At 36.7% G+C, this 71,384-nt stretch overlaps 6 protein-coding genes across 7 annotated transcripts in view; 3 read left to right on the forward strand and 3 right to left on the reverse strand.

Annotated features, from left to right (window-relative positions):
* LOC143636948 (putative boron transporter 2) overlaps positions 1–920 on the forward strand; it is a 3,103-nt gene extending 2,183 nt beyond the window's left edge. Inside the window, exons 10-12 of the mRNA XM_077104424.1 lie at positions 1–142; positions 219–489; positions 566–920. The exon at positions 1–142 is cut by the window's left edge and continues 178 nt beyond it. Coding sequence (XP_076960539.1) covers positions 1–142; positions 219–489; positions 566–823 — 671 coding nt within the window. The 3' untranslated portion in view covers positions 824–920. The remainder of the gene's footprint in view (positions 143–218; positions 490–565) is intronic.
* Positions 921–16,576: 15,656 nt separating this feature from the next.
* Positions 16,577–17,502, reverse strand: LOC143636935 (E3 ubiquitin-protein ligase BOI-like). Its single transcript, XM_077104412.1, has one exon. The coding sequence runs from the start codon at positions 17,440–17,442 to the stop codon at positions 16,633–16,635; it is 810 nt and encodes a 269-aa protein (XP_076960527.1). The 5' UTR covers positions 17,443–17,502; the 3' UTR covers positions 16,577–16,632.
* A 19,442-nt stretch (positions 17,503–36,944) lies between these two features.
* Positions 36,945–39,900, forward strand: LOC143636937 (uncharacterized). The gene is made up of 9 exons (XM_077104413.1): positions 36,945–36,974; positions 37,435–37,788; positions 38,628–38,661; positions 38,797–38,994; positions 39,067–39,156; positions 39,246–39,311; positions 39,396–39,487; positions 39,569–39,616; positions 39,708–39,900. Exons 2-9 carry the CDS (start codon positions 37,658–37,660, stop codon positions 39,823–39,825), a joined length of 777 nt encoding a protein of 258 aa, XP_076960528.1. The 5' UTR covers positions 36,945–36,974; positions 37,435–37,657; the 3' UTR covers positions 39,826–39,900.
* Positions 39,901–41,626: 1,726 nt separating this feature from the next.
* On the reverse strand, positions 41,627–46,872 carry LOC143636915 (uncharacterized). Its single transcript, XM_077104395.1, has 12 exons — positions 46,651–46,872; positions 45,676–45,756; positions 45,391–45,582; positions 45,110–45,311; positions 44,674–45,030; positions 44,437–44,581; positions 44,221–44,363; positions 43,919–44,088; positions 43,578–43,844; positions 43,445–43,500; positions 43,120–43,331; positions 41,627–42,877 (listed from the first exon to the last, which is right to left on the reverse strand). Exons 1-12 carry the CDS (start codon positions 46,870–46,872, stop codon positions 41,829–41,831), a joined length of 3,096 nt encoding a protein of 1,031 aa, XP_076960510.1. The 3' UTR covers positions 41,627–41,828.
* Positions 45,407–49,758, reverse strand: LOC143636938 (uncharacterized). Of its 2 annotated transcripts, XR_013154339.1 has the most exons (4): positions 49,394–49,758; positions 48,606–49,326; positions 45,621–45,756; positions 45,407–45,527 (listed from the first exon to the last, which is right to left on the reverse strand). XR_013154339.1 is itself a non-coding variant. In XM_077104414.1 (2 exons), the coding sequence occupies exons 1-2, from the start codon at positions 49,701–49,703 to the stop codon at positions 48,611–48,613; spliced, it is 1,026 nt and encodes a 341-aa protein (XP_076960529.1). In that variant the 5' UTR covers positions 49,704–49,758; the 3' UTR covers positions 48,503–48,610. The 2 variants fall into 2 exon arrangements, 1 of the variants encoding a protein (XP_076960529.1); XM_077104414.1 differs by lacking the exons at positions 45,407–45,527; positions 45,621–45,756 and having other exon boundaries at positions 48,503–49,326.
* A 10,443-nt stretch (positions 49,759–60,201) lies between these two features.
* Positions 60,202–64,146, forward strand: LOC143636939 (protein MICRORCHIDIA 6-like). Its single transcript, XM_077104415.1, has 19 exons — positions 60,202–60,574; positions 60,659–60,733; positions 60,821–60,855; positions 60,943–61,021; positions 61,122–61,211; positions 61,302–61,377; positions 61,481–61,559; positions 61,644–61,778; positions 61,868–61,966; positions 62,064–62,165; positions 62,248–62,391; positions 62,514–62,606; positions 62,696–62,747; positions 62,833–62,944; positions 63,035–63,288; positions 63,376–63,452; positions 63,530–63,591; positions 63,701–63,743; positions 64,023–64,146. The coding sequence occupies exons 1-19, from the start codon at positions 60,292–60,294 to the stop codon at positions 64,119–64,121; spliced, it is 1,989 nt and encodes a 662-aa protein (XP_076960530.1). The 5' UTR covers positions 60,202–60,291; the 3' UTR covers positions 64,122–64,146.
* The last annotated feature ends 7,238 nt before the right edge of the window (positions 64,147–71,384 follow it).

Here is a 71,384-nt window from a genome sequence, read left to right on the forward strand (position 1 = left end):
TGGCTGCAATGCCATTTATAAAAAAGATTCCAACTTCGGTTCTTTGGGGGTATTTTGCGTTTATGGCAATTGAAAGTTTACCAGGAAATCAATTTTGGGAAAGAATATTATTACTTTTCACGGCGCCAAGCCGAAGATACAAGTAAGTTTGACTTTTTTTTCACAAATTTGAAGTCAAAGTTTTGATTTTTTGTAAGAATTTTGAAAATCTTGATCAGGGTCTTGGAAGAACATCATGCTACATTTGTGGAAACCGTACCTTTCAAAACGGTTGCTGCGTTCACATTGTTTCAAACGGCTTATTTGCTTGCGTGCTTTGGAATAACGTGGATTCCAATCGCGGGTGTTCTTTTCCCGCTTATGATCATGCTTTTAGTGCCAGCAAGGCAATATTTACTTCCAAAATTCTTTAAAGGTGCGCATCTTCAAGATTTGGATGCAGCTGAGTATGAAGAAGCTTCAGCTAAACCCTACAACATGACCTTTGGTGTAAGTCAACTTGTTGGAAAAAGTCAACTATGAAGCCAAACTTTTTCAAACTAAAACAAGTTTTGTGTTCTTGCAGGAGGATGATTCTCATTCAAGAACCCGAAGCCCACAAGTCGATAGTGCAGAAGTTCTTGATGAAATTATGACAAGAAGCCGAGGTGAGGTTCGCCACACAAGTAGTGTAAAAGATTTGTCCCAAACTACAGTAGACGATATGAAGCCTGCATATGGTCCATGTGTGAATGAGTTACGAGTTGACATGAGCCCTAAATCATCCGGGAACGGGCTAGAAATCAAGAAAACTCCCAGCCCACGCCCATCTGTTCTTGTTTAAACGAGTCATGCTTCATCATCTTGCTATATGGCGCTTAAGTTTTAATCATGATTTTATAGGTATTGTTTTTCTCATGGAATGTAAGTACTTTGTGGAAAGAGTGTCTTTATGATATACAAAGTAGTGAAGTATCCTTGTATGTATGCATGCATAGGCTGGGCAGAAACATATCAATAAATTTTGAAGTTTATCATATGAATACTTTGGTATGCAATTTTCTTTAGCACGAGAACCTATTACTAGAAAACTCAATACCCTACTAATAAACAGGATCAAGACGCAACTTGTGCATGGTAGGTGGCTTCAAGAGGGTTAAAGGCGGTTTGTATTTAAACATTTGGACCTTCTTGAATTCATTCACATGTAAAACTTATAAGAACTAGATACAACTAGTAAAGGCTTCTATAATCTTGATTTATTATACACAAACACCCTTCACAATCAATTTTCATATCACTTAAAACCTATTAAAAATGAAATCTAGCTTCAATAATTAATGAACTTGGCATAGGGACATTGAGGAGACACTTGAGTGGCATGGGGTGAATTGAAACATGAACTTTTGCTTTTCACCACTTGTTATGAATGACAATGTAATAGATATTTTATTTTTTTATTATTTTTTTTTTAAATCTTGTTTGAATGTGAAAGTATAATATGATTACTTTGATTGAACTCCCTTTTGAACTATAATGAATAATAAGTTAATAACACAACTCTACCAAATTTTTAGCTCAATCATAAGATAATTGAGGGTACATCTCTTAGTGGAACTCAAAGGGTTCATTCCACTACATTTTATCAACTGACTCAACTTGTACCTCCATCTTTATTTAAATTTGTGTGCCTTCTTTTTTGTGAACCAAATCTCTTAGTGACCACCTCATGTTCACCTTTTGGACCCCACCCTACAAATTGTTCCTCTAGTTTATTATGTGAATAAATCAAAATACTATAATTGATTTTAACTTTTGAATATATTGTCTTGTATATTGTTTGAGTGAAAATGAATATATAAATTGACTATTCACTTGCGGGCAGAAAGAATATAATGGAAGTTGGAACCTAGGTTTATTTAAGTAGTTAAGATTCTATTATTTTGTTAACTTAAAAAGTATTTAGTTTACACATAGAAACTGTAGTTGATAAAAGATGTAAAAAGATGAAGCATCCATAGTTTATACAGGAAAAGTAAAATTAAGAATCCTCTTCATAAATGTTTGAAATCTTTTTTCTTTCTAAAAAGATAAAGAAAACAAATCAAGTGAAAAAGGTAGTAAACAATGGGGGTACTGTTCACCATACCGACGTGTGTTTGACGGTTTAAATCTATCTAAAAATAAAGAGCTTGCATAAACAGAGGGGTTATAGACAAAACACATATTTTGCGAAAACACGCAAAACAAAATCAATCATTTATTTTTTCAAGAATAAAATTTTTAAATATATAAAGAATGGTTGAAATGCACCAATTATTCATCTTTTATTAAATTCGAAAAACAAAATAAAATAACAATTGCGGCTATATATCAAACCTACACATGTGTAAGTCATTGTAGGTTATATCACCTACGCATTTGTACATAGCATACATATTTGTATTTAAGAAGTGTAAGTATATAACTGATTTCGGTAACTTTTGACCCAAAATGTAGAATACTTACTATTGTAGATGCAGTATTTTCTTCTACATAAAGACCTTTTGTTATTTATATGTTTGTTTACAAGTATTTGCGCTATATTTTGTTATGAGCATGATCATCCAACAAAGACTTTTATGATTTATGATCATCCAACAAAGTTAATTCACTGATTCGGTCTGGACTGCATTGAGTTGAACAACATGATTATGTTAAAAACTCCGGTTGGACCAGGAAGTCGGGTTATTAGACGAAAACTTAGCGTTGAAGCATTTCATCATGCAGCATGGCTGGTGTATTATTTGAATTGAATCTGTCAGATTTCATCAATCTTTAAATGGTACTTCATACCAAAATACTTTAGATAAAAGGTTCCAATAAAAGCAATCACTTTAAAGTTTAAACTGTGCCGTCAAATGTTAGCTTCCTTTTTTTCTGTCTATTTTTCAGGTTGATTGGTGCCCCCCGGGAGACCAGAGACACTGCTTCCATAACTAATTATTAAGTTTCTCATTCCATCCTTGGGCTCTGCTGGGACCTACCTCTATTTTTCAGGTTGATTGGTGCCCCCCGCGAAATTAATGGTACGCGTCCTTTCAACAGCTGTTGCCAGCTTGCTTTTTGCCACGTGTTATAGTTTCGTTGCACCTTCGATTTCTCTCTCTTTCGCATTAATTTCATCGCATTAATTGCGATTAGTATATAAAGGGGGAGAGGGTTCTTTGCAATTCACACTTTCACTTCTCTCTTCATCTATAACGATTTCCGGCGAATACTCACCTTTTCAGTCGAGCATTCTCTTGAAATCGTTTTCTTCTTTCATCTGCAAGATGTCTTCTCACGATGTCGAAGCTACAGCCGATGACAAGAGTACTGCTGGCGAGTGCCAGTGTGCTCTGCCTGTCGATTTGTATCAGTACGTCGTCAGGAAGTTCATGCTCGAGTCTCTCGAGCCTGAGTTTCCTGAACCCCATCAGACGGTGTACGATGCCCCCAGAGGCAAGATCGGGGTATATGCTGCATTCTTTGTTTATGGGAATCTTAGGTTCCCATTGACAAAGTTTGTGTACCGTGTCCTGGAGAGGCACGGTGTGCACCTGACCGAGGTGCACCCGATGGCGATTGCCAAGATTCGGCACTTCGAGTGGGTGTGCCGGATTCTGGGCATTGAGCCCTATGTTGACCGCCTGATGACCTTCTACTCTTGGAGGTGCATCCAGGGGTGGTATACCCTGATAACCCGAATCAAGGGTTTGAAGATTTGCGCAACCGAGCGCAGTCTTCGTTCGTGGAAGAGGGAGTTCTTCTACCTCTCTGCTCGCGTCATCCCCCTTGCCATGAAATTTAAAAATGGGCAAGCTCTCCCAAGCCTTCACGCCTCCAACTACCAGGAGGCGGAATGGTTCTCGAAGATATCCCGGGTCCAATCTCCGGTTTACCGGTTTGCGGAGTCCGGGATGGTGATGCTCGGGATGAGCCGGGTGTGGAAGGATGCGGATGCGCGAAAGATCCCGATCGTCCTCGAATACGGTTCGAACTCTGTTCCTTATGGTATGCTCTGTTTCTTTTTGTTGATTTAGAATCTCTTCTAACTTTTTTCCTGTTTATTTCAGAGGGGAACGACTTGCAGTCGCTCATGTACCCGCGGGAAGCTGACGGTCCCGCTCGGATGGGTACTCGCGCTCTAGACGAGAACGAGTTGCCCATCCTAGAACAAACGGCGGATCGGTTCGTGGAGGTCTACCCGCTAGGCCACGAGATCCTGAGCGCCAGGCGGCCAGGTAAGGCGCTATTCAACCCTCGACCCCTCAATGTTGAAACCTCTGCTGGAATTCCTCTAATCGTATGTTCTGATGAGGAATCCGCAGATGGTCCTCCGTTGGTGCGGAAGAAGAAGGCTGCCGGCGGAAAGGGGAAGGAGAAGGTGGCCTCCACTGCCGATCCGGTGCCTCGGTCTGATTCGGAGACCGAGAGCGAAGAGGTGGCGGGGAATCCCGGTGGTGATAAGACCACCGCTCCGGAGGCTGCGACGATTGTTACCTCCGGAGGGCCCAGGATGACAATGGTGACCGGCGTGAAGAGGCCGGCTCCATCGGGTTCATCCCCGCCCGTCCGCACTTTCAGGCTCAAGAAAACCCGTAAGTACAAACTTCCTTTATCTTTAACTTCATAGTCTTCCATCATTAATACTTAATCTTCTTTGTGCAGGCGTGGATGTTGACGCATTCCAGGGTGGAGCGCAGAGTACCCCTCCGCCCATGACGGTAGGCTTGGTCAGCCTACCTGAGGCGACGACCCAGGCGCCTGCGCCTGCTTCCGCTGGTTCAGTTGCTCACTCTGAGCCGACTGTTCAGCTGTGATGACGTCACCGCCGGCTGTGAGTAGAGGTGCACAAATCGGTTTTTTTGAAAAAACCGGTTCGGTTATTAACCGGACCGGTTTTTTTTATCCAGAAAAAAACCGGTTCGGTTAATAACCGGACCGGTTATTAACCGGTTTTTATCAATGAAAACTCAAACCGGCCAAACCGGTTTGGACCGGTTTAGAAACCGGTTAGAACCGGTTATTAAACCGGTTTTTTTATAACCGGTTTTTAATAACCGGTCTAACCGGTTAACCGGTTTTTTTTTTTTTTTTTTTTTTTTTTTTTTTTTTTTTTGCTTTAGGGTTTAGGGTTTAGGGTTTCGTTGTTAGCATTCTTTGCTTGGAAGATTAAAAACACATAACTTTCATTTATAGCTTTTACATTAAAAATACAAACATTAAATCGTTATCGCATATTCGTAACTCAAAAATACAAACATTAAAGAATGCTTAGACACGATTACATTAACAAGTTGATGTTTGTTACTCATTTTCTTCGCTACCCGATCCCGAGCTATTCCTTAGGTAATCGTCGTACGCGGCTTCTTCATCGGTCATTGGTTGAGTGTGTCCTTGATTGACCTCGTCTTCATACAAGGCCGCCTCATACTCCATTTCCCCCTCGAGTGAGCGTTGATGTTGTGCCCTATCTAAAGAGTCCAAGTAATCCTTGTAGCAAATCGACATCTCTACAGCTGGTGGAGTGAGTCGAGTCCTCCTAATCGATATAACCCTGCCAGAAACAGAAAAAGCAGACTCCGAAGCTACCGTGGAAGCTTGGACCGTTAGTAAATCTTTGGCCATGGCGGCGAGGATCGGAAACTCATCCTCCTTACCTCTCCACCAAGCCAGCAAATCAAGACTTCTAAATTCATCCGGAGTCATGTGTTTCACAAAGTTGGTACCACCATACCTTCCAAGTTCACTGCTTGGGGTGTTTACCCTTTGACGTTTACCGGCGTCTTCCCAAATCATGTAGTACATCCCCATTTCAAGGTCGGTTTGGGATTGGGATTGGGCAACAGCTCTTAACGAGTCATGAATTTGGGAAGACGACCCGTGTTTTGTAAGGTAAACATCATACATGTTTGCCAAGGTGGTGTTGAAAGCATTCTTTAAAGTTTGGTTATAATGGGGGTTTTGATCGTCGTTTAACTCTAGCTCATCACAAATTTTTTCTATTAAAGCTTCAACACCACCAACATTGATGCAAGGGTTTAACGCAGCCGCACAGGTCAAAACAGCGGGTAGTTGTTGAAAATATTTTCTAAATTTTTCTTTCATTTTTGCACCCATATCAAAATAAGGTGCACCCCTACAATGAATTTCAGTCAACTTTGTGCACATGACAGCAATTTTTGGTAAAGCAATGGGGCTTGTTGGATAGTAAACCCCGGATAAACTAGTTGTGCAAGATTTAAAAATTTGAAGAACCTCCGTAACGATCTCAATCAATAACCAGTTTCTAGGATCGTACGGTGCACATTTACCCCTATTTGACAAAATTTGATGAAACGCAATTAACGATTGTTTTTGTTGGATGGCTTTCTCAAACATTTCACAAGTCGAGTTCCATCTTGTTGGACAATCCCAATTAGGCCCCAACCATTGACAGTTAGCTTCTTCACAAAATTTTTTGTATCTTGAAAATGTTGAATTGTTGCTAAAAACATCTCGTAACATTCTTTTAAAATTGTTTCTTTGCGTTTCGATCACGTTTAACCCATCTTGCACGGCCAAGTTGATAATATGTGCAATGCATCGGCTATGAAAAAACGCTCCATCACAGATAGGTTTATACTTTAATTTTAAATGGCCAACCGCGGCCGTATTGTTGGACGCGTTATCAAACGATATTGAAAAGATTTTATCTTCAATCTTGTATTGTCGAATGACTTTATCCAAGAGTTTAAAAATATTTCTACCCGTGTGCGGGTAATCAAACAATTGAAACGCAACGGTTCGTTTCATCATTTGCCACGACCGGGGGTCAACCCAATGAGCCGTCACACAAATGTATGAGTCGGGCGAACCATTAGGTACCGACCACACATCCGTTGTTAAGTTCACACCAGTTTGTAAGTTTGAAAAGTATGAAATTAGTTCGGATTTAGCGTTTTTCCATGCTTTAAGACAATCTCTTCTAAGGGTCGAACGACTTACGTGTTGGTAGCGTGGTTGAACATACTTTTGCATCATCTCCGTGAATTGAGGGTTGTCGAAGTGGTTGAAAGGAAGTGATTGTTGAATCACAAAGTTGCCAAACTGTTGACGTACCGCTTCAAGGTCGTACGTAAACACCGTTCCTTGATTCGTCATCTCCGGCTGCGAACTACTTCCGGATTCGTCCTTCAAGACCTTGCAAGAGGGCTTTTCTACATGAGCTCTTAAACTGGAGTTTGCTTCTTTGTTATAAAACTTCAAACAATGTTTGCATCTAGCTTTTTGGGTTCCGTTAGACATTTCGCATAGGTCGAAATGTTGCCAAATATCTTGGTTTCGTTTCGTGGGGATGACCCGAACGACGGTTTCTCCCGTGTTCGAGGCACCCATGTTGACCGATGAAGCAGCACTTTGGGAGGCCATGATAATCGACTACGAATTAAGAGTGGTATACTCGAGTATGAAATAAACGACTACGAAAGAAGAGCGTTTGGAGTTGTATAATCGCGTATGAAATAAACGTTTAGAGCGTTTGGAGTTGTATAATCAAGTGTGATCTAACCAATACCCAACCTAAACTATATATAGATGTTTGTGGGGGTAAAATGGTAAAAAAACAAAAAAAAAACGGCTAAAAAACGGTCAAAAAAAAAAAAAAACGGCTATAAAGCCGTTTGGTAACGTTCGAAAACCGGTTTAACCGGTTAACCGGTTATTAAAAAACCGGTTAACCGGTTTTTTTTATAACGGTAATAAACCGGTTATTTTAAAAACCGGTTAACCGGTTTTTTAATAACCGGTTATTTAAAAAAACCGGTTTTTTTTATAACCGGTTATAAAACCGGTTTTGGCTCCAAAACGTATAACCGATACGTAAACCGGTTACGTAAACCGGTCAAACCGGTTTTTAAAAAAACCGGTTTTTAAAAAACCGGTTTCCGGTTGAACCGGCCAAACCGGTTCCGTAACCGGTTTTTTTGAACACCTCTAGCTGTGAGTGCCATTTTTACCGCATCTTTCACCGAGCCGGCGGTTACTTTTGCTGCGGACTCCGCTGCGGCGACCGCGGCGGACTTCACCATGCCTCCTCCGTCATCGGCCTCGACGGCCGATCCTTCAGGTACGCATGGGGCTTCTCGCCAACCTCTGCCTCCTTCCCATCTACCTGACCTCTTGGACGGATTTCCCTTGGGTTCAGGTGACGGGTTTGGCGGCTATCGGCCTGTTATTGACCCTACAGGTGCGTAGGGTTCTTTTGGCCTATTTTATATATATATATATATATATATATATATATATATATATATATATATATATATATATATTTTTTATATATCATCTTTTCCTAACTGCTTTTTGTTTTTTGCAGTGTCGGATTCCAATGAAGTGTATGTTCCACGATGGAACATCCGCCGAGGAACAACCCTTCGCACACCTGTGGAGTGCGTGGAGTGGGCTCGTCAAACTGCTCCCAGTGGTGCGTTGGGGGAAGCCATGGCTAGCTACCAGGAGGGTAGGCTAAGCAATGAGCTTCGGGTTCTCCTGGCCCGGATGCAGCCGCGCGTCGAGCTGCTTTGTCGTGAAAACGACAAGTTAAAAGCAGCTCGCCTTCAGGAAGTAGCTCAGGCGCGGGCTGTCCGGGAGGAGAATAGGAGGCTTTCCGCCGCGGCGGCGGAAAAGGAGAAGGCGTTCAAGGCCCTTGAAGTTGAGGTTCAGGCCCGTCTCGAGGCTCGCTCCAAGGCTGCCCAAGCTGTTAATGAACAGCTTCGGCTGGCTAAGGAAACTGCTAGGAAAGCAACTGAAAGGGCCACCAAGGCTGAAGCTGTTGCTGAGCCTCTACGCGTGGAGAATGAAGAGCTTAAAGCCAAATTAGAGGCTCTCCAGCAGGCTCATGATGCCTTGGCGATGGAGGACGCGAAGAAGCTCCAAGAGATCCTGGACCAGAGGGGCGTGCTTGACCACACTGAGCGGAAGCTAAAGGGCGTCGAAGAGGCTGCTGCAAAGGAAGTGTTGCTTGCCAACCTTAATAAAAGTGAAGCCGAACGCGCCTGTACCCAAGCTCAAGCCGCCCTCCAAGAAGCTCTGGTTGCCAAGGAATGGCTTCTTCGAGAAGCGTTGTCTCAGGTAAGCTTTTCATGTATTTACGTTTTTCTTTGTAAATAGAAAAGGTTCTGATACTTGTATTTTTTCTTTGTAGGTTGTGCATCGGGTCTTCTCAGTGACGTCTTTTGACGATGCTATGAGCGCAGCCCTCAACGCTTCTCATGAGGATGGGGAAAAGGCCGGCTTCCTGCTTGGTCTAGGGTTCGTTGAGAAAGGCATCCCGCCTTCCAACTTCCCTTTGTATGATGTGGATACTGAAGCTGTTTATGACTAAGCAGTGAACCAGTATGCCGCCTTCCCGCATCGGTGGTGGAGAAGGTGAACGAAGTCGCTGCTGCTGATGATGGGCTAGCTATCCTTAAAGCTTTCCTTGAACCACCACGCTCTACTGATGGAGCGGGTCCAAGTGGAAGTGGTCCTGAAGCTTGATTCTGAAGATCCCTTTCCACCATTAGCGTAGATTTTTGCTTTTGTATAGCTATCTTTGTAATATTTGAATTTGATGGAATAAAGATTGTGTTAGTTCTTTGCCTTGTTTATTTTACGCATGTTTTGATCTAACTTAGCAATTTCTTTAGTAGTTAGATAAGTTAACTTTTTAACGTGGCAAATTATAAGTTTGTTTCGCTTCCTCTTTCATGATTGTGCGGGTATGACCGTCACTTACACTTGGTATGATGGCTTAACTTTACTTATATCTGAACTGCGTGGAAGTTTTCCTCATCTTTTCCTTTGAAATTTTCTAAGTGTTCAGAATAAGTTAACCTTTGGACGTGGTAGATGATAGGTTGAAGTTTTGCCTCCTTGTTCGTGATTGTGTGGGTAAGACCGTCACTTGCACTTACAAGGATGGCTAAACTTTACTTACATCTGACCTGCGTGTAGGTTTTCCTTAAAACTTGAAATTTTTACCGTGTGTTTATGCGGGTTTTGCCGCCTTCCACACGTAACGACTTACTTCTTCCCCTATTTATGCGATGAATACCGGCACATCAGTGTGGGAAGTTCATAAGTATAAAGGTAAGGCTATTAACACATTGTGAAAGGAGAATCATTTCCATTAGAAGTGGCTCAAGGCCTTTTCTTTACAAGTTTGGAATTGATCTACATATAACATTTGCGTAATTGAGCTCCATTCCATGTTCTTGGGATGGGAGTGCCATCGAGCCTTTCGAGCCGGTATGCGCCCTTTCCCATAACTTCTTTGATAAGGTATGGCCCTTCCCAGACCGGGGCCAGCTTTCCTGGGCGTTCTTGGTTCGAAGCCTCGTTGTTACGCAGTATGTAGTCTCCTACATTGAAGTTGCAGAGTTTTACCCGCGTGTTGTAGTACTTTTGCATTTGTCGCTTGTAGTTCTCTTCACGCACTGCGGCTAAGTCTCTGCGTTCCTCGGTTAGCATAAGATCTAACCGTCTTTCCGCATCATTGTCTTCTGGCTGAATCAAGACCCTTGGTGAAGGTAAACCAATTTCGACCGGGACCATAGCTTCAGTGCCATAAGTGAGGCTGAACGGGGTTTCTCCCGTACTGGCCTTTTTCAGCGTTCTGTTTGCCCAAAGGACGTGTGGAAGCTCGTCCACCCAGCCGGATCTGTGTTCCAAGAGTCTTTTCTTTATGCCTTCAACGATGCTCTTATTTGCTCTTTCCACCTCACCATTACCTTGCGGGTGTGCCACTGAGGTAAAGGTGTGGGTGATTTGAAGTTCTTTCAGCCACTGTTGTAGCTTCTTGTCAGCAAAGTTGGTGCCGTTATCGCTCACCAGATTCTGTGGAAGTCCAAAACGACAAATATAAATTCCCAAATAAATTTTTTGATATGTTTCGCGGTTGTTTGGGCTAAGGGTTTTGCTTCTATCCACTTGGTGAAGTAGTCGATGGCTACCACTAGAAACTGAACATTTCCTGCTGCTGTAGGAAATGGGCCTGTCACATCGATGGCCCACTTCTGAAATGGCCATGAAGAGGTGACTGGAACAAGTTCATTCTTCGGGCGGTGCGTGTTGGGTGCGTAAAGCTGGCAAGACCTGCATTTTCTGATGTATGCCAGCGCATCCGTATGCATCCCCGGCCAAAAGTATCCCGCGTTGTTTAGCTTAGCTACAACAGCGCGGGGACCTGCGTGTACTCCACAGATGCCTTCGTGTAATTCCCTTAGGAGGTAGTCAGCATCTTGGTTGTCCACGCATCTTAAGAGTGGGCCAAGAAAGTTACGTCTGTAAAGGATGTCATCGATGAGTTGATAATTCAGTGCTTTACAGCGTAGTTTTCTTGCCTGTGTTTTCGACTCTGGTAGCGTACCTGCCGCAAGGTATTTTATTATTGTTGTCATCCATGTTTCCGTGATGGTTTGGACGACACAAATTTCCTTGTGCGGGACCGAAGGTGTCTCGAGGAGTTCAATGCGGATATCCTTTCCTAAGTGGGTGAAGGCTAATGATGCAAGCTTGCTTAACGCATCCGCAGATTTGTTTTCACTTCGCTTGACGTGTATGACTTTGCAGTCGTTGAAATCGCGCATAAGGGATTTTGCTTGTGCGAGGTACAGGGCCATTGTGTCGTTCACGGCCGTGTACGTCCCGTTGATTTGATTGGCTACTAACATGGAATCCACGTGGGCTTCCAAGTTTTTCACTCCCATCTTACGCGCAATTCTCAGCCCAGCCAAGAATGCCTCATACTCGGCTTCGTTATTCGTACTTGGAAAATCCAGTCGAATAGCGTAAGTGTATTCTTGGCCTGCTGGGTTGGTTAGTTTCAGCCCTGCGCCTGAACCCTCGTTACTGGCTGCTCCATCAGTGTAGAGTCGCCAGACATCATTGATGTCTTGTGCTGGAGAGGGTTGAGCCTCTTCCTGGCACTCTTTTTCCCGCGATGCAGGCACTTCCGCAATAAAGTCGGCCAAAACCTCGCCTTTTATGGCTGGTCTTGGCTTATACTTAATCGCGTACTCCCCCAACTCAATTGCCCATTTGGCTAGGCGTCCCGATAACTCGGGTTTGCCTAGAACGTTTGCAAGTTTGAAGTTGGAGAGAATGGTGATTGGGTGACCCTGGAAATATCGTCTTAACCTGCGTGAAGCGTGTATAAGTGCTAAGACTAATTTTTCAAGGGTAGAGTACCGGGTTTCTACGTCTGTTAGGATACGGCTGACATAATAGATTGGCATCTGGATGCCTTTTCGCTCTACTAGCAGGACTTCCCCGGTTGCTCTATCTGTTGCGGAAAGGTATAGGATTAACTCCTCTCCCGCTTTTGGTGCTGTGAGCGTTGGGAGTTCGATCAAGCGTGACTGAATCTCCTGAAAAGCTGCTTCCGCTTCTGGTGTCCAGCGGAAGTGCGTTTTCTTTAAACAGTTTCTCAACGTTGACACGAAGGGAAACGACTTATCCGCGTGGTTTGCCAAAAAGCGATTAAGTGCTACTAGTCGTCCATTCAGTGTCTGAGCCTGTTTGATGGTAGTAGGTGATTCCATTTTGATAGTGGCTTCGACCTTTTCAGGGTTCGCTCTGAAGCCATCTTTAGTGACGATGACCCCCAAGAACTTCCCTTCTTCCATTCCAAAGGCACATTTGCTCGGGTTGAGCTTCATGTTTATCTTCCTGAGCGTGTTGAAAGTTTCTTCGATGTCTTTCAACATCGCTTCTGGGTCAGGGCTTTTGATGACCAAGTCATCCATGTAGACTTCCAAGTTTCTCCCGATTTGGGCATGAAACTGGTTGTCCATCAGGCGTTGGTATGTGGACCCGGCATTCTTAAGTCCGAATGGCATCATTTGGTAACAAAATGTGCCATCGGGCGTCCGAAAAGCGGTTTTGTCCTGATCATCAACGGCCATGTGGATTTGATGGTACCCCTTATACGCGTCCAGGAAGCATTTAAGGCGGAACGGTACCAACGAATCCACCTTAAGATCAATTTCGGGTAACGGATAACAATCTTTGGGGCATGCTTTGTTCAAGTCCTTGAAATCTATGCACATGCGCCATTGTTTGTTATTCTTCGGTACCATAACGGGATTTGCAACCCATGTTTGATATCTACTAACGCGTACGATGCCTGCGTCAAGGAGTTCCTTGACTTGGGTTCTACACGCGTTAGTTTTTTTTGGCCCCATTACTCTGCACTTTTGTACGATTGGCGTAACAGCCGGATCGCATTTGAGCTTATGCTCTGCCTTACTTCGGGGTACACCAGTCATGTCAGCTGGTGTCCACGCGAAGATGTCAGCGTTTTTCTGTAATAAGCGCTTGAGTAAGGTGCGTGTGGGATCAACAACTGTTGGGCCAATGGAAACGGCCTGGTCAGGGTACTTGCCGTTGAAGGCCCATCTTTCTGGCTCGGTGATGGTTGGTTTAGCCATCTTTGGTTTGGGTTTAGATGAGACAGATGCGATGCATACCTGGGGAATGCCGGTGATCATCGCTACACCCTCAGCTGTTGGCCATCCCATCATGCCGTGGACTGAGGATACCACGGCGTTGAATCTTGCCATCCCGTCTCTTCCGAAGAGAATGTCGTACGTGTGGTGTGGCTTCCTCATTACGACAAAATCCACGTCTTCTATGCGTGAGTGATTCCCGTCCGTAAGAGTGACGGGGAAAGATAGGATGCCCAGGGGGTGTTTGTGCTGCCATCGAACCCTTCCATCGAGGCGCAGATCGTTTCCAGGCGCTCTTTGTCTTCGTCATCTAGCTTGTCGAAGAACTGCCTGTACATTACCGTTGACGAGGCGCCGTTGTCAGCAAGAGTGCGAGAAGTGATGTAGTGCCCCAGCTGGCTTTTGATGACGATAGGGCCTTCTTTGCTGGGTCCTCCTGGCACTCGCGGGAAGCGCACCTCAGCTTCCTTCCACGCGCATGGTTCTGTCGTTCGCCTTTTTCTTCCTCTGATCTTACCATGAACCATGTTGATGCTGATGTCAACGGGCTTTCGTCCGTTGCCTCGGTACCGGTTGTCGTTCCTTCCTCCCTTCTTGATTGATGCCACCAGGTGTGCCAGTCTTCCATCCTTGACGAATGCTTCAACAATATCCTTCAAGGATGTACACTCTTCCGTACTATGACCTTTTGTCCCGTGGAAGTCACAGGATTTACTCTGATCCGCATTAGGTCGCTGCTGGATCATTGGAGCTTTTGGCCATGGTAGCTTTTCAGTGGCAAATATCTCCGTGACGCTTTTGGTGAGTGGCGTCCACCGGTGTTTTTGGCTTGAAGGGTGTGTGTTATTTCTTCCGCCAACAAGAGGGTGAGAGTTGGATGAGGTGTCAAAGTTTACCCTTGACTGCCAGATACCTAGCTTCCTCTTTTTGTTCTGCCGGGCGATCCGAACATTGTTTTCTCTAGTCCTCTGCGTGTAGAGGTGTGTACTCTGGGGAAGATCCCTTCCCAGTTGCTTCTCCGTCTCGGCAAAGCGCTTGGCCGCCGTCATGATGGCATCCCATGTTGATGGCATGCCGTCCTTACCCGTCAATGTGCGGATAAGCTCTGGGTATTCGGCGCCCTGGATAAAAGCGGCGCGAACAAGATCTTCACTTATGTTGCCGAGACTTAGCTTTTTGGAGTTGAAGCGAGTGATGAAGTCTAGTAAAGATTCATCCTCTTCTCTAACGCAGTTGAGGATCGTCCACTGTTCTTCAGTATATTTCCTTTGCTGGCTGAAGTGCTGGCTGAACTTGTTCTGAAAGTCCGCCCAATCATAAATGTGGTGGACCGGTAAACGATCGAACCATGCCCTGGCCGCTCCAACCAGAGTCATCTGGAACATATAACACCACGTGGGTTCCGTCCAGTTACTGACGGTTGCCCCCGCAATGAATCTGTTCAAGTGGTCGTCTGGGTCGGATAGACCATCATAAGTGCCAATGTTGGACATTTGTTTGGCACTTCTCGGGGCGATTGCTTCCGCAATGTCCCTTGCGAACTTAGACTTTCCTGCATTTGTAGCAGTTGGTCTAAAGGTTTTGGAGAAGTCACGCGGGTTTCTCTCCGCATTTGTTGGTTTAAAGGCTTCCCCAAAATTCCTTGTCGGTTGGAAGTCCGTTTCCTTACGCTTCCCTTTTGCCTTATGGCGAGGGTTTGCGTCGGTATCGGATTCTTCCCGCTCATCGTCTGAGTACTCGCACTCACTGTTCATATTGAGATGTTGGCGAGTACTGCCGAATTCGTCAGCCTGTTGAACTGAACGCAAGCGTTCATCCAACTCAGCTTGGAACTCTTTCTGACGTGCTTCGGCCCACGCCTTAACTTGATCTAGTGTTTGGCGAGGGACCCTCGTTCGTTTCTCCAACTGGGCATCAGTGAACCCCAGTGGAATATTTACTGCACTTGCCCCAGAGAAGGTTGTTCTTCAGGTGACCTGCAAAACAGACACCGTAAGCTCGTCACTGAGAAGGGGGGGCCCCTTCTCAGTGACGAGCTTACGGTGTCTGTTTTGCAGGTCACCTGAAGAACAACCTTCTCTGCTGGACCTCATCCTCGTGGGAAACATTACTTAACCCCCAGATTATCCATAATCTGCCCCGGGTCACCTAGTGTTTCTTCAATTACTAAACTGCATTAGTTGCAAGTTAAGGATACAGATACCCATTAAGCATGTTGAAACCGTGAAACGCAAACAACATTACATAATTGCACATAGGAAACATAACTCTCCTAGGAACACAGCAGATAGTATATATAACTGGCTCCATAGCTTTTAATGTGAAGTATTATTGGAGAAAATGTATTCTATCGCTCGTTTGAAGTGAAACCTAATATTGAACCGAGTCTGCATAGTTGCTTTAACTGATCCCTAGAGTTACTGACTTACTTCAAGCTTGACAGCGTCTAATTCCAACCGGACATATATACAATTATCTGAGTCATATTAACCAAGCGTTTGTCGACTGCAATAATATTGGAGCATTAAGCATACATATACAAACCAACCTGCTTGTTTTAGATGTTGAACTAGATATCGCAAAGGTACCCGAGCCCAAACAACGTTTCGACTTTGACTATTTTGTTGGCTTAATGCTCTAAAGTAAAAGTTACTAATCATTTACTGACTTACTGGTCTGAATTTGGTAATTCTTCATCTGTAATCAGATGTTACATTTTACTATTATTTTAATATCTCATAAAGCTGGTAATCAGAAACTTTCTGGTAGGATAGTTGTCCCCACATCTTGTTGAGCAGTTCATGCCAAATTTGGACCACCTTCATTTTTGCTTCAGGGATATTTTTTGCTTAAACTTGAGCTAAAAACTGTTCACATTTGGTAGGATTTTTTTGTCAAATTGATAAAGCAAGTCTGTTACATTTGCTTTAAAACATAGTCTTGTGACTTAACAATCATTTACCTTAAAATATAAGTTTTGAAATGTTGGTCATTACATCTTTACTAATTACACTAAAACTAATGTTCTAAACAAAGTATCCTAAACATCATAAACAATTTCGAAAGCACATTATAAACTTCATTTCGAATAAGATTTCATTTTTATGCATAATCACTCGAAAAACACTCGGACAAAACGCATTGTTTCAGACTGCTTATTTCAAGACATGAAAACATGTACACTTTCGGTTCTCATTGTCTGACAAACAGGACACATTTCGACCAACATGTCACAGTCTTTACACAAACACAAGTGCCTACACGGCAGTAACAAAACACAAACTTCCTTAACATTGCAAGCTTTGCAGTTTAACGCCTTCATAGAAACCGTTTGATTTGGAACGACGTTTGTATAAGAAGCAGCATCGTCTACCTCACTATCTCCATACCCTTCTTTCTGTTGCGCGAGCATTTGTGCAATAACTTGTTGAAGATTGTTCTTGAGCGTGTTCACTACTGACTCATTGTATTTTGCTCGGTAACGCCAAGATTGAGCTTCAACTGCTACTTGCTTTATTTTCAAACTTAATTCCATGTTTCGTCGGTTCATATTAACTATTTCAACGTCTTTCTCGTTTAACTTCTTCGTTACTTCTTTCTCCAGCGCGTTTAACAACAAAGCCGTATGCTTTTGATTCAATTCTCTTATACCCTTAACCAAATTCTCTTCCCGAACTTTAACATAATGATCAATGACTTCTCGTTGGCGGTCCATTTCAAGTTTGATACTATTGGTGAGCGAATGAGCGACCAGATACAAAGCTTTTAAGTTTTCATTAACAGTCGTGACAGACGAGTTGCGTTCATCTTCTTCATAAGATAGTTTTAAACCGGTAGATACATGATGTGGATTCATGTTGTTTCTTGTAACATCATCTTGACAAAAGTTGTTTAAGGATATGTGAAGCTTTTGTTGTGTGGTCACGGGTCCTGGCTCACGAGCCCTCTTAGCGGGCCGGTTAGAAGCCATTGCAGGATTGTTTCCCACAAAGTTTATGTTGTCAATTGTACAACCACCTGGAACTGCACCATATAAAATTGAGTTGATTTAATACAAATAGTAGAGCTGTAAACGAACCAAACGCTTGTCGGGAAGTTCATCGTTTAATATACGAACAAACATGAACAAGGAAATTTTGTTCGATTAAGTAAATGAACGTACACGAACATGAACAGAGGCGATGCTCGTTCAATTCCTTTCGTGAACGTTTGGTGATATATTCGTGGACGTCTGTTTATGTTTGTTCATTAAAGGTTTTTAATACTTTCATAACGACTTCTCTAATCTTATCATACATATTTAAGCAAATTTATTAACCATAAAACAAAGATATATTTGAGTATTATATACTTAATTTATACGTAAAATTAGCATATTATTATCAATTTTAAAATAAAACACCAACACAAACTTGGTAGCCAGACCGAAACGCCCATTTTCACATGGCAAAATCAAATAAAACATCGTTTGTGTTTATGAACTGATCACGAACAAATTCATTTCCTTAATGAACAAACATAAACAAAAAATTCGTTCATAATATTACCTCTTCATGAACCATTCTCTTATCCAATAAAAACTTAACAAACGAACAAGAACTTACATTTACCAAATAACTGAAGTTGAGGCAATGCAGTCACATCATATTGCGGCCGGTGCTCCTCTGGGTACCCCGAATGGCCATTTGTAGCACCACCAAACATGATACTATTTCGAAATCACACCACAATGTTAAACAAATCAATAATGATTAATAATTTCAGATAATAATAATAATAATAATAATTTTGCACCTTAGATGAATACAAACTTTCCGAAATATTAAGAAAACCTTGTTAATGAAGCATGAATTATAAAAGGGTAGATCGAAAATATTATTAGTAATAATAATAATAGTAGCACCTTTGGAATGAAAGAGGAATATAAGGAGTGGTTGATTAATATGTTGGTGTGAAAAAGAGAGAATTGCTTGTTGAAGAATTCTTTGATCCATTGTTGAGAGAGAGAGAGAGGCAGCTTTGTTTTCGTTTTCCCACCACTTAATGATTGTTTGTTTGCTTTCTTTCTTGTTAGCGACGTACGTGCATGCGTTGGACGGATGATTATTTTGACTTTCTTATTTCATCACTCTTTTTCCTTGCTTTTTTATTTTTATCGCACATCTCCAACTACCTTTCTCTCTTTCTTTTTTTAAGTTATTTTTTCCTTTATTTTCGGATTTTTTTTTTAAACCCACCCTTCTTCAATATAAAATAACCTTAAGGTTGCCTGCTGTGGGCTAGCTAGAGGGCGTCAAGGTCTATCACTTGGGCCGCCGAGACATTCCAAGTAAATATGGCGTCTAAGGGCAAGGTGTCAACGTGTTTACGTCATCTTCACCAAATGGTGGTGGGTGAGATCCACCCATAACAATCATTCAAATCTTTTTTTTATAATTAATTTCAGTTAACCCTTATCATGCTAGTTAAAAAGTTGGTTATCAAATTATATATACCATTTGACCATCTTATATTTACCTTCGTTTGCACATAGATTTTATTCAATACCGAGCCTTACAAGTTTCTTGCAACATCAATACCCCCGCCACAATGCACAAGTTGACATGTATTGATTGTTTACTAATATGACGTGTGTCCTAATGGTATCAAGTTGTGGGGAAATGGAAATATGTCCCTTTTCATGAGAAGGCCGGCTTCGAGAAAGCAAAAAAACTTTTCGGGCCGAAGGCAAAATTTTTTTGGACCTTAGGTAAAAGGAATATTTTGTTGGGTTTACATAGTTTAATTTTTATATGAGCTTATTTGGTTATAATTTGTGTTATGTAAAAAACTTTTGTATAGAAAAAGAATTAAACATGTCTCAAGTGAGGCTAGAACCCACAACTTCTTGATTGAGAGCAATATCCATTTGTCACTAGACTAAGCTAGTTTTTATATAATTGTGTTTAAACATTAAATATACATATTTTTTTTAATAAAAAATACATATAATTTTTTCAAACAAAAATTTTGGGCCTAACTGGGTGTAAGGCCTGTAGTCGTCGACCACCCTGCCACCCTCAAGGGTCGGCCCTGGGTTTAGGAGTAGAATTATGAAGTAACTATATGGTGGGTAGATGCCGTCTTTTGGTAGGTAAAATGTAAATATGTGAATTTAATAGTAGAATTAAAAAGTGTGTTGGGCGCATGCCCAGCCTTGAAGGTGTGCGAGCCGCACCTTCGACCAGGGCACTTTTTTTGGGGGGGAAGGGATTTTTATATATTGTTAAAAATAAAAATTATATTTCAGTTTTATATCGTTGTTTCTAGTACTTTGCCTTTTATTTGTGGCTGGTGAGTTCTTTGTTTTTGGGCTTGGCTTCGGACCTGTTTGCTTGTCTCTAGTGGGCCGGAGTGTCTTAGTGGGCTTAGCTTGGAAAAGAAGTTTTGTGGTGTCGGTGGATGAGTCCTTCCTTTTTAGCTTATAATCGCTGATGTCTGGAATATAACCAACAACACAAAAAAACCCTAATTTCTGTTCTTGGTCAGCTGCAGCTCCTGCAGAACATATATTCGAAGATTTCTGCTGAATCTTTCATATACTCTTTTGTCTATCAATCACATATTGTTCTGGTCTTTGTTTATTAAGTTTGTAATTTTGGATCTGGTTCAAATAATAAGATCTGTTTTTTAAGTTCTTGACATGGTATCAGAACTATGGCTCCAGCACCTCTCTTAATTCCGCTGTTGTGTTTATGCGATTCGGTTAAGGGATCTAATCTTCATCAAGGGTGTTAAAGAATCTTTGCTCGTTCTTGATTGTTCATCATAAATCTGCCCTAAAACAGATTTTGATTTACCAGCAATCTTCTGTCGGCACTATCAAATCTGCTAGAGGATTGGTGGCGTTCCAAAATCCCGGTGAGATCTTTTCATATCTTTTTGTTTCCTGTTGGCAATAGGCCTTGATGTTGCTGGGCTAGTGGGACCAGTTTATTTGCTATTTGGTTACTCTCTGTGCGTTTATGTGAGTGTGTGCATGATTATTTGATCTCTGATTTGTTATATGGGAGATTCTGGTAGTTCTAGTGTTACCGAGATTAGTAAATTAGATGCTAGTGATCCCCTGCATCTTCATGCAAGTGATTCTAGCACCTTAACTGTGGTACATATCAAGTTGAAAGGAACAGAGAATTACACTGTTTGAGCAAATGCTATGCTTCTTGCCCTACAAGTTAAAAATAAAATTGGTTTTATTGATGGATCTTGTAAAAGATCAACGGATAATCAGATTCTTGCTAAACAATGGGATCGGTGTAATTTTGTGGTTCTTTCATGGATTCTTAATTCTGTTTCCGATGAGTTATACTTAGGACAAGTTTTTTCTAAATTTGCTTTTGATGTGTGGGAAGAATTAAAGGAAACATATGATAAAGTTGACGGTTCAGCCGTGTTTAGTTTATATCAAAAAATCAACTCTGTTAATCAAAATGGTAGTACCATGTCAGATTATTATCATAGGCTTAATACTATGTGGAAACAATTTGATGCTATGATTCAATTGCCTTCTTGTAGTTGCAATGCTTCTAGAAAATTCAATGATTTTAATTACATTAAAGGAAACATATGATAAAGTTGACGGTTCAGCCGTGTTTAGTTTATATCAAAAAATCAACTCTGTTAATCAAAATGGTAGTACCATGTCAGATTATTATCACAGGCTTAATACTACGTGGAAACAATTTGATGCTATAGTTCAATTGCCTTCTTGTAGTTGCAATGCTTCTAGAAAATTCAATGATTTTAATTACCTTATAAAACTTATGCAATTTTTGATGGGCCTTGATGATATTTATCAGTCTGTTAGAACTTCCTTGCTAACTAAAGACCCCTTACCTACTATTAAAACTGCTTTCTCTATTGTGTCTAGGGAGGAGTCCCATAGAAATTCTAATGGGACTTCAAAAACTCAAACCCAAACTCAGAATATGGGTTTTCTTTCTAAAACTAATCAGTCTTTTGATTCCAAAAAGAAATTCAGCAGAGGATCCAACCCTAACCTTAAGTGCACTCATGTAGTAAGGTTGGACACACTGTTGAAAGATGTTTTGAAATTGTTGGAAACCCCCAGGGACTGAGAACTAGAGTGGGTCAATCATATAGTCCATCTAATAAACCTGTTGTGTCTAATAATACTGTTCAACATAAGAATGATCAGTCAGGTGGTAGTTCAAGTACTTCTCTTACTCCCGATCAAGTGTCCAAACTATTGAACTTGTTAAATCAAAAAACTGGAGAAGAATCTTCTGGTTCTCATGTAGGAGGTAAAATTTTTGGTTCCTTTTCTGCTAGTAGTTTCAGTGATAGAGTTTTCTGTTTTGCTAGTAACTTTCCATCTTTGAGTAACTCTGGATGGATTGTTGATTCAGGTGCCAACCAACACATGGTAAAATCGGATAAAAATGTGTTTGATCAAGTAGATGTGTCTGAATTTAATGTAACTGTTAAACATTCAAATGGTTCAAATGCAATAGCGTCTAAAATTGGCAGTATAAAATTGAGTGAAACTGTTATTTTAACTGATGTGCTTGTGGTCCCTAAGTATCATGTGAATTTATTATATGTTCATAAGCTTGCTAAGGATAGTAAAATTAAAGTTATCTTTGATGAAAATAATTGTTATCTTCAGAATTTACTCACAAGGAGAATCCTGGTGACTGGTAATCAAGTTGATGGACTTTATTTTTGTGGTGATGGTTCTAGTTCTTTTAAGGTGTGCTTAAGTAATTTAGATACTTTAAATATGTGGCATATTAGGCTAGAACATCCTTCTGATAATGTTTTAAATGTCTTACAAACTGATTTGAAGTTTAACTTTCAAAAATATGATTATCCTTGTGAAGTCTGTCACATGGCTAAACAGCACAGAGGACCTTTTCCTTTGAGCGATCACCAATCTAAACATATAGGTGATCTTATACATGCGGATGTATGGGGTCCTTATAAAGTTAAAAGTAGGGAAGGCTATAGATTTTTTCTAACTATTTTTGATGACTATACAAGAGCCGTATGGATTTTTTTAATGAAAAACAAAGACAAAGTTTTCTTTAATATCGAGACTTTTTTCAACCTGTTAAAAACTCAGTTTGATAAAACAGTTAAGATTATCAGAAGTGATAATGGATCTGAATTTGTCAATAGTCATATTCAGAATTTTTTTAGAGACAAGGGCATCATTCATCATACCTCTTGTACCTATACTCCACAACAAAATGGTGTTGTGGAGAGAAAACATAGACATTTGCTGAATGTTGCTAGATCACTTTTGTTTCAAGGGAATGTTCCCTTTTCTTTTTGGTCTGAATGTGTTTTAACTGCCGCGTATCTTATTAACAGGACACCATCCTCTGTGTTAGAAGGCAAGACCCCCTATGAGTATCTTTTTGGTTTCAAACCCTCGCTGTCGCATTTAAGGAACTTTGGTTGCTTATGTTTTAGTACTATTTTAAATGTTCCTAATAAGTTTGATAGTAGGTCAGAAAAATGTGTTTTCATAGGTTATTCTAATAAAAAAAGGGCTATAAATTGTGAAGTTTAAATAATAAAAAAGTTATTTTCTCAAGAGATGTAAAGTTTTATGAAAATCTTTTTCCTTTTAAAAATAGTGACTCAAAGAAAACTTTTGAAAATTATGAACCCGTATCTGTTAACAATTTAAATTTCTTTGATCTATATGATGAAGATGTCCCAAATGTTTCTTAAATGACCTAAATCCCGATGATGATGTGGGGGTGCACATTGATCACTCTAGTGAGGATCAGCAACCTAGTAGCAACTCAAGAACTTTAGATGAAACTGATGTTTCACAATCTAGTAGTTCTAGAGATAGCACTAGTGAGGTAGATTCACCTGGAGTTGAAAGTGAGAATGTTAGCTCTTCTGAGGGTATTCCTACTCAACCTCCTCTTAGAAAATCTTCTAGGAGTTCTGCGTTACCAAAAAAACTTAGTGATTTTGTTGTTGAAGGGAAAGTAAAGTACGGTTTTGAAAAAGTGGTCAATTACTCCAACTTATTTGTTGAGAATTTTTCTTTGTGTCTAGCCTCAACAAAACTCTTGAACCTAGAAATTACTATGAAGCTTCAACTGATTCTAATTGGGTTAATGCTATGAATGATGAAATGAATGCTCTTTATACTAATAATACTTGGGAACTTGTTGAGTTGCCTAGTGACAAAAAAGCTATAGGTTGTAGATGGGTTTATAAAATAAAATACAAGTCTAATGGTGAAATTGATCGATATAAGGTTCATTTAGTTGCTAAAGGTTACAATCAAAAAGAAGGGGTTGATTTTGATGAGTCCTTCTTGCCGGTTGTTAAAATGGTTACCATTAGGTGTGTTATAAGTTTGGCTGTTGAAAATAATTGGTCTTTGTTTCAATTAGATGTTAATAATGCTTTTCTGTATGGTGAGTTACATGAAGATGTCTATATGAAATTACCTGATGGTTACTTTTCAAAAAATGATACACGTGTGTGTAAGCTTGTCAAATCTCTATATGGCTTAAAACAAGCACCACGAATGTGGAATGCTAAACTTGTGTCTGCTTTGCTAAAAATGGGATTTACCCAGTCTATGTGTGACTATTCCTTGTTTATTAAATCTGAAAAATCTGCGATTGTTATCTTACTTGTTTATGTTGATGATATAGTGGTGACAGGAAATGATGTCACTGCTATTGATGAAGTTAAACGAATGTTGAAATCACTTTTATGATTAAAGATTTGGGTCCCCTTAAATATTTTTTAGGTATTGAAGTTGTTAAGTCAGAACAAGGGATTTGTTTATCTCAATGAAAATATTGTATGGAGTTGTTAGCTGAGTATGGCATGAGTGCAGGCAAACCAGTTAATACTCCTATAGAACAAAATTATGTTGTTACTAATATGTGTGAAAAAGATAAATCTTTTTTAACAAATATCACTGGGTATCAAAAATTGATTGGGAAATTAATATACCTTTCCCATACAAGACCTGATATTTGTTATGCTGTTCAGTTTTTAAATCAATATATGCATAAACCATTTAATGCTCATTTACAAATAGCTTTAAGATTGTTGAGATACTTAAAGAAAGCTCCTGGTTTGGGAGTTTTATTCAAAAAAGAGGGATCTTTTAATATTACTGGATACTCTGATTCAGATTGGGCTAAATGCCTAGATACTCGACGATCTGTAACAGGTTTTTGTATTTTCCTTGGCGGATCACTTGTGGCATGGAAAAGCAAGAAGCAGTTGACAGTCTCTCGGTCATCTGCTGAAGCTGAGTATAGAGCTATGTGTGCCTGCACTGAAGAAATAGTTTGGATCAAGAATCTGTTAAAGGAGTTAAAAGTCAATGTTGATCTTCCTGTATCCTTACACTGTGATAATAATGCAGCTATATCAATAGCTGCAAATCCGGTTTTTCACAATCGAACAAAACATTTTGAGGTTGACTTGTTTTTCCTACGTGAAAGAATATCATCAGGGGTGATTAAAACTGTACCTATAAGATCTGACAAGCAATTGGCGGACATGTTTACTAAAGGACTTTTGGTAAGTCAACATGCCGTTATGTTACGAAACTTGGGTTTGTTTAATATATTTGGATATAAAACTGAAGGGGGGGAGGGTGTTAAAAATAAAAATCATATTTCAGTTTTATATCGTTGTTTCTAATACTTTGCCTTTTATTTGTGGCTGGTGAGTTCTTTGTTTTTGGGCTTGGCTTCGGACCTGTTTGCTTGTCTCTAGTGGGCCGGAGTGTCTTAGTGGGCTTAGCTTGGAAAAGAAGTTTTGTGGTGTCGGTGGATGAGTCCTTCCTTTTAGCTTATAATCGCTGATGTCTGGAATATAACCAACAACACATAAAAACCCTAATTTCTGTTCTTGGTCAGCTGCAGCTCCTGCAGAACATATATTCGAAGATTTCTGCTGAATCTTTCATATACTCTTTTGTCTATCAATCACATATTGTTCTGGTCTTTGTTTATTAAGTTTGTAATTTTGGATCTGGTTCAAATAATAAGATCTGTTTTTTAAGTTCTTGACATGGTATCAGAACTATGGCTCCAGCACCTCTCTTAATTCCGCTATTGTGTTTATGCGATTCGATTAAGGGATCTAATCTTCATCAAGGGTGTTAAAGAATCTTTGCTCGTTCTTGATTGTTCATCATAAATCTGCCCTAAAACAGATTTTGATTTACCAGCAATCTTCTGTCGGCACTATCAAATCTGCTAGAGGATTGGTGGCGTTCCAAAATCCCGGTGAGATCTTTTCATATCTTTTTGTTTCCTGTTGGCAATAGGCCTTGATGTTGCTGGGCTAGTCGGACCAGTTTATTTGCTATTTGGTTACTCTCTGTGCGTTTATGTGAGTGTGTGCATGATTATTTGATCTCTGATTTGTTATATGGGAGATTCTGGTAGTTCTAGTGTTACCGAGATTAGTAAATTAGATGCTAGTGATCCCCTGCATCTTCATGCAAGTGATTCTAGCACCTTAACTGTGGTACATATCAAGTTGAAAGGAACAGAGAATTACACTGTTTGAGCAAATGCTATGCTTCTTGCCCTACAAGTTAAAAATAAAATTGGTTTTATTGATGGATCTTGTAAAAGATCAACGGATAATCAGATTCTTGCTAAACAATGGGATCGGTGTAATTTTGTGGTTCTTTCATGGATTCTTAATTCTGTTTCCGATGAGTTATACTTAGCCAAGCAGTCCACCACTGTCAATGCCACCAAACAAAACACCCGCCTCTGCCATATCAACTTAGTAACTCACCAGGGGTATGATTTTAAGTTTTAACTATTTCATATTTTATTTTATGGTTGTTCCGCTATTTGGTCGAACGATTGGATATTTGGATAATATAAACTGCGAAGAGCTGATTGAACAGTTTGTTGTCAAGAATGTTAGGAGAGTTTCACGAATTATCGGTTAGCGGTTAGCTATTAGTTTATTTACTTTTGTTACTATATTTTTGCTATTTTTGTTGTTATAACGTTAATGTTGTTTAAAAAAATTAGCTTATATATTTCGTTACTCATTAGAGCCTATGGGCATTTTTATTTCAGCTCGCCCGAATCATTAAAATTCCGTAGATGGCCCTGGTTAGGCGTTAAAGATACATATTGTTTACAAATTACTAATCAAACTAGAGGGGATTCGGCTCGTCAAGTCTACCAAACAGTTAGGTCGTTTTTTCTTTTCCTCAAAGTACTATTGTAGGCCGTTCATCCACTATATTTACTTTTAGAACACAAGGGACGAAAAGAACATACACGACATAGGTTGCTACTAAATGCTTCATTTGATTATTTTCTATCGATTAATTAAAGATAAGTTTTCTTGTTTTTCTATAAATAAAGGGTTTTACCATGACCCCAGGGGTGGCTCGTGGGACAGCGAAAACAAGTTAGGGCTTTAGGCTCACACTTAATTAAGGCCCCAAGTCCAGAAAAACATTATATATAGATATATTATAACAGTTAAAGTAAACTTAAAGTAATGTATTGGTGTGGTGCTAGGCTTGATAGTTAATAAAGTATAGGTTATGAGTTCAAAAGCTTGTAATAAGAATTTTTTTTCCTTAACAATTTTCATGAAAATGCCACAAACTCTTGTTTCGATTTAGGTCTCCACATTTGTTGAGTCGGCCCTGATGACCCCCTTATAAAATATAAATAAATATGCTTAGAAAATAAGTATCTATAACCAAAACCAAACGACAATATTTAGTTGATGATCGAATTGGTTCAACTAATTTAGCTTGCTTACTGGTAATCAAATCTTCAATTACACCTTGTGAAAAGAGAAATATAAAAATGATATTGGTTGTTTACAAGTAAGAAATATGGATAAGATGAATGACACTTGGGAAGCAAGGTAGGTTTGGCAGGCTTTTAATTCAATAAGTTGGGGCTTGACCACCCGATTAACCCCTAGCCTTGTGGTCACTCGTGGGTGTCACGTTTACGTCTACTCTTCCTGTTATCAACATTTACAGCTCCCCTTGTTGATCATAAACCTTAGACTTCGTATTTTCAATATTTTATTCCAAAAAATATCAATAAAAAGAAAAGGTAATGGTAGTTCGAAAAATATTTTTTTATAAACCTATATAGCGTGGGCTAACTAGAGGCCAGTTAAAACGCCATATAGGTATTAATAACATATTAACGGAGAGAGGAAAGAAGCGCCCCCCCCCCCCTCTTGTTTGGAATAGGGCGCGCAGACAGGGGTGTAAACGAGCTAATCTAGTCGAGCTCAGCTAGTGAGTTGTTTTTTAAGCTCGGGTTCAACTCATTTACTATTTATTAATTGTTTTAAATATATTAATTATTTATTGAGAAAAACGTTAAACAAGAGTACAAGACTAAGCTTGGCTCGGGCTCGTGTAGCATCTTAAACAAGCCAAAGCTTGATTGTGTAGTGTGAAATGGATATATAAAAGTTCAAAATAGGCATAATTTAAAAATATACAAGGCTCGAACTCAGGCTCGATAACTAACCGAGCTTTATATGCGAGCCCGAGCTCAAAAAAGTCCACTCATTTCAAGCTTTTATCAATCCAAGATCGAGTAGCTTGCGAGTAGCTCGACTCGTTTCCACCCGATAAACATTTTAAGGATTTTCTCATAACACATGTCAATCTTATTTATGAGTAGGTGGCTAAACATGTCAATGTTTTTAGTTGCATTGTTATATATAACAAGAATGACCGAAACACCCTTAACTTAATTCTTTTTGTTTGTACCTTAAACCTTTTTTTCTTATTTATGAGTAGGTGGCTAATCATGTCAACGTTTTTAGTTGCATCGTTATATATAACAAGAATGACCGAAACACCCTTAACTTAATTCTTTTTGTTTGTACCTTAAACCTTTTTTTCTTTGTATATTATCACCATGAACTTTATCAAATAGGTACTTTTGAAGACAACGACAAATTCCCAACTTAAATTATTGATCGTTAACGATATAATCTATTAAAATACTATAAATCTTATAAAAATACTATAAAATATGTTCAGTGAACGAGTCAAGACAAACAGCCTCATATGTATTACTTGTTGGGCTTAAATAGCCCAGCCCAAAATATAGTTTCAAATTCATCTAACAAATGAATGTTTTCAGTTTAGTTTCGATTTAGGTTTTAAAAAATTAAACCGAACAAACTCATAGACACCACTGAAATATACAGTTAACATTCTTTTAAAAAATAACTATATCGATAAGATGCTTCCAAATTACACGATGGCTAATTTTTTTTACGTTGGTTGGGTTAACTCTGTAAACAAAACTAATAAATTATAATATTTCTTAATAATTGGCATTAAACTTTTAATGCATGTTATCATATATTAAGTATTTTACGTCAAGACTGGCACAATGCACAAAACATATGAACCGATTACCTACTTGTTTGTCCTTGTTAGTTGCCACAACATAAACTTGATCGAGGTATTTAGCGATTAACTCATGTGGCCTGTGGCCATGTGTCGTGTTTCATTCATTTACTCCACTTTTAGGATTTTAGGTCCTTGTTTTTCATTTACGTTATAGCTTTACCCACACATATACCACAAACGTTGGTGTTATAAGATGTTTACTCATTATGGTAAGTAACTTTGCCCTCAATGTGTCGGACTACTTTAAGATTACCCTAGTATTAATCATTCGATTTGCGAAACAATAGTGTCATTTGCATAGCTAACTGATCTTCAATTACTACCATGGCGCTATTCACCGTGAAACTCGAAGGTATGTATACACTTTTTTTAGAATGAATATGGAAATTGTGATTGCAAACTAAGTAATAACGATTTGGATGAACACACAAACAAGTTATATCGTTATACGGGTTTCATGATGTTTCACGATCTTATGATGTGGCTATGATTCGCTTGTCACTAAATTATAAAACCGAAAAGCCTGCTTGTTACAAATTACATATGGCAAATTTTGCATCATGTGGCAAGGAATAAAAAGTTCATTTGTTACATTAAATATGTAAATTTCATAACTAGCATGTTAAATCTAATAGCAACTAAATCAAAGATTATTCAACAGATATAAAATATTTTAAGATATTGCCTTTTCTTGTTGAAATTTTGGAATGAAAAAAGAGAAGGAAATGGAAATACTTTGCGTGTTCATATTACTATAGGAATATTTTTCCTATAAATCTTAGGGGCATTCTAATATGAACGTACTTTATTTATATATATGTAACTAGCTTGAGACCCGTGTATTTCACAGGTAATTGATGAAAAAAATAATATTTAATTATTAAGTGAATACAAAAAAATAAATAAATAAATTATCACGCATGTTAAGAGACAACCGTTATAAAATAGTGTTTAAAACAATCTAGATATTTATTCCATTATTTTTGCATCCTTCAAATGAGTATTTAATAGTTATTAATTAACAAATAAATGGTAATGAAGGATTTTAAAGATTTAGTTGGTTTGAAATTGTGAGGATTATTGTGAGAGTGACAAGTGGCAAAACATTGTATCTATTTATTAGAGAGTATAGATTTTATGCATAAATCTTCATACAATCCCATAATTTGAGCAAATTTTATGCTTAATAATCTTTAGACACGAGGCAGGGATCTTTTATTTCTTTTGGATCTATTTAAATCTTAATATGCACACTACTATATGAGGTTGGATTTTTTTAAAAGATTACTATTTTTATAAGAACGTAGGAGGATATATTGTCAACACATGTATATGTGTGAGTTTTACGAGCTAGGGGTAATTTGTATGTACTATGTAAAGAGGGTTTAGGTTGACTAATCGTCTAATCTTTGAACTTGGGCCACGAGTAACTTGGGCTACAAGTAAGAAACAAAAACTTGTAAGTAGTTAGTCATATCTATCTAGAGCATCACAATTTAACACACTGGTCCTTGTTTCAAACTGTCAACTCAGCATGCTACATCAGATTTCAAACTAAGATACAAAAACTTTCATTTATCCTCTAATGGTTTTTGTTTCAAGCTGTTACCTCATAACCTTTTTTTCATTTATTTAATCTATATCAAGTCATATCTTCTCCAACTAAATATTTTATATTTTGTATATATGTTAGAAAATTAAATTATATAAACATATAAAACTAAAAAAACAAACAAACAAGTAGCTATAGACCATTCTTCCCAATAGTGATTTTTTGTTCACCAATAGAAATATGCATATACCCACTTATATTTTATTTAATATTAATTAATATTAATTTATTAAGAAAGAGAAACATTCAAGCCTTTTATTTTTATTTAATATTGATTTAAATTCAGCTAGACCCACTTTGAAAAGTTTGTTAGAATTCTTAAACACAAACTACTTATGTTTGAAAGTACCTGTAAGGCCCCGTTCTTGGTAACCCTACTTTGGTGTTGGATTTACTCATAAACACAGTTCTAAAATCAGAGTAAATTAAAAACTTCACGGAATGATTAAAAACTTCAAACATCACATTACAAAACATTCATTATTGTCTTAACATACAAATTGTCTTCTCATAAATAATTAATTAAAACAGTTATAACACTTCATCATGGATGCCAGTCTCTTCAGTCCATACCCTTTGTCCCTCCTTAAGCCAGCTGCCTCAACCTATTTGCCTGCGTGCATACTAAAAGTCAGCTACGCTGAGTGAGTTCTAGTTAATCAATTAACATACAACATATTCATACCCTTACTCATACGCGTCCGAAGATACGTATTCATACCTTAGTTTTCTATTACTCCTTTCATATATATCTTATATACATGCATACGTACTTACATACTTTCTTTCATAAAACCCTATGGTATATCATAAGCTATTCTACGTTAAACATCGCATATATTGTAAGGGTCTGGTCCCTATCATCACAGATATTATAAGGGTATGGTCCCTAACATCACAGATATTATAAGAGTCTGGTCCCTACTGCCTCTAATAACCATACATTTATCATACGTGCGTATTTTACCTGTCTCGTGTATAATATATATATATATATATATATATATATATATATATATATACATGCTTATTCATACTATCATTATATAGTAGTAACATCCAATACATAGTCATACACGTATCATACACTTATCAATTAAGTAAATGTGTTAACTATCACATAGGAGTATGCACACAGCCCCGAAAACATTTCAAAGAGAAATGGGGCTAGAACTCACATGGAGTCGATTTCTCTCGCCGTTAATGGTAATTCCCTTCTTTAGTTGAGCACGGTTAACTGTACAATACATTACGCGTGTCAATTATCTATTACCACTATTTCCTACATCTAAATTTATGAAACCCTCAACTAACGGGGGTCCGGGGGCGGCGCCCCTGGCTGGGGTTGAGCTGCCAGGTCAGCTCGGAAAAATTTTATTTTCATTAACAGTCCTTTAACAAAAATGCATCAGAAAATGAATTTTATAAACTTTCGCATGGAAGAATTTCGCTTCGCATGAAACTGTTTTACTTCGCATGGAACTGTTTTGCTTCGCATGACTGTGCGATGCGAAATTATCTTTTTCGCTTCGCATGGTCATGCGATGCGAAATAGCCTTTTTCGCTTCGCATGGCTTATGCGATGCGAAATTCTTCTTTTTCTTCGTTTTTACCATTTAATGGCCATTTTACTTCATGACTCTTCCTTAGGACCCGATTTTACCCTTTTTAGGGGTTTTTGGTTGTACCAACTTTGTATACTTGCGTTTTATAAGGCCCGAACATCACATTTTTACCATATAACATTCTTGTGGGGATATAACTTATCAAGATCATATTTTTCTTCCATCATATACCCCGATCAATCCTTCTATCGGTTTGCATGCCAAATCCGACCTAAAACTTAACCTTTAAAACCAAAACTCACATTTTGTTGGTCTCGGGTTCGGATCTGGACAATACGTAGATCTAGACATGATTCTTGTTGCTTGACGATGTTAAACACGAGATTCCACCCTTCTTTGGTTTGGATTTTAAATCTGAGTGCTAGAGAGAGTATGTGTGTGTTTCTTGAGTGTGTGTGTGTGGATGAGAAAAGAAAAGAAAAGAAGTGGTTGGGTTTATATAGAGGGGGGGTTTCATGGGTCCCACCACCCATTCCCAATTCCTACTCCAAATATTATCCATATACTTAACACACGACTAACTTAACGACACACAGTTAATAACAAACTTTCTATTATGTATTATTTGACAAAAGTTGGATGTTACAGTACCATTCCAATGGTGCTATTGGTTTGTTATCTTGGTTTGAAACTTTGAAATGGTGCCATGTATGTATTGGTTTGTTATCTTGGTTTGAAACTTTGAAATGGTGCCATGTAGGCATCATTGGAGGTGCCCTTAGTTGCAATTTGTATCATTGTGTAACGAGTGTAGGGTATAATAAAGTGAGTTATAATTTAATATTGTAATCAAGGTTTTGAGTTGTTTTTTTTGGTTATAGTAAAGTGCTTGAGAGTTATCCAATTAATGTGTTCTTATGTTACTGATTCGTGACCTCAGTTTACACACTATCTAATGCGTAAACAAAACTTACTACAAACTTGTACGCACATCCACACCTGGTAAATGAGCTAGATACGTATCCTCACCGTGTAAATTGAATAACACACAGTTTGTTGATATGTCATCACGTCTTTTAAAAACATTAATTTTAAAAGAAAAAAAATCCCGGCCGTATTATATACTAAATTTAAAGAGAATAAGGTTACAAGTTTCAAGTTAAATTTAAAAATTAATTTAAATAGTAATAAAATATATAAAAGCTACTTGAGTTAAAAAAAATGGGTGCAATTAGCTAGATTTTAAAAGAAGTCAACAATAGAGGGGATGCTCTTATTTTACGCCTTAATCCGTGAGTCACTTCCACCATTTATAAAATTATCATCGTGCTGGTATTAACCATTACTAATTTGGCAAATGACCCGACTGATAAATATATTTTTTGAAAGATAGATTATTTATTATCAACACATTGAGGTATTAATTAAATATATATAACATGAAAGTGCGAAAAGCATACCCGTGATTTTGTTTAGGAATTTTATTGTCTACGCGTTAGCAATCTTGTTTCACAAGTAAAGTTGTTTTTTTTTCTCCCAATCATAACAATAACACGGCAAAGTTTTTATAAAAACATGAGAAATTTACATGAAAAAATCATGTATGTTAGGAATATAAAAAGGGAGGCAAAAAGTAGTTTAAATAGGAAATTAAAGTTATGATTAGAAAAACTATAATTTATATGTAAAAGATGATAACATGTCATATCAAAATATCATAAACGTAAATGGTTAAACAAGTTAAGTCCAAACTTTACGTAAATTTATGCCCGTGTTTTGATAAAATGAAGAGGACCAAACTATCAAAATAATCAGCGTCAGTAGACATGATTATCAGTTAATATTGAACCGATCATAAATGAACTAGTTGGTTATGAGTTAACTAGATAAAACTGATGAAAATATGTGAAAGACCCTTGATTTGGCATTCTACCTCTTACGAGCGAACAATTAAACCGTGATTTTATAGAAAGGTTCCAACTTATATTAGAAGCCGTAAAATGATAAAAACGCATAATAACAACCACAATGGGAACTCTCGAAAACGCCTCCACGTTGATACTGTCTTGAATGATCCTCTACAGCCCAAAAACGCCCCTAAAAGCGTTCCCTTTCTCCCCTTCCTCCCGACTCACATAATCCTTTTTTAGTATTTCTCAATAACACGTATTTTTGCTCTATCTTCTACGTAAGCGCATCTCGTCCTCTCTTTTCGCGTGAACTTAAAACACTCGAGACACAAAGACTTATTTTCTATATTAGCCCTAACTATTTATTCTAACAATTTTATAAAAAAACAATACTTATTTTTAAAATTAGCCGTGAAACCCAAATGATAAGAAAATGATTAAATTTTTTAATAGAAAAAAAAAACGATCCATGAAAATGTAAACGTAATAAACTTTCCACAAATTGCCTAGAAGGGATTTTCAGGCTTCCTTTTTAATGCTACAAACTTTGGATTTTCTTTGTCAATATCATTTGGGCCAAATAAAAGATTTATCTTAAAAAGTATTGCATCTTGGCAAAATTGGGCATTTACATACTTTCTCTTTCTAAATTTTGAAATTATATATTTTTCCAAACCATGCTTAAAGAGCATTGTACATTTTGCATTAAAAACTTGTATTTTGAAGAAATATGTAATTCTCAAAGGTTAGAAAGGAGAAATATGTAAAAATCCCTAAATTTAATGGACAATACAATAAGTGTTAATTGATTTTAAAAGTACATTTCTTTCTTAAAACGGCAAACACACTCATCCAGTTATACTCTTAAAAATGCATACCAGTATACGCGCCTTGATATAATTAGGTTTAGGGCTAAGACTAGTAACGTACAAACACGGTATAAAAAAACATCGATACCAACAACGAGTAAAACATATGCCGCATATCGTGTCGATTTTTTTTACTTGCTATCGATTGATACTTATACAATTGAATAACCGAATGGTACCAATACAAAAGGTCAAAAACAAGAACAAAAAAAGGTACTCATGGTTTTTGGTTGATACAGGTTCAGTATATTAATAGTACAGTATAAATATGGTATTGACTACCGACATTCGGTAGAAGATGCTCATTCCTAATAAGGCTACAAGCACTTTCAGGCATCGGAACGTGTATTATGTTAAATTATTACATTGGGAACTTCTATTAATAGTTAAGAAAAAGAGGGGAAGGTTGATGTACATTTTAATCTTAACATGAGAATGTAGAAAATAATATCAATTTATAAAAAAATGAGAACGTAAGAAACAATACCAACTAGAATACCAATCTACATAAACAATGATTTATAATAACAAAGAAAAAAACCTAAAAATTAAAACAAAAGAATCAAAATCAAGAACAAAATAACAACAAATACCAGTAAATACTCATAACAGCAAAAGAAAAAAAATATAATAATAACAATAAAATATAAATCGGCAAATACTTATAGTGTCTCATAATCGAAAATTAGCAAATACGAACAAAAAATAACAGCAAACATCAATAAAAAATTAACCTAATAATAACAGCAAATTGGTTCTCACTGTTTTCATGTTAAGAATAAAATGTATTTGATCCTGTTTCAAGAAAAAAATATTCTAATTTTATATGAATCTAAAATAACATCTTAAATTTTTTTTAACTAATTAGGTTGGTAGTTATTATTCGTGACTTGCTAGCAACAACATTTTTCTTTCTATCCAAAATAGACTAATGTAGAAAATAAATCTATGATCTTTACTATTGGATTTATGGTTGTAAAAATTCTGACTAGACGTCGATTAATCACCGATTAAACGCTAGTATCCATCGGGTTTAACCCTAATTCACTAAACAAGCAGGCAGCAGCGCACTCCGGCAGCCCACAATCACCGCATCTTCGGACACCGCCTCTCCTCGCAGCCGGCACTCCGGCAGCCCGCGACCACCGCCTCTCATTGCAGCCATCACCTTCACATCTCCGATCTTCGGTCTCCCTCCGGTTGTCTCTTAAGCCTTAAGATACCCAAATCGAACTTTAATTTGGTTGTTAAATATGTGTTTCTAAACAGATCTTATCGTGTATACCTGGTATTAACAGGCTCGTGTTTGGGTTTGGATTTGGGATACAGGTACATGATCAGTTTTCGTGTCATGTACATATATACATATTTCGTGTTCTTGTTTTATACCTGATATGCCAGCCCTAGCCCACCTCCCCCTATCACCCAACTAACAGCTAACGATTACTATGACACTGGATTCAGTATATATGTAATTGTATTGTATCCCAGAAAATATGCTAGAGAAAAAAGAACTATTATTTACAATAAAAACCTCAACTAATAATTGTGAACTTTTAAAATCAAATAATGATTTTATTTAACATGTTATGAAAGCTAACTTTTTTCCAACACTATCACTTACTCATTGCAAATTATTGATATTCATTAAACTCAAATATACTTTTACAAAGGATATAAACAACATTAAAAGTTTTAAATTATTAAAAACTTGGTTAGTTAATTTATAAATCAACATGTCAAAACATCTTAAGATATTGTGCCTCCACCTGGCAAAAACTCAGATGACAAACACCCATCTATAAAAAGAATAAAATAATTGCATGGAAGAAAGCATATACTTTTATTGAGATTGTGACATAAGACCACACGCAAAACAGAGCTCTCTGTTCCCCAAAATCTTCTCATGTAAAATACCTTGAAAGCAGAAACCTTATACTCCAAGCACAACTTCATATTATTATTAGTAGTAGTATTTTCCAATTTTTATTTTTAATAAATCTTAAAGAGAGTAGTAGTACCTTACACTTTTTCTAATCTATATAAATACAAAAAATTATCTTAACCAAAGAATCAAAGCATCTCTTGTTCTTGCAAACCTCCTGTGAGTATCTCCACTTTCCTTTGCTTGCAATTAACAACTTCAAATCTTTCCATCCTCTTTCAATAGTCTTCTCATATTTAATGATTTAATCTATATCTTTTAGTGCAAATTCAAATCTAAAGTTTGGAATCTTTAGTTATGCTTCATGGTTTCATCCATTAATGAATGAAGCACAATATGCATGTGCAGGTGCTCTTTTTTGTCTTTCTTGTAACCCTTGCATTGCTTGCTATATATGATATATATATATATATATATATATAGATATATAGATATATCAGATGATCATCATCTTCTTTCATGAACACAATCTTTGCTAAAGTTTTAAACTTTCCCATAAATAATTCACAAAAAAATTCAAAAAAAAAATTTAATCTTTATTCTTTTTCTGGGATTAATCAATTTCAAGTTCATAGCTTTAGAACACATTTTTTGGTCACAAAGATGGATTTTTTGACAGGAGGGTCAAAGCACACGTGGCAGCCTATTATGGGGCCAGATACAACCACCTCAAGTTACTGGTTGAACTGGAGAGTGTTGTTATGTTCTGTATGGGTGTTGTTAGCAATGGGCATGGCTTCATATCTTGTAACAAAAAATGAAGGTGGCTCCAATCGAAAATCAAGAAACCGCGAAAACGAACATGTTGATTATGGTGGAGTGTTGTATGATGATGAAATTTGATGCCATGTTTGAAAGGAATACATCCAGCTTGGTTGATGAGTTACAGAATATTTGCTTTTATTGTACTGTTGGTTCTTATTATTCTAAATGCCATTGTTGATGGAGGTGGCATATTTTACTATTACACACAGTAAGTTTTTTACTTTTAATCCTCTTCTTCCATGGATAAGTTTTGATTTCAATCTTGATTTTAAAGAATCTTTTTAACAATATGTTAGATATTTAAAAGCATTACAATTGGCTTAAATTCACCTTTTTAAATCCTAAATTGTTATTATTAGTTTGTTATTTATTTAAATTTGATAGCATTTTGAAAGTTACATAGCAGAATGGCTTTATTCTGATTCTTGAATGTCACGCATTTTTTTTTTAATCTATGATTTGTAAATTTTAACATTATGATCACACAGAAATCAAGAAATGGTGTGTTTTTTTTGTTTTTGTTTTTTTTTTTTGGGTTCATTTGGTGTACTAAAATTTGTAAAATTACACAACTGGTTAATCATATAATTTATGCTTCTAAAAGATGTGCATTGTTGATGGAGGTGGCGTATTTTACTTTTATACACAGTAAGTTTTTATCATCTTCTTCTTCATGGATTCATATGAATTCAATCTTGATTTTGAAGAATCTTTTTAACAATATGTTAGATATTTAAAAGCATCACAATTGGCTTAAATTCACCTTTTAAATCCTAAATTGTTATCATTAGTTTGTTATTTATTTAAATTTGATAGCTTTTTGAAAGTTACATAGCAGAATGGCTTTATTCTGATTCTCAATGTCATGCATTTTTTTTTAAATCTATGCCTTTTAAATTTTCACATAAATATCACATAAATCAAGATATTTTTTTTTGGGTGCTTATGGGTACATTTGGTGTACTAAAACTTGCAAAACAATGCAACTGGTTAATCATATAATTTGTTATGCTTCTAAAAGATGTGTTTTTTGGATGGTTATTACAGGTGGACCTTTACCCTGATTACTATATATTTTGGGGTATGTTTCATCACCATTATCTGAATCATACACTCTTTTTCTTTATCTTTCTTTATTAAAGCTGCAATTTTTTTCACATTTTATGTTTAATTTCAGTTTCTTGATTTTATGTTGTTGGTGCCTTTCTTTGCACAGGTTGGATCCTTGTTGTCAATATATGGATGCTACAAGTACCACAACAAAGCTAGTGGTGGCAGAAGTGACAAGTTAGATGAAGAAAAAGTTGAAATTACCAATATGCCCAATGCGGGTAAATATGCGGGCCCTAATGATGATAAACACCCTCGTCAAGTCGCGGGCTTTTGGGGCTATGTTTTTCAGATCATGTTTCAGGTAGATTACCAAAAACAGTAATAATAAGGTTACCGAAAAAGGTAACATTCATGGCAATGTTTTGTTTTTCAGATGCAGGCAGGCGCGGTTGTGTTAACCGACTGTGTTTTCTGGTTTATCATAGTTCCTTTTCTTGCCATTAAAGATTATAATTTGAATTTTGTAAGTGCAGCATACCCTTTGTTTGATTCGAATAAATATTTGTTTTGTTTAAGTAATTTTATATTAATTTTGGGTGTTATATGATGCAGTTGATTATAAACATGCACTCTATCAATGCTGTGTTTTTAATTGGTGACACCGCCTTAAATAGCTTGGTAAGTTATTTTATTTTTGGTACTTTAACACAACATGAGAACTTTTATTTATGATTACGACCCTTATATATTTGAAATATGCAGCGGTTCCCATGGTTCCGAATTGCATACTTTGTATTATGGACATGTGTTTTCGTCGTCTTCCAATGGATCGTTCACGAGTGCATAGCACTTTGGTAAATTATCAGTCTTTCATATCTTTTAATTAATTATGATATAAATAATTACAATGAACCTTAACTAAAATCTCATAACAGGTGGCCTTATCCTTTTCTTGATCTCTCATATCCATTATCTCCATTATGGTATGTTTTCTTACAAGAACACACAGTGTAGGTGTTGTGTGTGTTTTCGTCGAAAAAATTGTTTCTAAACCTTTGACATATATGCTTGCAGGTACTTATCAGTGGGAATGTTGCAAGTACCATGTTACGGAATTTTTGTTTTAGTTATAAAACTGAAGCATTTTCTCTTGTCAAAAAGGTTCCCGGAGTCTAACCGATATGTTCTATAAATGGCAAAAATGGATTTACATAGATTTTTCTTGCTAAAAGAGGAAAGTATTCTTTATAAAGAAGATTGTTGACAAACATAGAGACCAACCGAACACCCGAGATTTTCTTGTGAGACTGATATATATGTTAGAATGTTAATAGCATTCCTAGAAAATTTGGAATATAAATCTGAATGTAATTATATATTTATATGTTGTATACAAGCTTATAGTGTTATAAAATGCATGCTTTCTTATTGTTTTTATTTTGTCATACCTAGTACTTTATGCTTTTATAATACATATGGGGTTAGAATAGATTTTTTTGTTAACTTTTACTTTTATTTAGAATATCAAAATACTTCTATTAATAGAAAGTTGCATTATTGGATGATTTAATGTTACAATTGCATGTACATAAACACATGCAAAAAGTAAACTAAAAACACCATGACTCACTTTTTGATCAATTTCATTGTAAAAACATAACATGGGTTGTTCTTAGGACCATGGTCAAAAAGATTGATGCAGAATTGGTAACTTTACACTTTTCAGATGCATCTATTTCTGAGCCAAGAGCCCATTCAAATATAGTTCAAGAACTCTTTACCATTTCAGAGCTTTTGAAAGCATACATTTCAAGTTAGACATCATTGTTTCATAAGTTGATTTGCTATAAAAAAAAAGTATTCAATTTCTTTTTCTCTGAATTTTACTTCTTAGACAAACTATTTCAACTAAATTGGACATAACTATCAAGATGAATGATAAGTTTAAAAGAAGATAATCGTTCAATTAATAGTTTGTAAAGAGTCGGTACACTTTGTATAACCATTCAACTATTTAACTAGTTTCCCACATAAGCGGTTAAAAGCTAAATTAATGGTTACAGATCGTTGAATGTTAGTTTTTATAACACTAGCTTTACTAGTGTTTATACACTCCTAAAAATTGATAGATAACTCTGTTTTTTTTAGAAGCAAATTTATTTTATAAAGTTTAAAAACTTAAAAGTCCTAAAAGCTCCCCACCATACATAGTTGATGTCTCTATTGGTTGCACTGCTAGATGTGCACTAGCACAAATAGTCTTCCATTTCACCATGTTATGTTAGTGTATGTATCTATCATAAGCTAATTGATTATAATTTGAAACAAGCTTGGTTTCAGTTGGACACTAAACTCATATAATGCGTAAATTTGCGGCAAAAGTATAACTTACGCTAGAGGGGATTTTCCGCAGTTGACAATGGTATTTATTAAATGCGGTAAATTGACAAATTCTTGTTTAAAATAATACTTGTCATTCATAAAACCAGAAGTTGCATTATTTTAGAGAAAACATACTACATCATAAGCTTTAGTATGTAAGAATTGGGGAGAATATAATAGAATTTGAGTTTTGTGATTACAAGATGAAAAAGATGTTAATGACAAGTCAGATCAAGTTTAACAAGCATTATTAAAGCTTATATATGTGTGCATTAATGTCCCAAAGATAAGTTTATCATACAATATACTTATGGTTATAAAACTTTCTTTAAAGGTTTATTAGTGGTGATATGGTAAACCTTGTTAAATTGGGACTAAAAAGGAAAAGCATGCGCGTTGAAGTTACGTTTAACCTAACCCATTATCTAAATACAGTTATGTGATTATGCGCACAAATAGGTGTTAAAAACTTGAAATATGTAAGGTTTTGTTGAATTGGTTTCCAAAACTAATAAACTTCTAAATTTGGAATAAAATATCCCCAATCTTAATACTTGTTGCATATCTTCATACATGTTAATTAGCAACCCCACTTTCATCATTAATCATATTTACAAGCTAACTTTAATCATCAAAGCTTATTATGTTCATGATCATGCATAAAATCACTTATTATTTGACCCAAAAAGAGCTTCAAAATCTTTATACATTGCTTTCGGTTTCGACTTTGAATCCATCGATGTCGCCTGCGAAGAACTCCCACTTCTCTTCTCACCCCAAAACCCGCTCCATTTCGTCTGACTGCTCGATGGGTCAGTTGGAGTTCCCACTGCCTCCGCCACCACCACCACCGCTTTCTCTACTAAAACTAGACTTAGCCAAATCTCTCAACTGCTTCATCCACGGTCGCTCTACACCCGAACTAGTAAACCTCCTCGCCAGCACTGCCGATGGCGAGGTGGCATCACACGTCCTCCCTTTTAACGGAAACCGGGATTCAATATTTTTCATCAACTTAATGGGGACAAAAAGCAGAAGAATCCCCCATGATGCTATTTTCAACCCCATGCACACAGACTTATTATCCGGATCAAGCTGCTTTATCTGACATATCAAAGAATTCCACTCGTTCAAGATTTGCGCAACGAATGCAAGTGAAAACAAACAAAGCATCGCAATCCCGAACTTGGTCTGTTCATGGGTAGAAAGATTCTTCCTCAAAAGAACCAAACATATCGTAAAAATCGCAACTTGACTCGAAACAGATATTATCTCCACCAACTGAACCTTTTTCTTGATAAAAGGTTTCTTGAGGACCATGAAAAACAGTTGAAATGAAGTAACACATAGTAATATTTTCGTGGGCGTTTCAGAATACACGTTTCTTGAAAATATACCAACCAAGATTCCTAAAGTAACTCTTTTTATCGATTCGAGGAAAATGTAATAGATTCTTAAGATCCCAAACACCCTTTGAACAAAGGGTGCTTCTGCATCTTCGTTTTTGTCGTCTGACGCGATGATACTGCTTCTTGGCAGGTTGTAATCCAACCCTCCAGCAATCTGTGAGAGCATGTATTTTGGTGGGCCTCTTAGGTCCTCAAAAAGTGGGCCTAATATGGTTAGCCATTTGGCATTTGAGGTGTTGATCCAGGTCCACTGCCCTCGTTTTCCCGGGCCCAAAGTTACCTTGACAAGTGCTTGATACCAGTGCATCTTATGATCTTCATGATGAATTTCTTTGTATTGAAGTAGCTTACCGAGTGAGATTCCGATAGATAGAAACATAAACAATGCTAGTATTAGGAAAAACACTATTCCTAGTATTAGAGTACCAACTGCAATCCTTGAAGCAGATCCATCTGACAAAATTCAAAAACCAAACATAAAGTTTTGACTTTTTAGGTCAATGTTTGTCTACTCGACGAGTAGAAAAACGGTATAGAACCCGATGTTTTGAGAAATTATAAGAGATTATATAAACAATATAGAAAACATAAACAAGTTTTAAAACCTAGCATTGTAAGGTAGTAAGAAATTTCAAGTAAATTTTGGCTTTGAAATGTAAAAGGTTTGACCTTGAAAGTCAAAAGTGCAAATTTACCTTTGAGTAGAGATGCTGCGGCTGCAGAAACACATGGAACTGCAAGAATTACCAGAAAGATTTCAAATCTTGGAAAAATAACTGAGACGTAAGTATTTTCTTTCTCTTTTTTCTTTCTGAGTTTCAATATAATGAGGAACAAGATATGCAGAATAATCAAGCCGCCACTCATAACAGCCAGCCAAAACATACTCCGTTTGAAATCCGTCCACCTAAATAAATATAAAATATCCCAAGTTCAATACTTGTAAGCAACTTAACTTAGCATGCCTAAACATGTGAGTGATCAAAGCGACGGGTCAAAACGGGTTCAGGTCAAACTTACCCGCGTGAATCATTTGAGTCTGCAATATATTCTGCCTCTGGCACAATATTTTGGCTCTGCGTGTATAACCCGCCATTAGAAACGTTGCAGAAAAGAAAATAACGAACAATGTTGGGATATAAAACCATCAAACCTCAAAAAATGATTTATACTCCATTGCAGTGAGTGGCAATCCATAAAGCGAGTCTGCATTCATGGTTTTAATTCGAGGTCTGGTGATTCTAGAACCATATGAATGTGGATTCATAGGCCAAACGGGCTTCACGTAACCACATTCCCACGGGAGTTTAAAATACGGGATACTCCATCTTAAACCCTTAACAAATTCACTATACTCGATTGGTAAAGGAACCGCTAACCATCCGGATAATGCAAAGATTTGAATGTGGCATACAATTCGCTAGTTTCACAAATCAAACAAACCAGTTAGCATCTTCTTTATGTAAGTGTACACTAGTTAAGAAACTAACTTACAAAAAGAATCCTTGCTGGACTCGTAGTTAACAATGGTGATGGGGCTGCAAATGCTCCGTAATTCTGGAGGGAAGCAGTGGAAAAGGTCAGCAGGGTTGCAACGACGGCGGTCAACACGAATGCAGCCGTTGCAGAGCTAGAAAGCGCCAAAGATGCAGCCGGTACAGAATCTGCATTATATAGAGCATATTGTATTCTTATATATAGTTGATTAATAATACAAAATATCTTATGGGGTTTTCAGTATTCTACTTATGTAAGTGTTATAACAGTTTTATCAATATTCAATAATGAAATCATACAGTGAAAAAACCGTAAAACATTCGATGCTAGGTTCTTGTTTCCGGCAACATCTGAAGTTACATTCTCAGGAACGAGCACTATCACCCATTCTTCGAATGGTAGAATCTCAACTTTGTAGATACTCTTACTTATTTCACGAAATCTGCGCAAAATCATGTAACAGAATTTAACATAAATCATTTTCAAAAACACATATTCAAAGACTAAAGACTCACCCTTGAATATGTCCTCCAGAAACCGATAACTGAGACAAATTAAATCCAAAAACCGGCTTCACAAACTTTATCGTCACCGGGATACGCTCCTCTTGTGTCCTCATATGGTTGGTTGTGCTTAATCTCACATCAGGCCGTTGAGAATCTGTTAAATCCCATATTATTCCATTAAAATAAGTTCAATGTTTAAAGTTTTTAACTTTATAGTTAAAGCTACTATGCTTTAAATAAGTATACCAAATAGGAACGTGACAGGTGCAACGGGTGAAACCGGGGTGCCTTGTCTGCTTATAAGTGATCCTGAATCGAGCTCGGTGGTGACAATGGCAATATCGTTAATATCTACAAACTGAAACCCGAATCTTCGGTTCCCGAGGCTTTCGTTATAGCTAGTGGTTGAAACCAGTGATCCTTGACTAACTTTGAGTGATTTCAAGATTTCGGTTGATGTATTGACTATAGGCTCGGTAAAATACAGATACAGTTTCAAGTTCTTGTGTTTGTTAGTCACTTGAACCGATCTAATATTATTATCGAGTTGAAGTAGTTGCTCTGGTATATGAGTCCTCAGGTCAACATTTACATTTCTTCTATCTGTAACACCAGTCAAGAATGAGTATAGTTGACTTTTTAAGTCAAACTACTTGTTTGGCCTTAAGGAAATGAGTCTTACCAAAATGAACCAAGAAACTTGAACTCGTGGTTCGTGTAAACTGATTCCCAGCAGCATCTTTACACGTATATTTGTCGGTTACTAACACTGCTCGTCCAAACTCGACGCTTGTAAACAAATAGACCAAAAAAGAATATTTAAGATTCGGCTTGATGGTTGTTAGACTGTTTGGAATAACCTGGCCTTGACCATAAACAAGAAGCTGCAAGTGAAAAAAAGATACTTTATTCATTTAGATCAAAATGTGTAACTTATAGATACAAAATCATATACCTACTTACGCTGCTGTCATTTGCAGATAAACATCCAAAACCGCCACCACCACTGCAGGGTTCACTAAATGATATGTACACAGAAACGCTTGAAGTGTTTGTTAAGGACGCTGATGCTGTCACATATGCTGTCGGGGGAACCGTGTCTTCAGGGATAACGAGTATATTTTCGTTAAAGTTATGTTCATGATTAAAAGCTACCTAAATTAAACTAATATCATGAAGGAGAGTAGAGTAACCAATGGTCCAGTTATAGGTGGTGCATGGAGTCAGATGAGACCCGTTGCTGCAAACTTTAAACGTATGGTTCCCTTCTTGCAGTTTAGTGTAAGAAATTTCGCCAGATGAACAATTTGATGGCATTTGATCATCCAGCTGCATGCAAACAAAAAATTATATTTTAATTAAAGGAATATTTTACAATAATCTTTATTATAATAAATAATAACTTAGGTTGCCACGTGTCTACTTTTGGTGAAATCCAGATTTTTGTTTCCCATCTCTACCTCCTATTAAATAACTCTCTTTACTAAATAATAATAATTTTAAATAATTAAATATCTAAATTTTATTCTAATATTTTATAAAACTTACTAAATCATAAAGAGATTTCCACTATATCTTATCTAAAAATATAATTTTTTTTATTCTTAAATCTTCGTAATCTGTTATTTATAATTCTTACTTCTTCATTATTTCTTATTTCGCCAATGGCTAATGACATCCAACATACAAATCTTCATAGAAACTTTCGGTTTACAACAAGTTAAATTTATTCAACCCATGTAATACATGGGTTTCTAACCTAGTAACAGAATATATTTTGCAAGCACAAACTTGGTTCTTTAGAATCAATTACACCCTCAACTTCAAGCCTAAAACCAAGGTCTGACTTTTATGGTCAAACAAGCAATTGACCAGAATCCAAATTTACACATATCTGGTCAATTGCGTGTTTCACAACAAAATTTAAGACACATCTCAAAATTATAAACTGGCCCAATTCCCAATATATACAAGAACACCATTGCATGGATTACAAGATTTGTAATTCTAGAGGCTTTAAAGTAAAAAATACTAGTTTTCCTCAATTGGGTCATAATCTTTTTGGCCAAATTTAATCTTAAAAATAACTTGCATGCAAGTTTCATAACAGAAAGTTCAAATCTTGAAAAAAAAATCAAAATTTTCACATCAAGTTACAATCTTTTTTCATATTTCAAGAAACATAAAACAAGGCGGTAAATAAACAGTACAGAAGGTACAAACCTTGCAGCTGAAGGTACAACTGGTGCAAGAAAAGTCAGCATTATTACCAAGTTGGAAAGCAAATGTAGGTGAGTTAAGATTGGAAATGGGTTCAGGTTTCTTGGTTAACTTAACATAAAGTTGTGAGCTATCACTGTTTACTTGCATACACAAGTATCCAGCAATGAGTATGCAAATAGCCCATGAGTATTTGGTGAATACCATTTTGAGTAGAGCAGCCATTAGAGAGTGGTGTGAGGTCATGAGTGCATGGCTGTGATGTGTGTGGGTGAGAGATGAAAGAATAATAAAAGTTTGGGATTTTTTTTATTTTTGTTTATTTATTTATTTATTTTATTTTGTTATTATTATTATATTTTTTTGGGATTGAATGGTTTTGTGGAGGAGAAAGCAAGTGAAACCTGTCACTCTGACCACAACTTAGTGTGTGAGTGAGTGTGTAACAGGACTTATGATTTGGCCATCAATCACACTATTAAGTATTAAACAACAAAACTGACTCGCGCCGAGTCTCGTATTGGTTAATCGGACGATTGAAAACAAACCCATGAGTGAATAAAACGAGCAGGACAATATTGAATGGTATGAGGGGTCGGATGATACAGTGGTTTTTTTTGTCGAAGGACATTGGTGAATACTTTAAATTGGAACTAATTTGATGATGGAACCAATAGGTGTACAAATATTATTTAATTTGGATTTTAGGACATGATAAAACACTCTGGATTCTATTAAATGTTTCTTGGTACATATGTTGGATGAGTAGACAAAATTGAAGACATGTAACATGCTTATACAGTTAGACAGCAAATTGTAGCAAGGACAACAATATGATTTATTAATATATAGGTCATTAGTGATTAAATCCTAAAGTTTTAAGAATATATAAAATAGGTAAAATTGCATATGATTATACTGAATGGAATTTTTGTGGGAATTATAAGCATTAATTCAGTGAATTGTTCAAGGTCTACATGAGGTTTTGTTCAAAATCCTTGAGCCACACAATGGCGCGTTCGTGGGAAGGATGTCACTTAGGCGTGTGTGGAGCCAAGAGCACCTCATATCTGCATTAGACATGGTCTAAGCTTTAAGCTATCAAATAAGTTTTCTTCTAGCTTTTTAGATCTCAAGTCCAAAGTTACAACACTTAAATCACATTCCAACAGTAGCATGTTTAAATTTGTTCTAATTTCTCCTTTTACACCCTTTTTGTGGTTCTTTTTTTCCATCTGTTTCTGCTTGACAACATCCTTGATGGAATCTTTATCTCATGTGGACCCAGGGGGGGGGGTGATGAAAGACACCAAGAGAAGTGATAATGTTTATGAGGCCAAAACAGAAACATCAAACCATCATACTCAAACCTATTGCACACTGACAAGTTGCAAAAATGACAACAATATACCAAAGACCCTACATCATTTACATTTACTGATGAGTAGTAACTTCTATTTATTTAAATGTACCTCCCCTGTCCTATTTAACCTCAAGTCACCAGGGTCCAGGTAGCCCTAGGTGCATACAAGTCTATTTTTATTTCTTTGAATATTTTTGTTCTTTTTCATAAACTTTTTTTACATGATCATGTGACATTAAAGTCAGTTCATGTTTACCAGTTCTTTTAAATAACAATGAGACTTTATAAATACTTCCCAAAACCAATGGCAAGTCCTGCTAGCATGGTCCCCTTTATATAATATTATCACAAAGCATTAGCCTATAACCACAAAAAATCAAAACCTTAGCCTCATTCAAATCCAATAAAGAAACCTCAAAAATTTCTCCACCCTATCTATCATTTTCAACAAGATATTTCCTTTTTCATTATGTTTATCAATTTATCATTAACATGAAAATTTTGTTGAACCGAAAACAAGTGAATCTTTGAAAAAGGTTGCATCTTTAATAGACAATTGAATGTTCAATACATTTTTAAGTAAATGTAGACTTACAGATATTAAATTACATCATTTTCTGGCACCCAAACTCGAAGGAGTTTATCATAAAACGAACATGTAGCAACAATAGTTTTCTCCTTGTTGTCCAGTTGTCGTATACTCCCTCTATACCAATCAGCTCCATAAGCAAGCGACTCATGTTTGTTATACGTCTCCACCACTTTGACTTCACTACCATTGACTTTAACAATAGCAAACCCGTTGTGCATACAAGCTGCCAAAATCAACCCAGGAACAACATCATGGTTCTTGATCCTCCAAACCCCGCCTCCTAGATTAACTGACGTTTCATTAACTGGCCTTGAAATCGATCTAACATCCCATACCCTCAGACTTTCATCATAGCTTCCGGTGTATAAAATATTAGAATCATGTGGAGATTTTTCAATACAACAAACACCCATTTGATGGGCTTTTGAATTCTGAAACGCCATTTCGGACGGGCTGGTTCGTAGGTCCCAGCCCTTGAACTTGCAGTCGTCTGACCCAGTGTAGACTAAACATGGTTGGTCTGCATCGAAAGTGGTGGCCCAAACCTCAAAGTCATGGGCTTTCCATTCTTGCAGTATGCTTGTGTTGGTCTCTTCAACAGATATTAACGAGACTGACCCGTTTGAAAGGCCCGTTGAGATTAACGTGGCCCGTGGATTCCAGTCTAAGCATAGACACATAGACGAGCTGACTTTTTGTTTATGTACTTCTTCCAAAGCATCACCTACATAAGTTCAAATCATTTTAGACATATTGGCATTTAATTTTACCAATTTAACATTTTAACGCACCATTACTTGAGTTTCTTAAGCGATGAACGTTCACGAAACCATCAGCGTATGCTTGAGCAAGTAACGGATGCGTTGCATTGCCTCCTACCGGATTCCATTTCATATCAAAGATACCAGCAGTTTTCAACCGATAAAGCAAATCAACCCGGTTCAGGTCGACATTAAAAAGAGAAATGCTTCCTGATCTGCTTGGTTGATCACCCTCATGCAGGGTGTAAGTTGAAGCAGCTAGGACATGGTGGAACAAGTTGTGTGGACAAAACTCGACAACGTCTGCGTTTCCGTCTAAGTAGCAATGACCCACATCCATAACCTAAGCCAAATTAGAAGCAATCAGATATTCAAACATATTAATTCAGTAAACACAAGAAAGAAACTAGAAATTTTTTCTTTATACTCATTAGGGCATTTTATCGAACAGGTTATTGGCGTGATGCCGTAATGACAAAACATATTAATTCAGTAAACACAAGAAAGTTTTCTAAAATATAAAAACTCTTCACTCACAACACCCTGAATCACTCTCTAAATTATAAAAACACCCCTCACATAAAATGAGGGGTTGGATGAGAATGCTCTAACATCTCTTAACACTTCCCAAATCCTATAAACTATGTGAATTTATATCAAAAGACGTAGTACGTTACTAAAAACTCACAAAGTAATACATGCAGCAAACCATCCTTGAAACAGAACCATAAAAGGTGCATAACCAAACAAACGTTTCAGAAGCCATCTGACTAACAAAACACCCGAGCTAAGAATAGTAAGCACATAAATCCAGAGTCCAGACCATAATATCAAGTGAAAAGCGCTCCGGCACACACGAAAAACCAGCTGTTTCACACTTTATAATGAAAAATATAAAGAAAATTTAGAATGCCCTAAATTATCATAACCTAAATCCATAATTATGTGACGCACATCTATAAATTATGAGAATCAAAACACATAGTACATTACTAAAACGATTAATTTATGAGTCTTGTGTCACAATTAAAACCGATTTAGCTAAAAAACCCTAAACATGAAAATAAAAAATTAGCAAAATCAAATTAATTGTTACAGTAGATAAACATGCTAATAACAAAAATAAGTACCAGCAGATAAAAATTGTGTTGGTCGACTGAATAACAAAAAACAAATAAAAAAGCATAATCAAACAAACATTTACAGAAGCCGTCTGACTAACAAAACACCCGAGCTAAAAAAAGAAAGCATATAAGTCTAGATCATAATGTCAAGTAAAACGCGCTCCGGAACACACGAAAAATCAGCTGTTTCACACTTGATAATTAAAAAAATAGAATCCCCTAAATTAGCATAACCTAAATCCATAATTATGTGACACATGCCTATAGATTATGCGAATTTAAATCAACAGAGTTACTACATTACTAAAAACGATTAATCTATGAGTCTTGCGTCACAAGTTAAAACCGATTTAGCTACTAAAAAACCCTAAACATGAAAATAACAAAATTAGCAAAATCAAATTCCATGTTACAGCAGATAAACAAGCTAATTACAATAATAATATAATAATAATAAACATTAAGCATCAGCAGATGAAATGGTGTTGATCGACGGAATTAAAAAAAAAATAGGGTTTTGAGCTGACCAATAATTGAAAATTTCTGATTTTCGAGACATGCAGTTGACAGAGAGTGACCGGAAGCTGCAGTGAAAGAATTGGTGCTGTCCACCGGCGGAAAATGGACGGCGGAGTAGTACGGCGGCGGTGGTGGTGGCAAAGGGGTTAGAGGGCAGGTGTGCGGAATATTAATACTAGCAAGTGACGGAGGCTAATATTATTTACGGATCTATAAAAGTATTAGTGTTACCTTCTAAAGTAAAGTGTATGATGATGCATACATACATGTATATACGGGTAGGGCTGTTCAAAAAGCTCGAAGAAAGCTCGCTCGAAATCAGCTCGACTGTTAATGAGCCGAGCCGAGCCGAGCTTGACTCGATATCTAAACGAGCCGAGCCTGAGCTAGCCCCGGCTCGACTCGAGCTCGCTCGATTGGCTCGATTTATTTATTTTAATTTATTATATATTTATATAGAATCATCTAGTCCAATAATTTAATAAATGGGCTTACTTTCATATTTAAAAAGCCCAGTCCAATACAAAACCACTCAAGACTCAAGAGTAAACCTAAATTGCAAAACATAAACAAACCACACAGTCACGCACGCCTCTACTCTTTCTCTCAACCCTAATCCTAATCGTCTCTCTTTAGCCGCTCTCTCTTTCTCTCAACCCTAATCCCAATCGTCACTCGTCAGCCGCTATTGCGTAGTTCGCCCACAAAACCCTAATCTGAAGTCACGAAGCTGTATCTGCCATTCTGCCTGTAAGACATTGATATTGTTGTTAATTCATTTATATGCATATATTTTGTTATAAACTTTGCCATATTGCACCGTCTGATTTTGTGATGTTTATTGTTATCCGTTCTGTTTGTGATGTAGAGTGGTGTATTTTATAGGTTTGATTCGAAGCTTTTGATATCTTACGTGTTATTGGTCATTACACTTATAAACTTGTTTAGCAGCTTTTGTTGAATGAAAACACAATGTTTAGTATTAGGCCTTTTGATTCCAAATAAGCACATGTATTTTTGTGATAGCTATGAACTCTTGCTTGCTCTTGTAGCAAGTCATTGTTATATCATTTAGGTCTTTTTGATTAAAATTATTTCTTGTTTTCGTTGTAATGACAGTTGATACTTAATTAGGTCTTTTTGTTGTAACTGTTTTGTCATTTAGGCCTTATGTAGTTATGCTTGTTTTGTGCACAAGTAATTTTGCTAGTTTTAATTTCTCTATTACATTTAGTAACAATTAGTAAACATGGTTGAATTATTTGCTTAAATTTGTAAAATGTGTTCTTTTAAAGAATCTGTTGATGGAATCTGGACTCAAAGTAATGTTAAAAATTTTGCTTAAATTTGTAGAATGTCTTTTTTCAACGACTCAATTGGTGGGATTGGGAGTAATGATCATGTTGATTTGAGTGATGGAGAAAGTGTGGATTTAGTTGATGAAGTGAGACATGAGTTTAATGAGCTTGAAGTAAATGATGCCAATCGAGATGGCCCAAGACGTAGAACTCTATCTGATGTTTGGGAGCATTTTGTTGTTGTTGTAGAAGAGTACAAAGGCAAAATTGTGAAGAAAAGTATGTGCAAACATTGCAAAAAGAGTTACCTTTTTACTGCCGGACGTCCTACGACATCTCTTAAACGACACATGGCCCATTGCCAATTTATCTAATGAATGGCCTTACAACCAATTGACAAAAGGTATATCGTGATTATGTTATGTGTTTTACTAATTTTATTTAGGTAGAAAAACATTAATATTGGTTTTGTAGCATTGTTATTGTGAGGCTATGAAAATTCACATAAATATTCAATTTAGTTTTGAAACACCTACTGTAATTTGCATTTGCTATCAATTCTGAAAGTTTCCTTTCTTTTCATTTTTAACAGGAATCATGTTGTCAAAAGTTGGTATTATGGAAGTGTGAGTTGATGGCTTGATGTGGGACCTGTTGATGAGCTTATTTAGTGTTTCGATTTGATTTTGAACATGTTGAACTTAATTTGTTTTGGATGGTGTTGTTTTGGACATATTAAACTTATCATGTATTTGGTTGGTGTTATTTTGATGTCTTATTTGGTTTGTTTAACTTAAATGCTGCATATTTTTATTATAAGATTTTTTAAAATTCGAGCTAAATCGAGTCGAGCCGAGCCGGCTCGATTTAAAACCGAGCCGAGCTTGAGCTCACATTTTCAGCTCGATTGAATATCGAGCTCGAGCCGAGCCAGCTCGATTGAATATCGAGCTTGACCTCTTGGCTCGGGCTCGGCTCGGCTCGTGAACAGGCCTATATACGGGACAAGAGGTTAACATCATGAGAATATAGTAAGGGGGTGTTTGGGATTCCTTATTTTCCCTCCTTATAACTTTTAAGTTAATAAGTTACAAAAGTGTAACTTATGAAACTTTTCCTCTCACAATATAAACAATCCCAAACACCTTGTTACTTTTCAAAAAATTAATAAGTTATAAGTTGGTGAAAATAAGTAATCCCAAACACCCCCTAAGTGAACCGGGTGCATCTATCTATACATGTTAAACTCAGCCCAATATGTTATGTTAATTATTTTGGACGATTATTTGGATCACTAATTCAGTGATGGGTTATCGGATCACTGGCTTACCCAAACATCTCAATTTTTCGAGTATGGAATCGTGGAATGTTAGGTTGTAACGTGTCTGAATGGAAGTGGAAGCCTTTCCCATCAAAAGGCAAATGTGCGTTCGCACCGGCCCATATTGGTTCACAAGAGATGACGATCATGAAAGAGGAAGCACAACCTTGGCATCTTAACTACCGAGATTGTGTGGGAAATGCGGTAGGAAAATGTTCCATTAGACCACCATAACCGTAAAATGAGGTAACGGTCCTGCTGAAGACCTTAACAAAAACTTAGCGCTGACCGGGAGGCAACCCGATCTTTTATTTAATTTTGTTTTGTTTTTCTTTATTTTTTTTCTTTTTGCGTGTTACTTTTTATTTTGTGTGTTACTTTTTATTTAGCTAAGGTGTTGTATTTAGACTTTCTTTCTTGTGGGGGCACATCAGTAGAACCTATATGGGCCCATTTCATCATGTTTTGTTCAACGTCTTCTAAACCCACCCTCTTTTTCCTTGAACTTGAACTATTCCCCCTGGCTTCGTTTATTGGTGTGCTTATTATAAGAGAACAACTGGGATTTACCTGGGCTGCTTCAATAGCATGCTCTTCAAAGGCTGATATGCCTTTAACCGGGTCTAAACTTTCAACTTCATATCCTAAATGATCTGAATTGTGTCCCTCAATATCCTCATCTTCAACCACAACCGCAACATTCAATGGCTCATTAGTAATTGACGGAGTTGGTACGGTATTAATCTCCACAACCTCTTCCTCCACTTCGTGCTCTGAAAGTCCCTGAACCTCATCTATCACTTCATCATCCACCACGACACCACAAGCCAACTTCTTTCGTTCTCGTTTAATTTGGGCCACCTCTTCTAATAGTTGACTCATCAGTTCATCTTGGGCAGCATTAGACGTTTCTTGAAGCTCTAACCTTTCATTTATAGCCTTATTATGAGCTTTTTGACCTCTCTTCATCTCCTTTAGAGAATCCGTAACGTCTTTAATAGACTCTTCATTGTTACCCAAGAAATCTTCTTGATCTTGCTGATAATTATTTTGATAAGTACCACCATGATTACAATTTTGAGGGACTTTTTCATATATCGGTTGGGGGTACTTATCATAATAGTAGTCTTCCTCATCTCGGTAACTTACAAAAGTTGGCGTCTCAAGTCCATCACAAAAGGGGGCGGTATGGGGACGTGGCGACGACTTTCGGTATAGAGAGTGTATAACCCATCTGAATTGGTTGAGATGAGACATCCAAAAACTTCATTTTAGAAAAAGGGAAGCCGTAGGTTCAAGCCCCCACCGGTAGGGATGAGCTCGGGATGGCACCGGTACCGATCCCGAAAATCCCAATCCTAATGGTACCAGTACCGGTATTTCATTCAAAATTCGGGAAATACAGGTACTGTTAACAATACCGAAAACTAAAAACTTGGTACCGACGGTACCAAATTCGATACAAATACCGAAAATGCTCATCCCTACCCACCAGTGATAAATAATAGGAGTTCCAAACTTCCAGGTGGACCATGGGGTTTTCTTTAGTCTTTACTATGGTGATTTTCAGGTCGGGACTATGGGGCCAGATATACAAACTTCCATTCAGACACGTTACAACCTAACATTCCACGATTCCATACTTGAAAAATTGAGATGTTAGGGTAAGCCAGTGATCCGATAACCCATCACTGAATTAGTGATCCAAATAATCGTCCAAAATAATTAACATAACATATTGGGCTGAGTTTAACATGTATAGATAGATGCACCCGGTTCACTTAGGGGGTGTTTGGGATTACTTATTTTCACCAACTTATAACTTATTAATTTTTTGAAAAGTAACAAGGTGTTTGTGATTGTTTATATTGTGAGAGAAAAAGTTTCATAAGTTACACTTTTGTAACTTATTAACTTAAAAGTTATAAGGAGGGAAAATAAGGAATCCCAAACACCCCCTTACTATATTCTCATGATTTTAACCTCTTGTCCCTTATATAGGCCTGTTCACGAGCCGAGCCGAGCCCGAGCCAAGAGGTCAAGCTCGATATTCAATCGAGCTGGCTCGGCTCGAGCTCGATATTCAATCGAGCTGAAAATGTGAGCTCAAGCTCGGCTCGGTTTTAAATCGAGCCGGCTCGGCTCGACTCGATTTAGCTCGAATTTTAAAAAATCTTATAATAAAAATATGCAGCATTTAAGTTAAACAAACCAAATAAGACATCAAAATAACACCAACCAAATACATGATAAGTTTAATATGTCCAAAACAACACCATCCAAAACAAATTAAGTTCAACATGTTCAAAATCAAATCGAAACACTAAATAAGCTCATCAACAGGTCCCACATCAAGCCATCAACTCACACTTCCATAATACCAACTTTTGACAACATGATTCCTGTTAAAAATGAAAAGAAAGGAAACTTTCAAAATTGATAGCAAATGCAAATTACAGTAGGTGTTTCAAAACTAAATTGAATATTTTTGTGAATTTTCATAGCCTCACAATAACAATGCTACAAAACCAATATTAATGTTTTTCTACCTAAATAAACTTAGTAAAACACATAACATAATCACGATATACCTTTTGTCAATTGGTTGTAAGGCCATTCATTAGATAAATTGGCAATGGGCCATGTGTCGTTTAAGAGATGTCGTAGGACGTCCGGCAGTAAAAAGGTAACTCTTTTTGCAATGTTTGCACATACTTTTCTTCACAATTTTGCCTTTGTACTCTTCTACAACAACAACAAAATGCTCCCAAACATCAGATAGAGTTCTACGTCTTGGGCCATCTCGATTGGCATCATTTACTTCAAGCTCATTAAACTCATGTCTCACTTCATCAACTAAATCCACACTTTCTCCATCACTCAAATCAACATGATCATTACTCCCAATCCCACCAATTGAGTCGTTGAAAGAAGACATTCTACAAATTTAAGCAAAATTTTTAACATTACTTTGAGTCCAGATTCCATCAACAGATTCTTTAAAAGAACACATTTTACAAATTTAAGCAAATAATTCAACCATGTTTACTAATTGTTACTAAATGTAATAGAGAAATTAAAACTAGCAAAATTACTTGAGCACAAAACAAGCATAACTACATAAGGCCTAAATGACAAAACAGTTACAACAAAAAGACGTAATTAAGTATCAACTGTCATTACAACGAAAACAAGAAATAATTTTAATCAAAAAGACCTAAATGATATAACAATGACTTGCTACAAGAGCAAGCAAGAGTTCATAGCTATCACAAAAATACATGTGCTTATTTGGAATCAAAAGGCCTAATACTAAACATTGTGTTTTCATTCAACAAAAGCTGCTAAACAAGTTTATAAGTGTAATGACCAATAACACGTAAGATATCAAAAGCTTCGAATCAAACCTATAAAATACACCACTCTACATCACAAACAGAACGGATAACAATAAACATCACAAAATCAGACGGTGCAATATGGCAAAGTTTATAACAAAATATATGCATATAAATGAATTAACAACAATATCAATGTCTTACAGGCAGAATGGCAGATACAGCTTCGTGACTTCAGATTAGGGTTTTGTGGGCGAACTACGCAATAGCGGCTGACGAGTGACGATTGGGATTAGGGTTGAGAGAAAGAGAGAGCGGCTAAAGAGAGACGATTAGGATTAGGGTTGAGAGAAAGAGTAGAGGCGTGCGTGACTGTGTGGTTTGTTTATGTTTTGCAATTTAGGTTTACTCTTGAGTCTTGAGTGGTTTTGTATTGGACTGGGCTTTTTAAATATGAAAGTAAGCCCATTTATTAAATTATTGGACTAGATGATTCTATATAAATATATAATAAATTAAAATAAATAAATCGAGCCAATCGAGCGAGCTCGAGTCGAGCCGGGGCTAGCTCAGGCTCGGCTCGTTTAGATATCGAGTCAAGCTCGGCTCGGCTCATTAACAGTCGAGCTGATTTCGAGCGAGCTTTCTTCGAGCTTTTTGAACAGCCCTACGTGTATATATGTATGTATGCATCATCATACACTTTACTTTAGAAGGTAACACTAATACTTTTATAGATCCGTAAATAATATTAGCCTCCGTCACTTGCTAGTATTAATATTCCGCACACCTGCCCTCTAACCCCTTTGCCACCACCACCGCCGCCGTACTACTCCGCCGTACTACTCCGCCGGTGGACAGCACCAATTCTTTCACTGCAGCTTCCGGTCACTCTCTGTCAACTGCATGTCTCGAAAATCAGAAATTTTCAATTATTGGTCAGCTCAAAACCCTATTTTTTTTTTAATTCCGTCGATCAACACCATTTCATCTGCTGATGCTTAATGTTTATTATTATTATATTATTATTGTAATTAGCTTGTTTATCTGCTGTAACATGGAATTTGATTTTGCTAATTTTGTTATTTTCATGTTTAGGGTTTTTTAGTAGCTAAATCGGTTTTAACTTGTGACGCAAGACTCATAGATTAATCGTTTTTAGTAATGTAGTAACTCTGTTGATTTAAATTCGCATAATCTATAGGCATGTGTCACATAATTATGGATTTAGGTTATGCTAATTTAGGGGATTCTATTTTTTTAATTATCAAGTGTGAAACAGCTGATTTTTCGTGTGTTCCGGAGCGCGTTTTACTTGACATTATGATCTAGACTTATATGCTTTCTTTTTTTAGCTCGGGTGTTTTGTTAGTCAGACGGCTTCTGTAAATGTTTGTTTGATTATGCTTTTTTATTTGTTTTTTGTTATTCAGTCGACCAACACAATTTTTATCTGCTGGTACTTATTTTTGTTATTAGCATGTTTATCTACTGTAACAATTAATTTGATTTTGCTAATTTTTTATTTTCATGTTTAGGGTTTTTTAGCTAAATCGGTTTTAATTGTGACACAAGACTCATAAATTAATCGTTTTAGTAATGTACTATGTGTTTTGATTCTCATAATTTATAGATGTGCGTCACATAATTATGGATTTAGGTTATGATAATTTAGGGCATTCTAAATTTTCTTTATATTTTTCATTATAAAGTGTGAAACAGCTGGTTTTTCGTGTGTGCCGGAGCGCTTTTCACTTGATATTATGGTCTGGACTCTGGATTTATGTGCTTACTATTCTTAGCTCGGGTGTTTTGTTAGTCAGATGGCTTCTGAAACGTTTGTTTGGTTATGCACCTTTTATGGTTCTGTTTCAAGGATGGTTTGCTGCATGTATTACTTTGTGAGTTTTTAGTAACGTACTACGTCTTTTGATATAAATTCACATAGTTTATAGGATTTGGGAAGTGTTAAGAGATGTTAGAGCATTCTCATCCAACCCCTCATTTTATGTGAGGGGTGTTTTTATAATTTAGAGAGTGATTCAGGGTGTTGTGAGTGAAGAGTTTTTATATTTTAGAAAACTTTCTTGTGTTTACTGAAGATTTTTCAGTATATTTGAAAAGTTACTGTTCATCCCCTATAATTTTTTAATATATTTTGAAAGTTGTTGTGAGTGAAGGAAAGAGAAAAGGTAATGATAAAAGTTATAAGAAGTATTATTTAATTGAAATAGAGAGAGAAAATGTAGTGAGTTTTAGTGTAATTTTTGGTTTATGGATAGGGAGTGGGATGAGAATGCTCTTAGGTTATGATAATATTTAGGGCATTCTAAATTTTCTTAATTGCTTTCGTTATAATGTGTGGAACATCTGTTTTTTTGTGTGTACCAGAGCGCGTTTTACTTGTTATTATGATCTATACTTAATTTTTTACCTTTTTAGCTCGGGTGTTTTGTTAGTCGGTCGGCTTCTGTAAACGCTTGTTTAATTATGCTCTTTTTATGGTTCTGTTATAAGGATGGTTTGTTCCATGTATTAGTTTGTGTTTTTTTCTTTCCTCCAGTCCATTGAATGTTCATCAAGTCGGAAGTTTTTTTTGACTCAATCTGCAGTTTTTAAAGTTTAATACACTCTTGAATCTGTCTAATTGTAGAAAAATACCTACTTGTCTATTATCTACTCAAGGCATATTTCAAGATTGAACAATCTTTATGATCTACTTCATGTTTATAATGTCTTTTGTATGTGTAGTGTTCCACACAGGTAATAAGAAATTAAGAATCTTTCCATATGCATTTGAAATGTTTTTGTGATGTTCTTTTCAATGTTTTATTTATAGGTAATGTTTTTCCAAAGCCTTGGCAATCTGTTAACTTAGAATTTTAGAATATTTCCATATGTATTTGAAATGTGCTAGTGCCCACCGTTTAATCTGTCAAACTGAAGAAAAAAGAAACAATTTTTATTATCTATTTCATGTTTATAATGAATTTTGTGTGCATGTAATGTTCGACACGTAATAAGAATGTTTCCATGTATATTTCAAATGTGATTTGTGATGTTCTTGTTGACGTGTTCTTTTATTAGTAATCTTTTTCTAAAGCCTTGGAAATGGTGATCTTTTATAGATTTTTAGTTATCGAGTTAAATTCTTGTAGACCTTTTTATGTATAGTTTCTTTATTAAGAGTATATGCTAGTTTCCGTTACGATGATAAAGAATTTAAGATGCGGATTCCATCTAATGACACGTAAATTGTAACGACCCACTTTTAGTTACATACTAACTCGCTTTCCTGATTCGTTTGCAGTAAATAATATAAGGCTGCATGGACATTTCTGAGTTCTTTAGTGATTATGTTCAACCTGAAGTGGATGCAAATGGTGTTAAGCTGGAAAATAATGCAGGTGAGGGCCCGCTTCAACAAAAGCAAAACCATAACGAAGAAAACAGGAGCTCGACAGGCACTAGTGTGTTGGATCAAGAACAATCACTCGTAGATGACGCAAATCTTTGCTCTACGTCTCCAATATGTGCTGCGCCACTCTGTAGACAATTCTGGAAAGCCGGGGCTTACAATGATGATCTTGCTCCAAAGTCCACAACTAAATGTATTACCTGTTTTCTTACTATTATACTATTTAGTGTACCCGTATATATTTTCCTAACTAAATGATTTGCAATGTATCTGACAGCGGGGTCTAGTTATCTGCACATACACCCGAAATTCCTTCATTCGAATGCAACTTCTCATAAATGGGCATTTGGTGGTATGTTGAGCTTAACTTGATATTTTGTTTTTATTTAGCTGCAAGTTTTCCCATGCTTAATGAATTCTGCTAATTTCAATCTTGCAGCTATTGCAGAGCTTATTGACAATGCTGTGGATGAGGTAATGAGCTTTAGTATTACATTATCACTTCTGTTATTTATGTTATGATGGTATTTGATTTCATGTTTTGGTATGCATTTATTGTAGATACAAAATGACGCTACGTATGTGATTATAGACAAAAAAATTAATCCAAGAGATGGAACTACAGCATTGCTAATTCAAGGTGAAAGATTTTTTAGATGATTTTTGTTGTGCTTTTTAGTTTATTTTTGGCACTTATGTTTTTGAGGTATTGAGACTTATTATTAATGTACTGAATTTAGATGATGGGGGTGGGATGGATCCGGAGGCAATGCGTCATTGTTTGAGTTTCGGGTTTTCAGATAAGAAGTCAAAGTTTGCAATTGGGAAGTGTATGTTTTCTTGATATTCAACTTTGATTGTCATCTTTCATTGTTTGTTTTGTCCTTCATTTTGATTGGTTGACTTGTAGACACGTTCAGATGGAAATGGTTTCAAGACCAGTACAATGAGACTTGGAGCGGACGTGATAGTTTTCAGCCGTCACTTAAGTGGCAGGTTAGACTTCTGTTGACTTCGTATCTTAAATACTTTTTTGCTAATTTATGTGGATTAAAATTATCATCTGTTTATTTATTTATTTTGTTTTATTAATGAACAGCACATTGACTCAAAGTATCGGACTTTTATCATACACATTTTTAACCCGAGCAGGCTATGACAGGATTGTCGTCCCAATGGTTCGAATTTATTTCAGTTTGGTTTACTATAGAAAGACACTTTATGAAGAAAACCTAAATATTTATCATATTAATAATATGCAGGTGCACTACAAGTTCAACTTTATGACAGGAGCTTTTGGTCCCATGCATACAGATAATAAAGAAAACCCTAATTCAAACCTATCTGTTATTTTGAAATGGTCCCCGTATTCAACAGAAGATGAGCTACTGAAGCAAGTAAGCCTGATTTAAAATGATGTACAGTTGATTTTACTGTTGGGAAATTATTATTTCACATTAAAACATAACGAGATCTTTATGTTTAGTTTGATGATGTTGGTTCTCATGGCACGAAAGTCATCATATACAATTTATGGCTTGATGGCGACGGTAATATGGAGCTTGATTTTGAGTCAGATCTCGAGGTTTCAATCCTATTGCTACTTCATTTTCCTCACATTATATGTGTGTGTGTGTGTGCGCGCGCGCTCATGTGTGCATATGATTGAATAATTGGTTCAGGATATCTGTATTACTTGGGATGGAAAAAGTAAGTTTAAAGAAGGCTCGCGTATGGCAGTAACTGAACAGCACCTTGCTAATCGGCTTCGTTGTTCTCTTCGTGTAAGTTTTTTTATTTAATTTTTTCCATTTTCATTCTAGTTACCCTTTTCCACTAATTTTATATATTTTGATGATGATTCAGGCATACTTATCCGTTTTGTACTTGAAGTTACCGGATACTTTTGCAATGGTATTGCGAGGGAAAGTCGTTCTCTACCATAATATTGCTAATGACTTAATGCACACAGAATTTATCATGTATAGGCCTCAAAGTGACGGATCTGAGGTTGTATTATATTAATATATATACTTCAATATTTTGTCTTTACTTCTATATTTTATTATAATATATAAATAGCCACTAATATCTACGATTCTACCCATGGTTGAATTCTATGATAAATGCAGAATACAGTGGTTACAACGATAGGGTTTGATGAGAAGGCCCCAAATGTTAGCGTGCATGGATTTAACATCTACCATAAGAACCGTTTGATACTGGTGATTCACTCGTCCCTTTTCATAAATTTTATTATATATTTATTTCTGAAAGGATATAGTTTTTGAAACCTTAATGTACCTTTTTTCAGCCATTTCAACCAGTTGTACTTTTTGCTGACAGCCGAGGCAGAGGTGTTATTGGTAAGATTTTGTATGCAGTGTTTTTATTTTTCAACGGATTTGTGTTTGTGGTTTAATATTTAACAATTATAACGGTTTCTTGCAGGTGTTCTCGAAGCAAATTTTATTGAACCAACACACAATAAACAAGATTTTGAGAAAACCTCACTTTTTCAAAAGCTTGTAGCCCGTTTGAAAGAAATGACATGGGAATACTGGTAAGTGATTTCTTGATTTATACACAGTATATAATGCATTATTCTTTTAAAATGTTTCTTGATTCTAAAGTAGTTGTTAAAAATCTTCAGGGATTATCATTGCGGGCTGATTGGGTATCAAATCAAGAAAAAAGCCCGCCCTCCAACTCCGGGTTTATCTACCTTCATTCATCAGCACGTTGAAGATTTTTCCCAAAAAAGGAGAAATGCAACTGATGCTGGGCCCACTAATAAAAAAGCACCATTTATAGCTACCGTAAACAGCAAGTCCGCTTTTTATTCTAACCCCTCTTTACTGAAACCAGTAGAGTTAAAACAAAGCTTTCCACCAGGTTTCAAAGAAGGTAAGAAACAAATAATTATAAATCTTAAAAAAATAAGTTTGTTAGTGTGTTTTGTTTCATCATATGCGCTTCATGAATGCTTTAAAGGGTCAAACTTGAAAAGGAAGCTGGGTGACGAATCTCCAAATTTTCAGTCGAAGGTGGTTAATGTCGGCTATACTCAGGTAAATATAATATTCCTAGTTTTTTAATGCATAAGATTGACATTTACTAATTAGTTTTGTTATTATCATGTGTGCAGACTAATTCAGCACAGAGTGGAGCGTTAAAGGTTATAGACGAAAACAAAAAACTCAAAGCCCAGTGAGTATATTTTATATATTATCTACTTTTTGACTATTTGACATTTTTCACTGTTAAATGACAGAATTTTGATGTTTTCTGATTGTTTAAAAATTCTTTATTTTATCAGATGCTTGGAGTTTGAGAAAGCCGAAGAAGAACTTACAAACAAGGTAAACATTAGCTCATAGTTTTGTATATAATGCCTAGATTTAGCGGTTTTAACTCTTTTTGCTATAAATGGGTTGGTTCTGGTTGTGTCTCATAACTAACCGGACAATTGGGTGATATCATAAAAGAGAAATGGGTTGAAAGTTGATTCGGGCTTGTATTATTACCAAAATTTATTTAAGAAAAAATGTCAGTGTTTAATGCATTATTATTATTTTTTATTTTGTAACTGATGGAAAGTGAGAATTTTACTTGATGGTTTATTTATGTATGTATAACAGGTGGAACAGCTTAAAAAGGAACTGGGGGATGCGAACACAGAGTGTGCTCGAGTATTGGCTGAACTGATGGAGCTTGAGGTGGTGAAGATGGAGGATTAACTAGTTAGCTAGTTAGATGTAACATCATGTGTGTTTTCATAAGATTGGCCTTTAGCTTAGGAAATCCCTTTGCTTTAAGATTCCTACATTTTGTGGATTTCGGTTGTTGAACCTGGAATCTTGAAGGATTTGGTCTTCATAAAATTCAATCTTAGACTTCTGATGTTTGTAAGATTCTTGCAGTAAATTTACATGGTGGGTTTGACTGTTTTGTTAAGGATATAATGCTATGCAACTTGTGATAGTTTATTAGAGTTTACTTTTTAGTTGCTAATTTCATATCATATTTGGACTGTTTGGGTAGTCATATTGTAAATGGTAAGATTGCCCGGTGTAAACGCCCTATCACCACTGAGGTTGACAGCATGCCACTATGAGGACCGCTTGTCAGCGGGCAGGGATGTCTGGACAACAGGGGTAGACAGCATGGTCGTTTGTCAGCGGTGAGGGATGTGTGGATGCAGCGGCAAGGAGATCCATGTTGAGCTGATGGGAGTGCAGCGGAGGCAACGGCCTCCATATCGTTGTTAGTGGCAAGCAGGGTAAAGGGTGAGCGGGGGTGAACGGGTTAAAGGGTGTCACCCATTGTGGAACCCTCAATAGGATGTAGCCACTTCAAAACCCATTATTTTAAGTTTCAACCTCTAAGACCATGCATAGTCTGGCGTTACGAGGGAATGCCAAACCACCCCTCGGGCACTATAGGTGTTTTTTTGGCTCATCGGTGCTATGCAGATGGCGTCCATGGTGTTTTGTTTGGTCAAATATGACCGTTGTTTAACGACCTTTTCATTAAAAAAAAATTTAAATTTATTTCTGTTTAATCTATCTAACCCACAATTTAAACTCACACTTTTATAAAAAAAAAAAATACCACACAAACTTTACAAAAATCTCTACTCAAAACATTAAAAATGGATTTCCCCATGTCTTCCTCATCGATTATAGATTGTTACGACCAATTTTTTGCGGCTAATGGTGACGCGACCGATGACGAGTTGGAGGAAGATGCGGTTATGACTTCGTGTGACTGTGTGAGGTCTTGACAAAGTATATGAAATTTGTTCGTTCTCCTTCATGCACGCTCTTGAAAAGATAATGCATTGAACAAGACCATATGGCCGCGGACGCTAGTTTGAGGAAGGATTACTTCGATTACCAATCGAGATACAAGAACCCCAGGATTTTTAGGCGTTATTTCCGAATGACTAAACGTTTATTTTTGCGCATTACCGAATATTTTGAGCATGAGTTTGATTACTTTAAGCAAAAACACAACGCAAAAGGGACGTTAGGATCCACCGCTATTCAAAGTGTACTTCAACGATATGTGTGCTCGCCTATGGAAACACAACCGACATCAATGCCGAGTACTTAAAGATTGTCAAGAAAACAACACGAGACACCTTGGAGCATTTTTGCTACGACATATCTTTATTTAAAAAAAAAGATATTATTTCACGTGTTATTTTTTGAAAATGTTTTTAATTAACAAAATATACATACATATTTGTATTTTATAAAGGAATAATGAAGTTATACGCTCCACTTTATTTGAGAAAGCCCACTTTGAATGACCTAAACAGATTTATGAGGTGTGTGAAAGGGCACATGGTTTACCTGCTGATGTATGGGTGAAATAATGTGCGTTAAGTGAGTTATATCATGTGCTTTGTGTGTTTATATGTATCAGACACGATTACTTTGAGTAGTTTTACGTTTACAGGTGAGTGGAGCTTAAATGAGCTAAATTTGAGCATTTGAGATAGAGTGGAAATGAAGATATTATTATGTGGAGTGATAGAGAATTTAAATACGAAGATGTGACCGAAAACGAGACGTAAAACATAGCTATAACGAAGAAGTTACAAGCAAAACGGTACGGAGGGTGACCAGTGTGACATTTGAGCCAAAACAAGGTACACCTCAGTACGTATTTACCGATTAAGCAAATAAACGCTTTTTGCATAACAAACGAACAATTCACCGAACGGGTCGGATTATGACCCAGATATCTCGGGGGGCCATCTATGAGTGATATACGTTTAATACAAGCTAAGACATTAGAAATATGGCCTTAGTTTGATAGCAAACAAGTTAAACGAAAATATGCTCGTTTAACTACCCGCTATAGATTTAAACGCAAAAGATAGTTACAAACCAAGCATTGTATCATCCGTTAACCCGAAAAAGACTTACCAAACACCTATTTGAAATGTTTTAAGCGATCCGTGAAAATATTTTTGATTTTTACAAACATATAGTATGTTTTTATAATTTTACACAAAACTAGCCGAAAAACACTCGTTTTCGCGTTGTTTAACGCACCCGATAAGTTTTTCGCGCCAAAAACCGGACCCGAACTAAATTTGGACCGGGCTTTTCGTATTTGGACTTGAGAAATCAGAAACTTGGGCCAAAATGGCCCCAAAATGAGCCCATGAAGCTCCGGCCGCAGCCGCCACCCCCCCCCCCCCTTGGTTCTTTCATATTTAAACTAGATCCAAGATATTTTTAGCCTCATTTTCTTGAAAAATCTGGATACAACTCTGTTCCAGCCAAAAAACCTTCAAACCCTAAGTAGCTTAAATAAGCAGCTTTTATGCTTGTTTAAACTTGTTTAATACCATAAAAACATGTCTTGGTTACTAAAAATCATTCCTAACCGTGTAAAAATCCTAAAAATGGTCCATAAACATGTTTTGATCATACACATGGTAAGGAACCTGTTTTGATAGTTTTTTTGGCCATAAACACGGATTAAAGGGTTGAAACGACGTTTTTACGGTTCAAAAGTTCGTTTTTGTGCACTAGCCGAAACCCTAAGTTAAGGGTTGTTATGTTGATGAAATATTGCTTGGTTTGTGATATAGGACTTGTACCTAGCTTGATTAGAAGCACAAGAACCTGAAAACTTGATTAAAAGGTCGGAAACGAGCCAAACCCGCTAAGGTAATGCCGAAACACTCGCTTACGGGCTATTTAGGTTAAGGTTGTGATGTGCATATTTTTAGGACTTGAAATTTTGCAGGGACATCAGGGACCATGTCAATGAGTCCCTGTTCAAATTTGGTAATTTTTCGACCATCCGAGAATATTTGGCGAATTTATTACCGAATTGGGACGTTTATTTGGGAAAAATAGCTAAATTACTTCAAAAATTATGAAATTTTTCTGGGAACTCATATTTGATGTATTTTGATCACATATGAATTTTGGGATCATTTGGAGAATTTTAAAGGTGTTTTGTTTAATTGCGTTCGTGTGAATTTTTACAGCCGAATTTGGGCCGAAAAGAATATCGCACGAGCTTTTTACATTCTGGAATTGATACAGGTTGTTTTGGGACATGATTTGAGTATTCAGGAATTTTTGTGGAATTTTTGGAAATTGTTTGGGGTAAACGGACGATTTTCAGGCGAAATATAGCTGATAAAATGAATTTTTATAAATTAATAAATCAGTAAATAAATTCCAGAAATATTTTTATAAAAATCTACATATTTTAATTGATAATTGGTTAAATTTTCAAATTTAATGATTAACGGTTAATTAATTATGCTAATCTGAATATTAAACAAATTCAGTTTTTATAACAACCGACAAGTTCGCGACTAATGAACCTGCGGGAAAATCAAAACACCAAGAGTGATCAAAAATTATATGTTTGGACTAATTAAGTGAAAATGAACTTTTCTATGAGAAACCTGGACAATCCAGGTGGATTGTGCGCGTTTCTTCTCAAATCAAACGGAATAAACGGAAACGGGCCCCGTGGCTAATCCGGGACCCCAGTATGTGATCTTTCTTTATAACTTAATCATGTTATTAACCAATACATTTACCCAAACTTATTTTCCCATAACTGCTTTCTGAACGCGTAAACGAGCAACTTGGCCCAGCTGGGAAAACGGGAGTCTGAGCCAAGTTCGGTTTTAAGTATTAGACATTGAACAACATCACAACCTAAGCCTATTGCCACTTTCTGAGCGTTCCAGCTACACCCAGATTAGTTATACAGCCCAGTTTAGTATTGAGATTATAATAATATTAAAATATTAATATTATTATAATATTGATTATAGGAACTACTGATAGCGGACCGAACAAACCACGAGTTGATACAGTACTGATTATCTACTAAACCCCACTTTTAAACTGTTTTACGAACTTTTGGGATGAAAAGCATGTTTGATTACATATACATACCTGAAACATGTACTGATGTGAATTATCTAAGTGCTAACACACGAAAGTCCCCACGATCACAGTGATTAACTTCGAGCCGGTGGCTTGTGAATAGTACTATTGGTTTGACAAACCCAAACGGAATCGGCCTGGTTGCCGTGTCACATAGCGCCGTTTGCACATGACCATATTTATACAAACAGGCTATGTAGTGTTAGACATAGCTACCGGGGCATGTTGTGGGCGGAAGGGGAGCCACAGTGGTTGATTGAGTGTGGGAAATGGATGCACGCAGCACATATAGTCAAGGCTTCACTGTAGCTTAGCATAATTACATCATTTACATACATACATACTTATTTCATGATTACAAGTGTTAACTTGTGAATACTCATTACTGTTTTCTTGAAACTGGTGAAACTCACCAACTCTAGTAGTTGACCCGTTTTAAACTGCTTTTCAGGTGTACCTAAATCGGAGTAATTTGGTGATCTGTTACTTGCCTGAAGTGTGTGGTCGATGCTATGTGAATAGAAGCAAGGGTGTTAGTAGTAAGAACGTTTAGTTAACGAATTAGTTTTGTTTGTACCACCTAGACTGTAAAACAATGATAGAATAAAGAAATGTAATATATTGTAAATTAGTTTGTAATGTTTCTTTATAAACAATGTGTTGATACCAGAGGTGTCTGTTACATTCCCGTTTTACGCTTCCGCATTGTGCTAGTCGGGGTGTGACAACCAGCCCACCGTAGCTTACGGTGGGATGGCCACTGTAAAGCAAAGTATCACGATTGTAAGCTACGGTCGGCAGCGTAGCTTATGGTGGGCTGATCGTAGGCGGGAAAAGGTGATTTTGGTTTTTTATTGATTACTTAAGTCTAGTTAAATCCTGTGTCAGCTATTATTCATACCCTAACATAATTTGACGAATTTGGAGCCTCTTTCCACCATCTTAACACCTCCCAATCATCACAATCATCCATGTCATCATCCGTTCAATAATCAAGAGAGTTATTGAAGAAGCATTCGCGAGGCTAATCCATTCATGACCATCTCCAGGCTTAGGGTTGAGTTGTTTGTTGGATTGTTTGGTATTCTAAACCTTAACTTTTGGATTTTGTTTGTGTGCTTAAAGTGTTTTTGGTAATTGAATAATTTGAAGTTTATCAGTTAATCGATTTATGGTCATCAACAATTAGGATTGAGTTCTTAGTGTCATTGACCCCGCTATCTTTAACCATAATAATGAATTGATTCATCAACCCCTAAAATTAACAATCAACTAGATCATTGTTTAATCGTGTCAATTATTCGAATTAAGTTCTGATAATCAACACAGTCAAACATTTAGTCTTTTCGTTTATTGTTCAAACAAAGAATACATTCCAAGAGGTTTAATTATCTATCCAACTTGCTTCAAAACTGAAACATGGAGATTGGTTACCTTTTAATAATTGTTTTACAACCAAGTTAATTTTTAATCTGCTTGAATCTTCTGTCTATTTAGCATAATTATTCTTAAATAATAAAGTAATAAACTCGATTGGCACTTTCCACCGATTCCCTGTGGATTCGACACCTTATGTGACAACTGCCCGAATCCGACCCGACCCAGGTACCCGTTTCTCTGATCCGTTTCTTTTTATGATTTAAAGTTTGTTATTAATCTTTGTAAATTTAACTGAGTAAATTAAATATATTTATTTTTATTTTCCCGCCTCTTTCTCTTCCCTTTTCTTTCCGCCGTCCCGCCTTCCTTTCTTGTCGTCCCGCCTCTTTGTCTTGTCGCCATCCCGCCCTCCTGCTTAACCCTTGCCTTGAACCCTCTTCTTTGCTTGTCTTTTGGTTCTTCCCGCCTAAGGATGTCTGCAGCTCCACGCGCTAAGGAAGCCTGCGTGAAGACATCTTGTTCCTGCAATGCGTGAAGAGAACTCTTCTCGCAGCGCGCTAAGAATGTATGTTCTTCCCGCGATGCGCTAAGAATTCTAGTTCACGCAGCGCGCTAAGAATTTGTAGTTCCCGCGGCGCGCTAGGAATTTATGTTCTCGCAGTGCGCTAAGGATTTGTGATTCTTCCCGCAGCGCGCTAAGGATTGTAGTGCCAGCCTTCGCGCTCGCGCACTCAGCCTTCTCGCGCTGAACCCTTTGAGTTCTGTTTAAATCTAGCCGTTTGCTTTTGTGTTGTCTTATCTTTTGAGCTGTTGACCTGCTTTGCTTTATGTCTGAATAGTTGCTTTCGGCGCTGCATGCGTACCAACCCCATTGGTTGGTAGATAAAGTGACTGACATTATCTTTTTAGGATCTGCTTTTGCCATGCTTAACCTGTACCTTTTTCTGTCTCCGCCCATGCTTTTTACTGTTCCCTGACAGCTTTCCCTTTTGCTTTTCCTCTTTTTCTGCTGCCATATCTTTTGAGATCTTTTACTTTTTGCTTTTGATATCTTTTGTTATCTTTTGAGATCTTGCTTTTGGAATCTTTTTGCTGTTATCTTTTCTTTTACTTTTGGAGATCTTTTCTAGGGTTTATGTCCCCTAGGGTTTGCCTATAAATAATAGTAGTATTTTCTTAACACTTCACACACTACACTTATTATCTCTTCCTCCCTTTTTGCTCTCTGCCGCCCTCCTCTCTTGCCTCCGTCTTCCTCCTTGTTCTTCCTGCTTGTCCGGTAATATATTATATATAATAATTTACTTATTAATTATGCTAACTTATTACCTAGACCTAAAACCGATCGTTGAAACATAATCTCTAATTATAGGTTAACTTTGCTTGATTAAGAGTTGGTTCTTGCATTATCTTACATCGCATCTTTATCAAGTGAGTAATCTCGTATCTAATCCCTTTTTTTGTTTTAATGTTTTGGGATGTTCATGTGTTCGTACAAAACTGAGTCTTAAACTGTTTATGAAGTTTTAGTCGCGCAGTATCCCATGTGTTATGGATATTTACTTGGCTGTTATTTGTATGTGTGTATCATTAACCGCTTTGTTCGGCCTATTCCGAAGTTCTCATGGATCCATTGGTAGACACGGGAGAACCTATCGTTTATGTTTTCTCTTTTGTTTACAC

Source organism: Bidens hawaiensis, unplaced genomic scaffold (assembly GCF_021521415.1).
Source record: "Bidens hawaiensis isolate Kalapana, Puna unplaced genomic scaffold, B.hawaiensis_p1.1 tig00008086_1, whole genome shotgun sequence".
NCBI lineage: Eukaryota > Viridiplantae > Streptophyta > Magnoliopsida > Asterales > Asteraceae > Bidens > Bidens hawaiensis.

Bases quoted from the DNA above. Each gene is read 5' to 3' on its own strand.
- LOC143636938 (XM_077104414.1), bottom strand. From the start codon at position 49,703: ATGGATGTGGGTCATTGCTACTTAGACGGAAACGCAGACGTTGTCGAG. The intron at 49,327-49,393 runs GTGCGTTAAAAT...GAACTTATGTAG, and splicing joins CTTAAGAAACTCAAGTAATG to GTGATGCTTTGGAAGAAGTA.
- LOC143636937 (XM_077104413.1), top strand. From the start codon at position 37,658: ATGCCATGTTTGAAAGGAATACATCCAGCTTGGTTGATGAGTTACAGA. The intron at 38,662-38,796 runs GTATGTTTCATC...TTCTTTGCACAG, and splicing joins TGATTACTATATATTTTGGG to GTTGGATCCTTGTTGTCAAT. The intron at 39,157-39,245 runs GTAAGTGCAGCA...TATATGATGCAG, and splicing joins AAGATTATAATTTGAATTTT to TTGATTATAAACATGCACTC.
- LOC143636939 (XM_077104415.1), top strand. From the start codon at position 60,292: ATGGACATTTCTGAGTTCTTTAGTGATTATGTTCAACCTGAAGTGGAT. The intron at 61,560-61,643 runs GTTCGAATTTAT...AATAATATGCAG, and splicing joins ACAGGATTGTCGTCCCAATG to GTGCACTACAAGTTCAACTT. The intron at 63,289-63,375 runs GTAAGAAACAAA...AATGCTTTAAAG, and splicing joins TCCACCAGGTTTCAAAGAAG to GGTCAAACTTGAAAAGGAAG.
- LOC143636935 (XM_077104412.1), bottom strand. From the start codon at position 17,442: ATGGCTTCTAACCGGCCCGCTAAGAGGGCTCGTGAGCCAGGACCCGTG.
- LOC143636915 (XM_077104395.1), bottom strand. From the start codon at position 46,872: ATGGCTGCTCTACTCAAAATGGTATTCACCAAATACTCATGGGCTATT. The intron at 45,031-45,109 runs GTAAGACTCATT...CTGGTGTTACAG, and splicing joins AAGTTTCTTGGTTCATTTTG to ATAGAAGAAATGTAAATGTT. The intron at 44,582-44,673 runs GTATACTTATTT...GGGATTTAACAG, and splicing joins ACCTGTCACGTTCCTATTTG to ATTCTCAACGGCCTGATGTG.